The 71,796-nt window shown below is 36.8% G+C and overlaps 6 protein-coding genes and 1 long non-coding RNA gene across 7 annotated transcripts in view; 6 read left to right on the top strand and 1 right to left on the bottom strand.

Annotated features, from left to right (window-relative positions):
* LOC113273364 overlaps nucleotides 1-1,169 on the top strand; it is a 4,104-nt gene extending 2,935 nt beyond the window's left edge. The window contains exon 5 of the mRNA XM_026523101.1: nucleotides 1-1,169. This exon is cut by the window's left edge and continues 43 nt beyond it. Coding sequence (XP_026378886.1) covers nucleotides 1-1,169 — 1,169 coding nt within the window.
* A 4,341-nt stretch (nucleotides 1,170-5,510) lies between these two features.
* LOC113339010 (bifunctional riboflavin biosynthesis protein RIBA 1, chloroplastic-like) lies at nucleotides 5,511-9,216 on the top strand. Its single transcript, XM_026584414.1, has 7 exons — nucleotides 5,511-5,670; nucleotides 7,020-7,326; nucleotides 7,458-7,679; nucleotides 7,767-8,092; nucleotides 8,194-8,323; nucleotides 8,401-8,697; nucleotides 8,805-9,216. Exons 1-7 carry the CDS (start codon nucleotides 5,615-5,617, stop codon nucleotides 9,039-9,041), a joined length of 1,575 nt encoding a protein of 524 aa, XP_026440199.1. The 5' UTR covers nucleotides 5,511-5,614; the 3' UTR covers nucleotides 9,042-9,216.
* Nucleotides 9,217-21,375: 12,159 nt separating this feature from the next.
* LOC113273355 (sugar transport protein MST8-like) lies at nucleotides 21,376-22,366 on the top strand. The gene is made up of 3 exons (XM_026523092.1): nucleotides 21,376-21,384; nucleotides 21,503-22,144; nucleotides 22,250-22,366. The coding sequence occupies exons 1-3, from the start codon at nucleotides 21,376-21,378 to the stop codon at nucleotides 22,364-22,366; spliced, it is 768 nt and encodes a 255-aa protein (XP_026378877.1).
* A 20,262-nt stretch (nucleotides 22,367-42,628) lies between these two features.
* Nucleotides 42,629-43,586, top strand: LOC113273347 (transcription factor bHLH162-like). Its single transcript, XM_026523083.1, has 3 exons — nucleotides 42,629-42,688; nucleotides 42,936-43,289; nucleotides 43,503-43,586. The coding sequence occupies exons 1-3, from the start codon at nucleotides 42,629-42,631 to the stop codon at nucleotides 43,584-43,586; spliced, it is 498 nt and encodes a 165-aa protein (XP_026378868.1).
* Nucleotides 43,587-45,243: 1,657 nt separating this feature from the next.
* On the top strand, nucleotides 45,244-49,495 carry LOC113339003 (poly(ADP-ribose) glycohydrolase 1-like). The gene is made up of 10 exons (XM_026584404.1): nucleotides 45,244-45,650; nucleotides 45,788-45,994; nucleotides 46,979-47,082; nucleotides 47,233-47,443; nucleotides 47,609-47,713; nucleotides 48,033-48,151; nucleotides 48,274-48,417; nucleotides 48,523-48,676; nucleotides 48,819-48,881; nucleotides 49,018-49,495. The coding sequence occupies exons 1-10, from the start codon at nucleotides 45,387-45,389 to the stop codon at nucleotides 49,204-49,206; spliced, it is 1,560 nt and encodes a 519-aa protein (XP_026440189.1). The 5' UTR covers nucleotides 45,244-45,386; the 3' UTR covers nucleotides 49,207-49,495.
* Nucleotides 49,496-59,119: 9,624 nt separating this feature from the next.
* LOC113273341 (F-box protein CPR1-like) lies at nucleotides 59,120-60,080 on the top strand. The gene is made up of 2 exons (XM_026523079.1): nucleotides 59,120-59,390; nucleotides 59,599-60,080. The coding sequence occupies exons 1-2, from the start codon at nucleotides 59,120-59,122 to the stop codon at nucleotides 60,078-60,080; spliced, it is 753 nt and encodes a 250-aa protein (XP_026378864.1).
* A 257-nt stretch (nucleotides 60,081-60,337) lies between these two features.
* Nucleotides 60,338-62,262, bottom strand: LOC113338997. The gene is made up of 2 exons (XR_003354908.1): nucleotides 61,393-62,262; nucleotides 60,338-60,800 (listed from the first exon to the last, which is right to left on the bottom strand). It is a non-coding gene; the product is annotated as an uncharacterized LOC113338997 (long non-coding RNA).
* Between the last annotated feature and the right edge of the window lie 9,534 nt (nucleotides 62,263-71,796).

The following is a 71,796-nucleotide window of genomic DNA, read 5'->3' as shown; positions in this document are numbered from 1 at the left end:
ATTTTCTTTGGGAATATAAAGATGGGGCAAAATTATCACATTTAGTTAATTGGGATATAGTTCGTGCTAATAAAAATAGAGGTGGTCTAGGTGTGTGCAACCTAAAAATCATGAATTTAGCTTTGTTAGCTAAATGGTGTTGGAGATTTGGGGTTGAAAAGAGTAAGCTTTGGTATAGAATTATAGAAGATAAATATGGAAAAGATTTTTCCTTTTGGGTTCCCGGAAAAGTCAGTCAATCCTATGGGGTCTCTTGTTGGCGGGCAATAGTTGAGTCGGGAGGCTTCATTAGTGATCATTCGAATTTATTTCTACATTCTGGAACTGTCATTACCTTTTGGAATGACTACTGGTGCGGGCATCAACCTCTATCTTCTATTTGTCCTAAGTTGTTCAAGCTAACCAGAAATAAAAATGCTTGTATTGCTGACATGATTTCTAGTGAAGGAAATTGGCAGTTCGATTTCAGGCGGGTCCTTTCATATGCAGAGGCTCAAGAATATGGAATGCTCATTGCAACCATTGGTGATATCCCCCCTGTTCGTGACGGTTTAACAGACACAAGGAGGTGGAAACTGCATCCCTCTGGTGTGTTTACTGTCAAATCATTGGACTCTCAATTAGTGGCAGAAAATGGCGTGCCTCACTTTCCTACTCATTTCATCTGGCAGCAGGCAATCCCTCCAAAGATATGTCTTCTTATGTGGTGTTTGGTTCACGGCAAGTTGAACACTATAGATACGCTACAACGGAAACATATGTCTCTTCATAATGACTGTGCTTTGTGTGGTGGAGGAGAGGAGTCACAGAATCATCTTTTTCTTCACTGTAAGATTGCATACAAGATTTGGTGCAACTTAACACCAACAACAGGTTGGTCTTGGGTTTTGCCGGGATCAATGAGAGCCTTGGAAGATACCTGGATCACTCAGCACTTCTCTCAATCAGGAAACTACATCTGGAATTTAATCCCAGCAGCTATCGTTCACACAATCTGGAAAGAAAGAAATTGTAGAAGGTTTGAGCCTACACACCTCTTCAAAACTGATAATGATCTCATTTTGGAAGTCAAGACTTTAGTTCTAACTTGGGATGAGGCTGCAGGTTATAGGGTTCATCAGAACTGCTCCTATACGGTTCTGTCTAATTGGGAGGCATTATTTTTGTAACTTTCTCTTTGTTTGTAGCGCAACTTGGTTTTTTCTTTAATTCTTCTATCCCTGGTAGATTTGCATGTACATTCCTCTTCTTTTAATAAATCCTCTCTTTCAATTAGAAAAAAAACCATACCAAGCAAATTCTTGAGTACTTCTAATCCAATGTTGCAAAGATTAGCATTTACTTAATTTTCGCAGCATGGATATGCTACTACTGATGTACATCGTAATCTAAATTTCACATGTTAAATATATATGCCTGTGCAAGTTTATTACATAAATTTTACAGGTATCGTTGATCTTTTATTTTTCAGCCTATAAAATTTGAAATCCTTGACTGAATTTTCCTGCTACTTATCTAACATAAGTAAATGTTTGTAAAAACTAATCATGGTTTAATGCTCACGTACTCCGTTTTTCCAGTTAATATCACAAAGGCCAGTCTGAGGAAGAATTATTGCAGAATTTATTAATAACTCATTATTTGTTCAGTTGGGTTTCATTTGTAAGGACCATCTGATTGTGTTGTATCTTCATGGTGGGTGATTTATTAATCTCTTATGCGTTTTGGTTGAAGGGAGATTCTGGCAGGGAATAAAGCTAATCATTGTTCATGGTGCTATTGCGAGTGATGATGGAAATATATGGAGCTAGCTTTACATGGGTCTTTTATTCCGTGTTGGAAACCAGGACGGCTAACTGTTGGCATCTGTAATTGAGACTTTTTGGAAAATAAATCTGCATGCAGTTCCTACGGTAGACAAGTTCGCAACCGGTGAGATTTTGCTTAACGCTGGAGGCCATCTATTGCCCTAGAGGTTGATAACACTGCCGACAGACCTCTTTCGAGTTGTCTTTTTAACACATAGAGTTTATTTTTAAGTATTGGTGTCAACTGTAACCCTTATTTTCAATTTGTAGTCTGACATTGTCTCATTCTATTAATTTCCTTAGTTTACTATTTTAGCATGGGACTGAATGTACCAGCAGATACGGATTGAGGCGCAAATACACCCCATCGTAAGTTTGGTTGTTCAATTCATACCCTTACATAGTTACATACTAAAAAATAGAGAAAATAATTATATGCTTTACTGAGTTATTAAACACTACTCTATTCCAGCTTCCAGTAACAATGTACCAAGAGAAGAAGTTGATACGGTGGTCGTACTGTTGAGGGTGGAATAGTGCTCTTGCAACCAAAAAAATATGAAGAAAGGGAATAGGGGATAAGTAGTTAAAAGTAGTTTTATGTTTTTTTACAAAAAAAGTAGATACTTTTTACTTTAAAACTAACTTTTCAATACGTGTTTAGAAGGGAAAAGGGGCCACATACTTGTTTGATGTGGCCCGACCACATCGTAGCTGGGGTGGATTCACCTGTATCTCCTTTCTTTGTTATAAGGCTGTCATTAAAAACCTACGGCTTTGTGTGATCATTCATGAAAATTTGTAAACACTTCATTATGGGCATTTGTAAACACTTCATTATGGGTTTCAATATGTTGCTTGAAATATGCTCTAGCTATAGCCAATAGCTTTTTGTATTAATCATTCCGTTGATCATCGTGCTAAAACCTCTCCTTCCCCTCAGTTAACTCATTCTTGCTATAATTCTTAGAGATATTAAGAATGATCAATTTATTACTAACACCGTCTGCGTTACAGCTAGGCGTGAACTATTTGAGCAGGAACATGTTATTGAGACAAATCAAGGTGAAGAAATGTAAGTTTATGTTCCTTTCAAGTCTATCTTCTTATGTACATTGCAAATGACTATATAGGTATGAGATACAAACCACTCCTCAAATGGCACTAAGAAAAGGAATTGGATGGACAGAAAAACATGCATTGGTTACGATCTTCGTAACTTTTGTATCTCTATTCTTTTCCACGCTTATTTTTTAACTTGGAGTGTGAATCACTTCCATTTTACCTTTCCCCGTCGCCGCTAATGTGAACTTTTCATATAGGTATCAGGAAGCAGAGTGAAAACATTACTAACGGTGCCCGGTGCCTGGAAGAAATAAATTCTTAGATGGATGAATCCTTACTTATCGTGTTTGAAATTTTTATGGAAGGTCAAATTCAATTTGAAAATCGAGTACCTACTATATCGTGACTCTTTTTTCCAAATTAACATATAAAGGGGGGAAAATCCACATATTTCATACATATTTTTTGTGAAAATAAAAGGAAAAAATAAATAAAATCTAGACATATTTTTCCACATATTTAATGTATTTGCCTCGCAACATAAAATCAAAAATATATCGCATCGGCCGGGGCGGGGCGAAGCCCCGCACACACCACATAAAAAATGTACGATCACGGGGCGGGGCAAAACTCCACGTACACCAAATAAAAAATGCATCGCCACGGGGCAGGGCGAAGCCCCGCACACACCAAATAAAAAATGCACGGCCACGAGGAAGGGGATAACCACGCGTACACCAAATAAAAAATGTATCGCCACGGGAAGCCCCGCGCACACCAAATAGAAAATGCATCACCACGGGGCTGAGCGAAGTCTAGGGTACACCAAATAAAAAATGCACGACCACATGGCGGGGCAAAACTCTGTGTACATCAAATAAAAAAATGCATCACGACGGAATTTGACGAAGCCCCGCGCACATCAAATAAAAAATGCACGGTCACGGAGAGGGGCATAATCCCGCATACACCAAATATAAAATACATCGTCAGGGGCGGGACGAAGCCCCACGCACACCAAGTTAAAGGAGAAAATATTCCCGGTGCTTAGCACGGTCACAAATCTAGTCTTGGTAATACACCTATGGTGAATGGAATGAAAAGATCAAGACTGATCCAAATTGAGAAACATAATTAAGAATGAATGGAGTGGAAACACTGTGATTAACCAAAGAAAAATGTAACTAATCTATTAAGAATTGCCTAATTGGCGAAATAAGAACCCCAACCCAGAATCAACCAAAATCATAGTGAAAAATACCTTTCCTTCGAAAAATTGCATGAATCATCCAGGTCACTGTTACAATTTTACGCAACAATTATTCAATTGTATTTCTTCAGCAATATTATCATGTAATAGAAAAATCACACAACAATTGTATTAATTAAAGACAAACAGAATAATCAAAGATGGGTAGTTAAGTGTTGATCTACATGATTTACCTGAGATGGTTGCTTTCTCATTATACCCTCTTCGAAAAAAATCTTTTGCAATAATACATGAAAAAATTCACAAAAACCACTCCATCAGAGCAACTAAATAACCTTTTTTTTATTGGGTATATATGGTCAATCGATGGAGATCTCTATTTTTTTTGGTAATAGGAATACCCGGGATTAAATGCGAGAAAATCAAAGGGATACTTTAATGTGCATAACGTATGAAAATGGTAACGGCGATCTTTAATGTGCATAACGTATGGAAATTAAAAGGAGAAAAGTCCAAGTGAAACCGTAAAACGCGGAAGCAAATTTGGAACGTTGGATTAGGACGTTAAAGGAGGATGTATCCTGAGCCATGATTTATCTCATGCATTTTCCTGAATTTTGAGAATAATAAGAGTCGTTGATAGCTTATGAAGACAAATCTAACATCGTCGAATTTTGACAAAATCATTTGTTTTCGTAAGATAAATTATTAGGCTGTATGTCCAAAGCCCACATGTAGTCTGTTCTTGCATTGACTATTAGGTGCGCAATCAAGTGCCCTGATCCAAACCAATTAGCTTAAAATATTTTTAACTTGGATTATTAATTTTGAATTAAGTTGTTTATCAACGTTACCCTTCACGTTAATGTTATTCGAACAAATTATGCAAGTTGAATATATGAATGAACTGAGCGAGTACTCTTGCTCACGTTGATGAGTACTGACTAAAACACAATCTACTGGCTGGCTGTACCATTGCCTCTTCAAATATCCTTTTTTTGTAAGTAATATAAACACGAGCAGCGATCGTGATCTTAGATTCTTTTAAAGTACTGTGCACTTGCCATTCCAACACTTCTGACATTGCTCTCAATTTACTTTATTATTTGCTCAAATATCAGCAGATCAGTCCATACTCCCAGCAAGACAATTTGAAGATTTTAACGTTAAATAAATACTGTATGATCAGATTTTAGTGGGACCCAGTGATCTTGTCTTGGAATCACATCTGAAAATATAATTAAGGAGATTTCTTTCAGCAAAATCTATTTGTAATAAAAAAAAATATCTCTTTGTAATCATTCCTGGCGGGCGGTGGTGGACGATTAAAAAATTTCAAGCTCTTTGAATGCATATATAAAAAACCAAACCAGTACTCATAAGTCATAACCCTCATTCTCATCCTCCTCATTAACCTTCCCTTGCGACTTTTCTCTGCTCTTCTATTTCTTTTACTTGATAACAAGGAACCGACTGTTTCCATTTCTCTGCTGCCAATTTTTATAGTGATCAAGCTTTTTTGATTATATACATGGCGTCTTCTCTCAACCCATCTTGCCCTATGATCACCACTCTCTCCCATTCACTGTAAATCTCTCTCTCCCTGTCTCTGCATCTGAATTTATTTATTTTCTTTGATTTTTATGGGATTTATTTACTTATTGTTCTTCATTAATCTATCTCGGTCTCTCAGTGTCCTAGTCATGTATTTTTTTTCTTAATAAGAAAGATGTCTTTAATTCATAATCAAAAATATGGTACATGAAGTTTCTATGCAATTAGATAATCTAGCCACTCAGGGGCTTCACTAATCCAAAAAGAAGAAGATGCCATTTTAACTGCATCTTTTACAAGCAAGTCTGCTGCACAATTTATTTTTCTGGGTACATAAGTAATCACCCAATTATTAAAAACTTTAGTGTCCTTAGTCATGTATAAATTTGATTAATTTGGGCGTGAGTATGTAAAATTCTGTTTGGTTTCTTTTTGGAACCCATATATTATAGGACTACTATTTTTCTTTCTATGTAGTTACTATTTGTCTATTTCAAAAAGATAGACATTTTTGGTTTTTAACGAGGAGTATGAAGTGTGATTAACATAGTATTTTTTTCCCATATTTCCATCGGTAGACATTTTTTTCATCTTTATTATATTGTTGTTGGAAGTCACCTATATTAAGAATGAAAGTATTCCGATATATGAAATTTCACCATCCACAGATTTTAATTTCAACTGTTAATTTTCAACGACTGATATTCAAAACGATAGATGATGTTATTTTACATTTCTCGAAATCCATTTATTTTCTGTTGAAGTGTAGAGACTTATAAAAAGAACAATTCACCGAAAAATTTGCTTCAAATTCATCGATATTTGAGTTTTGTAGAAAAAATGCCGTCACCATGTCATGATAATGTCATTTTAACTATGTCATCCTGCCCTTGGTTGGAAACTATGTAGATGGGTAAACATTCTTAAAATAGAAACAAGCCTATTAATTATCTATTACTTATTTTTATCAAAGGTGCCATTGTGTATTATGAAATTGATGTAGTTTATTGTGATAATAAAGTTGCTGACTGATCATAATTTTGGGTTTGTTTCGAATTTGTTTATTTGGAAAGGAATGACATTTTGGAAAGGAATGACATTTTGATCACTATGAAACAAGTGAAAAAGCTTTTAAATTCTCTTATCGTAGACATCAAAGTGTTGCTTCTTAGTTGGTCCATTAATGTTGAATTTTTTAGAAATGTAAAGTTTGACGATTTCGTTTTTGATTGGGCGAGCTTGTTTAGGGGCTTTGCTAATCTCTTCTTGTATCTTTTGAAGGTGTTATCTTGGCACCTTTTTTTATTTATTTCTCTTTGCCTTTTTTAAAAAAAATTTGTTTATTTTGGGAACTAATCTGATTACCTTTTATTGTTATGAAGAGGGAAAAAATATGATAACCGGTTCAATGGGATAAGATGTGAGAACTCAATCGGAACAAATGCAACCACATCGAAGTTTTCCATGATTAGACTGAGTAATTCACGCAAAGGCGACAGTACAGTTAGAGCTGTAGTTGTTTCTGGGGATGAACATACTAAATTATCTGGTGCAATTGATACACTGGCAGCAGATATGATTCCTATAACCGATGATTTCTTTATGCACAAGGATGAGCCTGATTGGGATACGCCAACGTGCGGATTTGCTTCCGTAGATGAGGCCATTGAAGATATTCGTCAAGGAAAGGTTTGTTCTCTCTTTGGCACTCCATTTCTCTTATCCAAAATTAGTGAAAGTTGTATCCATAGCTCGAAGCTGGGTTTGATGATCAATCTGTCATTGTTTGATTCAATTCTTCCTCTGGGTCTATATTGTAGATGGTCATTGTGGTGGATGACGAAGACAGAGAAAATGAAGGAGATCTAATAATGGCAGCAGAACTAGCAACGCCTGAAGCTATGGCGTTCATTGTAAAGCATGGAACTGGAATTGTGTGTGTCAGCATGCAAGGAGAAGACTTGGATAGGTTACAGCTTCCTTTAATGGTTCAGACAAAAGAGAATGAGGAGAAGCTTTGTACAGCATTCACAGTAACAGTGGTTCGTAGTTATCTCCCTTCTTAATACTTGCAAGTTGCAACTAAATGTTGATTGATTCTTAACACTTCATATAACGTGGTGTTTTAGGATGCAAAACATGGTACAACCACGGGAGTGTCCGCTGAAGATAGAGCAAAGACGGTCTTGACACTTGCATCAAGAGATTCTAAACCCGAGGATTTCAACCGTCCAGGACATATCTTCCCTTTGAGGTATATGGAAGGAGGTGTTCTTCGAAGAGCTGGGCATACTGAAGCATCTGTTGATCTTGCAGTCTTGTCTGGGTTTGACCCTGTTGCAGTTATATGTGAGATCGTTGATGATGACGATGGTTCCATGGCAAGATTACCAAAGCTTCGTGAATTTGCACAGAGAGAGAACTTGAAAATCATATCGATTGCTGATTTAATCAGGTAAGTAGTCTTTAAATCAGCAAGTATCTCTTGTTATTTCCGAATTTGTTTGATAATATATTCTTTTAAAGTTGATTGTTCGCGTTGCTAATATCTTGTAGATATAGAAGGAAGTCAGATAAATTGGTCGAACGATCCTCTGTGGCACGAATACCAACCACATGGGGATCTTTCGATGCCTACTGTTACAAGTCACTGCTAGATGGAATTGAGCATATAGCCATGGTGAAAGTAAGCAAGCAAAATTCTTGAATTTGAGAAGGAACTATGCTGTTACGAAATTTTAACGTGATTTGTGTTGTAAACAGGGTGATATCGGGGATGGTGAAAACATTCTTGTAAGAGTGCACTCCGAATGCCTTACAGGAGACATATTTAGGTCGGCAAGATGTGATTGTGGGGATCAGCTTGCACTTGCCATGAAACAAATTGAAGAAGCTGGAAAGGGTGTGCTGGTGTATCTTCGTGGACATGAAGGAAGGGGAATTGGTCTTGGCCTCAAGCTTCGTGCGTACAACTTGCAGGATGATGGGAGGGACACAGTAGAAGCTAATGAAGAGCTTGGATTACCTGTTGATGCACGAGAATACGGCATTGGTGCTCAGGTACTTGCTTTCTTAATTAAAACTCTGATCAAGCTTGCTAAGATATTAATTAAGGAAACCATAGCTACCTCTAGTTTAGAATTCATAGCTTTACTGCTTATTTGCAGATATTACGAGATGTCGGGGTACAATCGATGAAGTTGATGACAAACAATCCAACAAAGTATGTTGGGCTAAAAGGTTATGGTTTGTCTGTTGTAGGCAGAGTTCCATTGTTGACTCCAGTCACCAAGGATAACCACAGATATTTGGAGACGAAACGGAAAAGAATGGGGCATGTATACAACTTTGAATTTAATGGTCGGCTTAATATTGATCTCCTTACTGGTAATGAGAAGCAGTAACATTTCGATTGTGATAAACCAGACAAGGATTACGTGCTTCAACTCCTGATCCAACAAAGCCCTGGATGCGTTTTTTTCCCAGGGAGACCATGCATGATATTGTAAATTTATTGTCATTAATGGAGGCCGCTTATTTCTTTGTTATTGCTCAGTTTCTTATCCACACATTTAGAAGCTCAACTACAGTGTGAAGGTACTAAATCCAAACACTTAATCAAACTACTTTTTCCATATATATTGCGCATACCGTGTGTAGTACCTCCATACATGCAGAGGTACAATAAAAAAATAAAGAAGAAGGGACGGCTCAATGTTTCAATTTTACCTTTAAAAAATAAATTGATGGTAGAGAAAGGAGAAGTAATTCTATATTCTCTGTTCATTTTGATTCGGTTAGCATGGTTGACTGATATGGGCACTACTATAACTGTATGGGTGTACACCATACACAAACCCATGAAATTTGTGCGGACACCATAAACCAAGTACCGTGTTTAATGGAATAGAATTTATTTTTGCAAGATTTTTGTTTAGGAAATTAATTCCAATTCTTTTTTTTAAGAGTTTTATTTATGAAAAAAATTCTTTTTACGTGTTTTAATTGTTTTATTAGATTTTATGCCCCTGCTACGCATGGGGCATCTTTTTTTCTTAACCATGTACTATGCACGGTGAGTGTGAGTATATGGTTTAAATGCTAAGTCATATTGTTTAAGCTCACCGGGCATGGACACAAAATCTTCGCCTCGTCTCGTCTTACATTTTTGATTTGTTGTCGCATTTTTGATTGGGTGTGGCTCGGCTTCGCCTCGCCCGTCGCTTAGGATTTTTGATTGGATGTGGCTCGGCTTCGCCTCACCTGTCGATCAGAACTTTTGATTTGGTGTAGCTCAGCTTGGCCTCTGCCTATCGTACATTTTTGATTTGGTATCGTGGGGCTTTACCTTGTTCCGTCGTGTTGTATTGTCGCTTGGGTATGTCTCGGCTACGCCTCGCCCCGTCGTTTAGGATTTTTAATTTGGTGTGGATTTCTAATTTGGTCTATCTGGATGAATTGTAAAGAATTCCCGCAATAACATGGGATTTAGAAAAATATTGTTACTGCTTAGAAACTGTGTTATTACCAAACCCGATGATCCACCCAAAAATTTAAATAAGCAGAAGCTCAAATACTAACCATTTTAGATCAACCCAATGATCTGAAAATGAATTTCAAAAGTTACATAAAATTGAAAGTGCAAGATTATCAAATTTGTTGGCTACCTTTCATAATTATTACTTATTATTGGGTCGATTGACCAAAAATAATGTTATTATTGGGTCAACGAATAGTTGCCGTCCCCCCACCCCATCGTCCTTGAGCATCGTCAAGGACTATAGTTTGCCTATGATCAGGGACGAACCTACAGCTGCCTTTAGTCCGAGTAGCTTCCCTAGTCCACAAGTTAATTTTTTTTTCTACTCGATCAAGACTTCTAGTCCGGACCTTAAAAGAAAATTTATCCTTCCTGGATACGTCCCTGCCTATGATTATTATAGGAATTCGCATGTGAGGTTAAAAAAGAAAGTCGAGGAAAAAGCAATCGGGGATAGCTTAGTTAACAGTAATTGAGAATAGGTCATCATTTTACAAAAAATATTCGAAAATACGGCAAGAAATAGCTTGTCAGCCTGCATCCCTACAGGAAGACAATTTTCCCAGTACTTCGGTGGTATCACATTATGCATCGGATTCGAGAATAACTTGGGACCATTTCCAGTAGTGTTGGCACATTAAGGCTATGTGAAATAAACATGGATGTTAGCAGCACGAACCAATTTTCCTGATGCAATGGAGGGATGCCATTTACTCCAAATCTTCGTATACCATCCTAAACTTGGTTGATCTTTGTGATATGCGGATAAAACAGAAAAGATACCGTTGAGATTCCTTGTCCAGATTTACCATCATGAAGTTAAATTAAAAGAGTATATCTTACATAAATTATTTCACTCTCTTTCCTTACTGCGGATCTGATAAAATGTCCTTTGCTCGTCACCTAATAATCATTATAGACTTTTTTCTTCGAGCTTGATGACATCGGAGACAATATCTAATAAGGGAGGATATAATTATTTCTATCTCCTCGTTAAATTTTGCACGAAGGCGTTACAGTATGATAATCTTTCAACACTACTTGGAAAAGATGTTGCAAATGAATTAATCAAAATACACAACAAAATTGGTCATCAAACTACGATAACTTAAAACACAAACAGATTAGGAAAGGAGGCTTACCATACAAAAACATATTATGAAAGGAGGCTTACCATACGGTTTTGGTACTGAAATGTTACTTTTTGTTGATACTGATTCCAAGGACCTTCCCGCCTTTGAAAACTAGTTGACAAACTCATGAACAACCCAGTACCTGCAAGATGAGTACACTGAACACATTACACATCAGATTAAGACCTCAAAGTATTTTGACTTTCCCAATAGAGTTTTATTGGGAAAACTATGTCGGTTCAGTGAAAAACAAAGGCCGCATGTAATCTGGTCATTCAGGCATATAAAACATTGTCCTCCCAAGAAAATCAGCAAAAGAGCACCATTATACAGAATTTATAATTGAACAACTTGTTTAAAGAACCTACGACAACACATATGTACACATGTATCACAGGCCTTGCCTGTAGAAACTATTTTCCCCTCAACTATCTCTTATTATTGTACTCATAATTGTATATTTTGTAGGTCCGAGACCAAACATTACCGAAAGAAGGAGAAGCAAAAATCACAAATCCAGGGCATAAGGGTACCTTGGTTTTCCAAGGCCACTTAGCCTGACCAGGATTTACATTAAACGATCATGATTGAAAAAATCTCAGCAGAACTCATGAACATGATCATATTTTCTATCCATAGCTTCTATTAGCTGCTAATACGGGTCATCTGATTTCATTAGCTTTTAGTAATGGAACTAAAAATCCTAATTATAAGTCCCAATAAAATTAACAGCTATGAGACCTGAGTGCAGCTAAAGAAATGAACAAAACCAATAAAAAATCCAACTTTATTCTTCAATCAATACAAATTGAACAAAACCCAGAATGAAATATTCTTGAAAATTCATAGTAAGTGTTGAAATCTATCTATACCTGAGAAACTTCTTCGGCAATGTTAAGATATGTGTGCTGCAATGGGGATTATAAGAACTCTCCACTCAAAAATTTGAGTAATCTCTCGGACCAGTTTATTACTACAAAAGTATTAGAGAATTAGGTTCTATAAGGCCAGACACTGAGTCATTTGCAGTAAACAGAATTGATAAAGCAATAAACAAATGAGAAGCAGCAAGGTTAAGGATGGATTACTCTACGGGAAGAAATTAAACAACGAAAAAATGAGAAGCAACACGATTAAAGATAGACTACCTATTAATGATGATGACATCTGATAGATGATTTTTTTCCAACGGTGTTTAATGCAAACGAAACCACTATCCATATTTTCCAAGAAACCAGGTATGAGGATTTAGTAATGGCAAAAGTTAATTGAACAACCAACTGAGAATAGCCCACCCACGGGGATAGCTCTCATTCTTTAAGGTCACTGATTTATGACTACACTTAAAATTTTAAAATATCCAGTATAACTCTCAAAAGCTGAAGCATATTGATTATACTTACAGAGTTGAAAATCCATGTATCCTAATGTATAAAACTTGAAATAAACATCTTAAACAGCTAATAAACAAATCCTCGTGGGATAAGCTTACCTGGATTCTTCAGTTGTCTGCACTGCATTATGAGCAACTGCAAAAATAAGAAAACGTTAGAATAGAAGAGATGAGGCGGTAGAAAAATAGGGTTAAGATTTATTGATTGAGAGAAACAAAGAGACGAAAAAGAAAAGGGCTAGGGTTCACTAAAATCATACCTGAAAAAAAAAAAAACGAAAAGAATATTGATTATCAGGAACCCAGTTGTATTATGTCTTGTAAAGATTTAAGTTTTTAGGAAAAAACAATAAGATAGTACCTGCAAAAAATAATAAAAAAATAATTAAAACAAATCATTATTCATAGCAAAAAAAACGAAATCTAAAAAAAACGGTGAATGAAAGAAAGAGAGAAAGAGAGATGTTAAAACATGAGAACAAAAGCATGAGCATGCCGCAGCCAAAATCTAGAGAATACGGAAGCAGAGATGAACTGTAATAAAAGAACCCTAACTGAAATTCTTTTTAGGATTTGCTAGGCACATTCAACCTAGAGAAGAAAACCTAGGTTTGTTCCTGGCGTTTTTTTTTTCTTTTGGTTTCCGGGATGGTAAATATAAAAATTATTTTTTTTAGTAAAAAAACGCCTTGTTTTTCTCTTCTTTGAGGAAAAGTAGGATGGAACAATTTTAAGGGTGGGTGAGGGTCACCTTTGAACGTGGGGGCTTATATGAGTTAGGATTTTAAAGGAGTTAGATAAGAAACAAATCTAACTTGATTTACAAGTATCTTCTCCTCTAAATACAACTCGAAAAATCTGTTCGTTTAACAAAAAATTGGTTAAAAAGACCAAATTCAACAATCCCTGGGTGAAAAAGACATGTAAAATTTGATACTGTTTAAATGGACAAGAATGTAAAATAGTAAGGATGTAAACAGTTTCATCCTACCCATTTTGAAATATTTTTTCTTATTTTTTATTTACATCATGATGCATCCAGTTTCATTCTCGCTCTTTTTTAAGTTTAAGCCAGGATGAATCCAGTTTCATTCTTGCTATTTTTTTGGTGTCCATTTCACATATACTAATTTTTACTCGTCCATTTGAACCATGTTTTACAATTAATATTTGGACAAATGACCCATTTTCCGTTCTTTTAAAATATCAGAAGCAATTTTTTTTTATCATTTTCGTTCTTCGTTTTAACATATAAGTTATGACCTTGCTTAGACTGAGTTCAGCAATTGAAATTGAAAATGAAGGAAGATGGGAACCATCATTTGTTAATGGTATCCCATCGACCTCTCAAATTGACCGAGCGGTACCACCACTTGATGCGGGTGGATTGATTGAGCAAATATAATGAGTTAGGTATGTGCCTAGCATGCAGGTAGTAAAATATGGGCACTCCATAGTCTATACTTTCTTTTCGTTCTTCTCTGAATAGTCAGTGTCTTGCATTTAATGTGGTCTTGAATAGTTCGTTCTTCTTTTCATGTACCCCATTATTCTTGGGGCAACCGATCTTGCATTAGCAAGAGGAATAGTCGTTTGTAGAAGATCTCTTTGTAGAAACAATAACATTTCTTTCTCCTGCTAGTACAACACAAATGCAAAAGATCAAATCTCATATCAAAACGAATGAAAGGAAGAGGATAAAGTACCACTAGAAGTACAACGTTGTTTACTTAGCAGTCAATCCTAGAATATTAGGTTGTCACAGTGCCACAAAATACAGAGAGTACTCATAGGCCATAATTCCCAAGATTTACAAGTTACATTAGCTCTTAATGAAACTTCGTCAATAGCATCGTCTAAATCAAGTGAGGATTATATGTTAAGATGGATGGATAGAGAATTGGCAAATGATTTCTAAGAATTGTAGATCAGACAAGAAAGAGGAGAGCATAAACGTGGAAGCAATAAACGATTACATTGATAATAATTTTAGTGTGCAAATTTTCCTGGCTCAACAGCCTATTTATAGTTTAACAAACTTGACGACTAAGGAAACACTTATCTAATAAAATCGAACTGTAAACATAGAATTCTTCTAGAACCAAAACAACCAATCAAGTAGTAATTTAAATTAAACTTGATTAGTTAGGTGGAAATGTCTAGACACCTAGAAAGGTGACTAGAAAATTCAGTGATGTAAATGAAAAGATCTCAATTACTAACTAAGTTCCCATAACTAAGTTAAAAAACAAAATTTAACTAGGGGCAGATGCCCTATTAAAAAACAAAGTTCCCCATAACTAAGTGAATTTTCACTGATAACTAAGTTCCCATAACCAAGTTAAAAAACAAAATTTCCGAGTTGTCGGCCCCACTCGCCAGACATCCATAGGGGCAGATGCCCTATTCACCCGAAAGGATTACCCACAAAAGATTGGGTTTTCTTCGTCCATCGCTAGTTAGCAATTCGCCATATGATTTGCGAATTATACGCGAACGTCTCAAATCCCGGACCAGTTTTCTAAATCTAAAGTTTCAGAGTAAAAACGTTAGGCGGGAGTTAAACCCGTGACATCCAACTCCCATACAAAACATCCAACTCCCATACAAACCAGACCATTTGACTTGCAAAACATCCAACTCCCATACAAACCGTTTGACAATTGTTCTGTATATATACATGTAACAAATTTTAACGTTAGAATTCCTATATTTTCTAGGTACCCTTCTTAAAATGTTATTTTTTCTTGGTATAACATATACATATACAAGAATTAGGCTTTTAAAATTGTCAATACTTATTAGTTTATTCATATATAAGGGCCGAATTTTCTTTTCCGATATCAAATATCTAAAACGAATTATACACGTACGTATGCCGTTTCGACTTATTCCCGAATTATAAATGGTTGACCGAATAGTGGACCGAATTTACCTTCAGTCGAAACGAATAATACACGTACGTATGCGGTCCCGAACGTTTCCCGTACACCGAGTTGCTAACTAGGGTCCATCCCACGCGTTTATCAACCCTTTGACTTCTTTTGTGGCCTTTGACTACTCGGTCAAATCTTATTTGCCTGTCGCTAATCAATAATTTTGTGACCCGGAAAGTTGAATCAATTCGGGAAGCATTTTGTGACCCGGAAAGTTGAATCAATTCGGGAAGCATTTTGTGACCGGGAAAGTTGAATCAATCCGTGAAGCATTTTTGGAAGCATTTTGAGACCGGCAAAATTGAATAATGGTAACAATGATCTGAGTAACCTGTTAGCACCGGGAAATTAAAAAGTATTTAATATCGACGAACTAATTCGGGAAGCATTGTGTGACCTTTGCATGCCGTTCGAACGGGTAAAGAACTATTGTTTGGATTAAAAATCATGGCTAAATGTATAACCAATTATATCAGAAGACTACAAATAAAAATATAATCATGACATCATTTCTCATAAACATGCAAAAACCTTTCATCAAATACGTAATGGACGAAAATTACTCTCTTCTCACAAATAGTTAACGACTTGACCTCCAAAATCATTGATTATGATTAACGGAAAATGGATCATTTGTCCAAATATTTTTAAATCACGGTTCAAATGGACGAGTAAAAAATAGTTCAGGTGAAATGGACAAAAAAAATAGCAAGGATGAAACTGGATTCATCCTAACTTAAATTTAAAACATAGCAAGGATGAAATTGAATACCTCCTATGTAAATTAAAAATAAGAAAAAATATTTGAAAATGGGAACGATGAAACTGATTACATACTGGCCATTTTTAAAATTTTGGCCATTTAAACAACATCTAAATCTAAATGTCCTTTTCACCCAGGAATTGTTGATTTTGGTCTTTTTAACCAATTTTGTGTATGATTAATTAGGATGGAATTGTTTGTTTTTTTTTTTTTTTTGCTTTTATCATCGTCCTTATATCATTTACCAAGTAACAAAAATCTTATTAGCTCGATCACCTTAACATTAACAGCATGAATCCTTGGTTTATACCGATATATATATAAATTATTGTAGACTTAAATAGAAACCGTAAGAATTCGGTTTCTTCTAATTCATCAATATGTCCATCATATATTTATCTAAGATGATTATTGTTTTCGAACTTAGTCGTTTCTTTTTTTTTACTTTTCTAGTAAATTAAAAGGGATACCTTGATAATTACTAGCACTTTTCAAACTTTAGAGAGTTAATTCTGTTCTTTAGGCTGGACACTCGTTCTGTATCGATCATATTAAAACAATAGAATTACGAGTTGCCACACTTGAAGACATGTTCAAGTAAAGTTTCTTTCGACTATTGTTTCAACATTCGAGTTTAAATTATCGGATCAACATTTGGATTTGATGGGAGGAAGAATCAAACTGTCCAAAAGGTTCCAAGGCTTGATCATTATCATTTGAGCTTTCTCTAGTAGTTTGCTAGAAAAAATTTCGTGTGAGAAAGTTTTAACCTATTGATATAAGTGATTTGGAATAAAAATGAATAAATAATGTAATGAAAAATCCACCTAAAAAAAGATCATAGCTGCGGTGCTATAAGGAGATGATTTAGATGAAGCCGGTAGTGGAAGAGATCAAGAGGAGATAGCGGATGTCAAAAATGACTATGGTTGTCTATTCACCCCCTATTGACTCTAAGTCAAATTTTCATAACTGAGAGTCAGCTTTCCCCCTATGCTTATCGGCTTTCCCAATAACAAAAATCTTTGAAATAAGCTAGAATAATTAGGATCTCATGTCATGAACAAGAACTTAATCAAAGGAAGAGAAAATTATTCTTCCATCAAGAAAACCAGAGATATATGAACTTATGTTAAGAGAATACGTTGAAAGAGAAGAATAGATATTACAGATATAATGGAATGAATGACAAGATATTAAGAAAAGATGTGATTTACAGGCTAAATATGATGCATAAGGATTAAGGACTGTAGTTGTAGTACCGTATTGATTAACTTATACTTGACCGAGTTCACATCCCACCTTAGCTATAGAGGTGTATCTCTCTGGCAAAAAATTTCCGTTCGAAAAATCTCCATCACCAAAATATATGTTGGGATACCAACATCAATTAGGAGTCTAGTTATTTTAGGAATTAATATATGTTTCCTTATTGGTTATTTGCTTAGAACTGAAGGTATGTTTTCTATACATCGTTCAGAGTTTGTTTTAGGGCTTGGTTTGGTGGATGATTCTCCATTCAAAGGATTAAGGTGGTTGATCGCCAATCAAAGGATCAATTTATTTATCTTAATATCAGGATTCTCTAGTTCAAGTGTTGGATCCTAATAATCTACTTGCGTCAATGAGACATAAAAAAGGTATTGGTACTACTACCACAGACTTACCCTCGGCTGAGTCAAAATTGAGAAGGAATGTTGAGAAATACGACAACGAGATGTCTTTGATCTTCCTCACGGCTTGTTTTATCGGTATTAATTCTGCTTTCTTGATCGGGTATATAACTGGCATCATAGGCATGTACTATGTACACTGTACACTCTGATAAATTTAATTTATGATGATTTTGTTGGGTTTAAGATTATGTTGTGTGAGGCGCCAAGCCCTTTGCCTCGCCTAGCCTAGCGCTTAGGCACGCCAAAGGCGACCAAGACAAATTTTGAAAAAAGTAAGTGCTCCCATTTTGTGCCTTGGGCGAGGCGCTTTATTTAGCTGGGCAACATAGGTTTAGGGTAAGTAATCAGAGTATTTATGTGAAAACTACAGGGAGACCCATTTTTCAGTTTTTCTCCACTGTGAAATCCACGGGCGGAGAAGTTCACGTGCTCACCCATTTTTGATGAAAAATTTCTCTCAAACCCATAATTCGTAAAATTAGGTTTCGGTGTTTTTTTGTTCTTCAAATCCTTTTCATCTTCTTCTCCATTCTGCTGTGAATTCCCGATGAGCAAAATTATCTACTGGAAAAATCCTAGAAATCAAATCTGTGAGAAGAATCAGAAACAAATCATCTTCACCAAAAAGAGAAGAGCTTATCACAGATAAGAAAAAATGGTTGGTAAACTACAGATAATGGTTATTGGGTATCTGTTGCAATTACCAGTTCTTGAGCTATTGAGAAGAAATTAAATCTTGGGTACGATTCCATTCATGGGATTTCGGGTTTGCTGAGCGTGGACTTGATTTGAAATCGAACAGCAGAGAAATTAGATGAGTTGAGATTCAAATGGGCATGAGAATACACGATAATAAACTTTTACATATTCAATTCCTTTTTTCTACCACCATTATCGCTTACTGAGTTTCCGCGACCAAGTTTTATTGTACTGGTTGGAACCCAGACGTTTTAAGTTCTTCAATCTGCATACAAAATGTCGAATCCAGAAGACGTCAGTTCTAGATCTCATAACCCAAGATGATAGAGACAGGCGTGATCTTGTGACTTGTGGATTAGCTGCTGGAATTGCTGCTGCTTTTCGTGCACCAGTTGGTGGTGTTCTCTTTGCTCTTGAAGAAATGGCATCATGGTATTGCATAAGTTTACTGGCTGTAAAAGTGCATCTCGTTCGTGAATGTTTGCAAAATCTCTTTCCCTTTTGCTGCTTTATGGAGTCTGGTTCCACCTGGAACTGTTAAATATTTATGGAAAAGAGTTCTCGTTGTTCGATCTTAACCTCGAGATTTTAATTTATTAGGTGGAAGAGTTCTCTACTTTGAAGAACATTCTTCACGACGACTGTGGTTGCTATTGTACTCCGTGCTCTCATTGATGTTTGTAACAATGGTCACTGTGGGTTATTTGGTAAGGGTGGGATGATAATGTTTGATGTGACCTCAGCAAGTATTGGTTATCACATTACAGACGTACCTCATGTGCTGGTTCTTGCAGTAATTGGAGGATTGTTGGGGGGTTTATATAATTATCTTTTACAGTAAGTATACTTCTTTTCTTTCAAGTGAACTATGATAGTAAGCTCGAGAAAGCTTTTTATTTGCAACACTAGGCATGGTATGTTTTTGTGGATCAGTGAAGTGAGTTAAGAATGATGGTGTTGATGTTGGTTTCAATGGGTTATGCATTTAAAAGAAAATTGAGCTAAAAGGATGCTGCAGTGGCAAGGCAAAGGAGATGGAAGTGAAAATGGGTTTGGTGTTCGTGTGACGTGCATTTAAAAGAAAATGGAGGTGTGAATAGTGATGCATAACATGTTATGCATCTACAAAATTTGTTGCATAACTTGTTATGCATTCTCGGAATTGGTTGCATAACACGTTCTGCAGTTGTTGTTTTTTTTTTTGCATAACTTGTTATGCAGTCCAGAAAACGGTTCCATAACATGTTATGCAGCTGCTTTTTTCTTAGTATTGAAACCAACAAAATAAGGGTGCATAACTTGTCATGCACCTACAATAATATCTACATAACATGTTATGCAGTCGTGAAAATGGATGCATAACCTGCTATGCATATGAAAATATGACTGCATAATGCATTATGCATTGAGAAATTGTTGCAAAATCTTTTATGCATCGAGAAAATAGATGCATAACCTGATATGCATCCGTAAATATGGATGCATACTGCATTGTGCATCAATTTTTTTATGTACGCACTAAAACCAACCAAAACAATGGTTACATAGCTTGTTATAGATGCATAACTTTGTTATCCAAATGCATAATTTGTTATGCAGTGGAGAAAATGGTTGCATAATTCGTTATGCGTCTGTAGAATGTGTTATGCATCTTTTTTGGTGGCCATAATGGTTATGTATCAAGTTTTCGAAAATTTTGCCTAAAATGATGATCACCTTCGATTTTTTCGTGAAAAACAAAAATTTGATATTCTTGTTTGTATTCGTTGCGTAGCTCTCTTAAAAAGATTTCCAACGATATAAAATTTGTAAAATTCCAAGGCGCGGATTTTTAAATATGTTATATCCAAGTTGCGTTGCCAATTATACCCCTGATGCATAACCGTCATGCGGATGCATAATCCGTTATGCAAACATTTTTAATAATTTCATATAATTATGGGTGTCAGGGAAATAATTACGGGTGTCACGGTACCTAAAATTAATTATGGGCTTGACAATGGGAATATTATTTTTTTTGGGCCTCCGCCTAGTTTTCCCAGTATTTATCTCACAACTTCAGTTAATACTTTGTAATAGGCTCTCTGGGCTCTTTGAGGTTGTGTTGTAAAGCTCCTTAGTCTGTCAATAAGTCCATTGAGAGTTGTCTTTGTTTTTCATTATTGGGTCCGGTTGTAATCTATTCATATTTCTCCAATATGATCCTCCTTTCACGATCAAAAAAATAAAAAATAAAAAATCAGAGTATTTATTTTTACATATATACAAGTGGATGATGTTCTTGAAATGAATGTGATGGATTTGCAGGAGGGGTTTTATTTGGGACAGGATATGGGAACCAAATGTTCCCGGAAATTTACAACGATGCATTTGAATGTATCTCCATCCATGATCTTCTGTTACGTTCCTGTATATATGTACGGGTCTTGTTCCATCGGGATACAAATTAGAAAACGAGATTATAGTAGACTGGATATGAGAATGCAAATGATCGTGTCCGGAGCACTCGTCTGCATGGGTTCAGTGGTTACTGCTCTCATCACCACCATTTTTTTATTCCAACTAGGTCCGATTCTGTAGGCTTTTGGTTTTGGGATAATGTATCAGGTATGTTGTCTAAGACGATAATTATATTTTTATTTTACTAAATTTTCTTTTATCTATAAACTTCACATGGCTTTCCAACTATCCCTCCTCTGCATTTTGTGTCATTATTTTCGTGAAGGGTGCTCAAGTCTATATGTCAGAGATGGGTTTCGCTCATAGAAAGTACTTAGCTTCCCTGAATATCGCCTTTAAAATGAAGATCGCAATTGGTATCTTTGTGGCTAATCTTGTGAACTGCTACACCGACAATATCAAAGGTGGGTGGGGATGGAAACTTAGCATAGGCATTGCTGCGCTTCCTGCTGCTATCATCTCTATCGGATCTTACTTACTCCCAGATACTCCCATGTCCATGATTAAGTTAGGTAAGTTTGACGAGGCAAAACAGTTGCTCCAACGCCTCCATGGCACCAATGACAGCATTCATATCCTGTTTAATGATTTATTAGCCGCCAATGAAGCTTCAAAGGTTGCAAAAGGATCTGAGAAACAAATTATGTCTCAAACACAGAACAGGCCTTACCGTTTGATGGCGATAGCTCTCCCCTTGTTCCAAAAGCTCACAGGAAAGAATGTAATAGTTCTCTATGCTCCCTACCTTTTTCGAGTTATAGGATTTCGAACCAGCGCAGCTTTAACGTACACTGCCATCATTGGAGGGGTCAATTTTGCTGCAACCATCATTGGCATAATCTCAGTAACTCGAGGTTGGAGAAGGTTTTTCCTCATAGCGGGAGGAGTTCTAATATCTGTTGGTCAGGTAATTAATGGCACCCTAATTAGCTATAAAATACTAATTTTTTGGAATAATAACCCTTCCTTTGTGTGTCTGAGTATCACTTATTCATGAAATTTCCAATTTCAGGTCATGTTGGGGATTCTGACATGGATCAAATTAGCAGGTGTGGTGAGCCGTTCTGATGTGTATCATGACTACTTAATTGTAGCCACCACATGTGTTTGTGTTTCAGGATTTGTGTAGTTGCATCTTTTCTGATTACTACACCCAAGTGAAATTAAAGACTACAAACTATTTAAATATACAAGATTCAATATGAACAAGATGTAAAGAGCATGAAATGTAAAGATTAACATAAGCATATAACGTGGTTCGGCTTTGAAGACCTACGTCCATGAAGAAGAAGATGTTTTCTTATTGATTATAAGGTCTTATCCTTGAAAGTGTTACAAATATCTTCTAGATTCCCCACTTTCTCTCTGTCTAGATCTCTCTCATGAATTCTCTGTAGAAAAACCATCTAATACTACATAAGTTGTCCATCTCCTTGTACATGGACTGGTATTTATAATCTAAATAAACTCGTGATGGCTTGATCGTCCGAGCTGGGTGAGATGTGTCTTCCATCGTGCTGGTTCCCTCGGGCTGGCTCTATATTATCCCTCGTGATGGCTTGCTTGGTTCTCCCTCCGAGTTATCTCGCTCTCCCTGGATCGTATTGGCCTTTTGTGGAGAACCTCGCGCTCTATTGCCTCGGGGTCGTAGTGTAGATCGTCCGAGTCTCCCGTCATGATGTGCAACTACCCATGTTCTGTTCTTATCATTCATTAAATGCGGTCTTTCTTTTTAGACTTGATCGACTGAGCGGATTAGACCTTTACCTACACGCGTCATTCATGTGGCGCCTGTGCAGTTGCCTTGACTCAGACAAATCCTCCTTTTTAGAGAATGATTCGGTTCTCCTACCTTATCATCTCATCATGTATTCATCCCTTGAGATGTTGACACGTGGTCATCGGGTATTTTACCCACACATTTGGCTCATTTTCTTTGCAACTTGTCGAGGGCATGATGGGAAGAAAACTATGTAACCGTCACGTGTGTACTTGTCAGCCCTTTCTAAGATTCCTGTCGGTTTATCTTATATTTTCTGGGACAGGGCGCCTTTTCCTCCAGGATTCTTATCGTCTAGTTTTCCGCGCCTTTGACCTTCTTGAGTTTGGAAGAGTTGGTTTTTTCGAGGATTTCCTCTTCTATTTAAGAAAGGTCCTGATGAGGGTATGAGTTCCATTTTCCCCCATTCTTTTTCTGATGTATATTGAATTTTTTCCTCCTCGTCCTCCATGGGAGCGGGGTGGTTGTTCATATGTTCATCATGATGGTATGTCCTCTCATTTATGCGTCACTTAGGTTTTTCTTGCTCCTGATTCTAGATCATCACCAATGTCTTTTCAGAGAGACTTACTTTTTCGCATAAAGTCTTTAGCCTCATCTGTTTGCCAAGTGACTGAACTTCCTGTTATCGGATTTCGTATTTACCACTATTTTTCCTTTTACCGGCAAGCTTGGAAACACTTCGTAAATTGTGTTTCTTCCTGCGATTGGTCTTGGGAACACTTTATGTTGTGTGCGTGTCTGCACGTTTTAGAAACGTTTGCTGCTGGAGGCGCTGGGGTATAAAATATTGTTTCTGTGTTTAAACGTATATATATATACCTTGTCCCTGTTTTATGCCGTATCGCCGGAGGCTGGTGGTATGCATGGAGAGGTGGTTGATTGGGTAAGGTGTCCCAAAGGTTTTTCTCCTGCTCATGGTTTGTGTTTCGGACGAGGAATTGGTAAGGTGAAGGCGTGTTTATCCAAGCGAGGTGTGAGTGCGATGCTCCTGTCCGAGGACGTTATGTAATTTGTGTATCTGTTCTGTTCAGAGTTTGTGTATATGATTGTTTTGTGTAATTAAACGCATGGCTCTGAGGATTTTTCCATATGTAATGTTAGTCCAATCATGGATGTCAAAGCCAAGGAGTGATCAATTCCTGTATTTGGATAAGACACTACCTCCTTGTGATCAGTTTCCATAGGATTTTTTCCTTCTCGCTCTCGTTTTTTGTTTTTGTCCCCTGCTTTTGGCTATGATTCCTCCTTGTGACTTGGAGGGTGATACCTCGATCGAGTGATACTTTCCCCAGCCAAGGGCAAGTATCTCGATGCTGGGTATTTCCTCATGTAGAGGACATCACCCGATTTTGCGATCGTGATGGCATTACCGTAGGTTTGTGTCCGTGTCGGGTAGCTCAGGTAAAGTACCTGCGTCATTCTAAGAGAATGGAAGGTGTACCGTTCAATAGTGGTATATGGGCTTTAGTTGGAATGCAAATATGAGATAAAGTAATAGACAAATTGGTAAGAGAAAAAATGTTTGAAAACAAAGACAATATAAAACAAAAAGAAAAGGAAAAAACATTAAGACAAAAGGAGCAATTTTATTATTTTGCAAAAGAGAGTTTAGTACATTCTAGAAAGATTCTGTGACCCGTGCTCAATTAGGGAGCATGCCCCATTTTAGGACCTTTTGGTGGTCCCTCTAAGCGTTGTAAGCTTTTAGGTATTTGATGTTCCATGGGCGTTCAAGTTCTTCACCGTCAGATTTGAGAAATATGTATGCTCCATCTCCCTCCTTAGCTAGGACTGTTAATGGACCTTCCCATATGGGTGCAAATTTGCCTGACTCGCGCTGGTAAGGTGGGATCTCGCGCCAAACTTTATCGCCTGGGCTAAATTGTCTCAGGTGAACACGTTTGTCGTATTCCCGAGCCAATCTTCTGTGGAAGTTTTCTATTGTTTGGAGAGCGATCTCTCTATTTTCTTCCAAGTCGTCTAACTTAGAGAGTATCATATCCGAGGTCAGGTTCTTCTCCCATGCCTCAGTCTTCGTTGTGGGGATCATTGCCTCTGTTGGTATAATTTCCTCCGTGTCATATGTGAGGGCGAAGGGGGACATTCCTGTTGCTTCCCTCTTGGTAGTCTGATAGGCTCATAAGACATTGTGCAACTGTTCACACCAGCTAGCTCCGTATCCGTCAAGTTTATTTTTGAGTATGTCGGCGATGGTCTTATTTTTGGCCTCTTCCTGGCCATTACTCTCAGGATAGATCGGTGTGGATTTGTTTTTTCTGATCTTGAAACAGTTAAAGAGAAGGTCGATGTTTTTCCCTCGGAGTTGGGCCCCATTATCGTATTCAATGGCGGCTGGGATACCGAAACGACATATAATATGCTCGAAGAGGAACTTAAAGACATCATGGTCTCTGATGTGTCTTAGAGCTGAGGCTTCCACCCATTTGGTGAAGTAGTCTGTGGCAACGAATAAATATTTCCTTTGTCCCGTACCAGCTCTGAGCGGTCCGACAATATCAACCCCTCATTTGGCGAATGGCCAAGGGCTTAGGACGAACTTTAAGTCCATTGAGGGTGCATGCCTCCTTTTGCCAAATTTTTGGCACTCGATGCAAGTTTTTGCGATTTGTTTTGATTCCTCGTTCATGCGAGGCCAAAAATATCCCTAAAGTTTTTGCGATTTGTTTTGAGTCCTCGTTCATGAGAGGGATCGTCCTCCACTATGGTTTCCTGCATAACCATAATGTACGTATTTCCTTTAATATTTTTTCCCTTCTGCAAACGAGAGGCATCTAAGAAGAGTTCCAAGGTAGGACTGTTTGTATAACACACCATCCCGGAGTTGGTAGTTTTCAGACCTTGATATTATCTTGTGTGCAATTAATTGGTCGCTTGGGAGGTATCCGTTAGCTAGATACTTGATTATTGGTGTCCTCCAGTCATCCTCTGGTAAACTTTCTTCCTAGGCCACTGAGTCTACAACGAGGATGTCCATGTTTCCTTCCAAGGGAATGAAAGGGAGTAAGATCCTTTCAACTCTGACATTGGTAGCCTCGGGGTTTACTGTCATAGAAACTATGAATGTTAAATCGTCAGCATATCTGCTGTTGATTTGATTTAAGTGGCGGAACGTGATGTTTGGTATTTGTTCAATGTAATGTTTGGCGAGTTGGCGGTATCGCTGCAAATATGGGTCCGAGTATTGGTACGTTCCATCTATATGTCTGATAATGAGTTGGGAATCACTTGTCAGACGTACGTTATCGATGCCCAACGCGATGATTACTCAAAGGGCATGTATTACTGCCTCGTACTCAACGATATTGTTGGTGGCGTGGAATTCGAGCCTTAAGCTATAGACGATTCTTCGGCGAGTTAGGGTTGTAAAAACCATTCTGATGCCTGATCCTTCCGAGTTACACGACCCATCGACGAATACTTCCCATCGGCTGGGGTCCTCGGAGCAAAGTAATTCGAGAGGGTCATCTAGTTCATCTTCCATTCCTGGGATTTCCTCGATTTCGTCAGCACCGTCGATCGGGAAATCGGCCAGGAAGTCTGTGACCACCTGGGTCTTGATTGTCGTTTGGGCTTGGTATTTGACACCAAATTGTTTGATTTGGGATCCCCATAAAGAAATTCTTCCTTCTCTGTCAGCATGATCGAGCACAGACTCTATTGGGGCCTTTGTGATGACTATCACAGTGTGCGCATCGAAATAAGTACGCAGCTTTTGTGTTGCGTAGACCAAAGATAGTACGATATTCTCGATCTTTGAATAGTTTTTCTCAGCTGACGTCAGAGTTTTGCTGATGAAATAAATTGGATGTTCTACTTTTGTATCTATGCGAGTGAGTACTGCACTGATCGAAGTATTGGTCGCCGATAGATAGATGTAGAGATTTTCACCCGGGTTGGGTTTTTGGAGAATTGGCAAGGTTGCCAAATGTTCCTTTATTTTTTGGAAAGCTTCCTCACAGGCACTTGTCTATGAAAATTTTTCACCCTTTTTTAAGGTATTGAAGAAGTCTCTGCATTTGTTGGAGGATCGGCCGATAAATCTACCCAAGGCCGCCAGTCTGCCATTTAGTCTTTGCACGTCCTTGATCGTGGCTGGGGAGGGCATTTCTACTATAGCACGTACCTTCTTGGGGTCGACCTCAATTCCTCGTTTTGTGACTAGGTAGCCCAAGAATTTACCTGAGGTCACTCCGAAGGCACACTTTGCTGGATTGATCTTCATGTTAAATTTTCTCATTTGTGCGAAGATTTCTTTAAGATCGTGTGAATGATCTTGTGGGAGCTTGCTCTTAACAAGCATATCGTTTACATATACCTCTAGGGTTTTACGCATACAATCGTCAAACATCTTTTCCACCATTCTTTGATATGTGGCCCCTGCATTTTTTAGCCCGAATGGCATTTTGGTGTAGTAGTATAGGCCACGGGGAGTGAAGAAAGCGGTATGCTCTTGATCTTCCTCGGCGAGGGGGATCTGGTTATATCCAGAGTATCCATCCATGATAGATAGGAATCCATATCCTGAGGTTGCCTCCACGAGTTGGTCGATGTTAGGGAGTGGGAAGCTGTCTGTGGGACAAGCTTTGTTAAGATCGCTAAAGTCAATACAGATCCTTACTTCTCCGTTCTTCTGTGGTACGATTACCATGTTGGATATCCATGTTGGATATTGTACTTCTCGTATCACCCCTGCTGCTTCCATTTTATTTAATTCCTTTTGGATGTCTTCATGATATTCCGGTGCCACCTTCCTCATTTTTTGCCGCGTGGGCTTATGCTTAGGATCGATTTTTAGGTGATGATTGCATACTTCGGGGTCTATTCCTGGCATATCTTCCATGCACCATGCAAAGACATCAGAATATTCCCTTAAAACTTGTATTAGTTTCTCCTCTTCTTCCTCGTCGAGGAGTGTTCCTATTTTTACCATACCTGGATTTTCGGGTGTTCTGATGTTGACCTCTTTGGTTGGCTCTGCGGCCGAGAAATTTGATTTGAGCTCCCCTACATCGGAGAGGTTCTGGACGGGTCCCATGGGTGAGTCCGATGGGAGGTCTTTGTCTGTCACGATTTCGTTGCCTAACCGTCTTACCTCGTTGGTTCTAGCTATGTAGGCATCGATTTCGGCTTGGTGTTTGGCATTCTTAGATCGCCTCTTTTTTGCTATGGAAAAGTTTACTTTGTTCTCTCCGTATTGAACTTCTATCCCATAGAAGTATTTTGCTTCTCCGGGATCTCCAATGATTTCTTCCACCCCATCAGGCGTAGGGAATCTTATCCTATGATGGTAGGTCGAGGCTACTCCTTTGATCCCATGGACCCAGGATCACCCCACGATGGCTGTGTAAGGTGATAAGACATCTACCACGCAGAAGGTGGTTAGGGTGAGAATCTTTCTCACTCGAATTTCTAACGTTATCTCACCTTTCGGGAGAGTTGATGACCCGTTGAAACCAAATATATTATAAGCAGTGGGTACGAGATATTCGTCTTTGAGACCCATCTGTTTGAATGTTTCATAGAACAAGATCTCTACTGAGTTGCCGCCATCAATCAAGATTTTGGGCATTGCCCATGGTAGTGCTCTATTTCTTGCTTCCTCTCCCTCGTGTTCGGGGAGTGCAATGGCCATCGTGACCACTATAGGATCGTTGTGTATGTGTCCTCCTTATGGTGCCTCCGAAGCTGAAAAGATTATGGGGGGTTTCATTCACTCCGCCATCGGGGTTCTCTGGTTATACTGAAAACTTCATCACCTTTGAAGTTGCGCTTGTGGATACGTCCTGTAATGTTTCCTTCTCATACGGGGGTGGTAATCACCGAGTGTGATATGGTATTGCAACCTAGGTATTGTGTCCCGCGGAGGAGTTCCACATGATGTATGGGTGCCCCGGCGAGCGTGCCCTCGCTTGTCATACCTCGTGGAACTTTCTTTAAGACGTTACACGAGTCTGTCTTGTGGCTATGAAACTGATGGTATTCATAGAAGTCAGTTCCGTTTTCGGTTCGTTCTGACATAATTCTGGGACAAGTTGTCCTCAAGCTCTCCAACTGTTTGGGGATTGTGACTGCGAGATTCTCGGTCTCGTCGTGAATTTGGACTTCGTCGATTAATGTCTGAGGACCTTTCGGATGGACTATCCTTGCGGTCAAGATCACCTTGGCTCCCCTTAGGAAACCTATCCGTTGTTTCCTCATTTGAGGTGTCAGGGACGTTAACGCGTTTGTCATCTTTTAGTTGTCCAAAGGGACTCTCCTCCTCTGGGATTTCGTTGATAGTAGTGAGTGTCACCTTCTTCTTGGATTTCCGTTTTAGCCTCCTGCTACACCTTTCGAGTTTCACCATTTTCTCACCCTGAGCTATTTCGGATTTCAGCATTAGCATCGGCGAGATCTGAAGGGTTGTCCTTCTTTTCCTCAGTGTTTACTACTTGCCTTGGCAAGCGATTCAACCCTCCTGGTTGAGTAAGATGGATGTCATCATGCTTCTCGAAGGGGTTTCCCTCGCCTTCGGAGGTAGAATTGCCAGTTAGTCCTTTCCGATACTAGTCGTCGGGTTGTCCCTCGTCTGGGACCAGAGCTTCTCCTGGCTCCATATCATCGAGTCCTTCTGTTTGGGCTCGACCATTTTAACCTTGGCTCACGCGAAAAGATCGTCGTGTAACCATTACCTTTCCTGCAACATATGCAATAATACTTAATTTGTCTTTTCTTATGAAAAAGTGGGACCCTAAGTTTGCAGGTCACGTGCAATTACTAAGCCATACTTCAGACTGGACAGTTTAGTACAGGAATACTTTGCAGTAAGTTTTGGAGACATGTGAAAATGTCAAAACATTTCCTCTTTGCATGAGGTGTTGATGATGGAGAAAAAGGTGTTTTTCCAGTCCTTTTTTTTCGAGGTAATATCTCCTTCAACACACCATACCCTTAAAGGGAAAGAATCTAATTATGAAGATTGAGTACGTTTTCCCATTCTAAGAAATATACCTCATCATCTTTTAGCTTTTGATTTCAAACAAAGTTAGAGTTTGATGAATGTTTATATACTCATTAATTCCTTCCGTTGACTTAAACTTAGACTTTTAAGAAGGAGATCGGAGATTATGTTGAGTTTGATGATGAACATCATGAAAAATTCGTCTTTTCAACTCTCATAAGGTGATTTCTTCCTTATGTAGCTTACTGACTAGCATCTCTTCCCATCTCTTTCATGGAGGAGATCGTTTGAGCACCGAAGCATTTGAAGCTCCATATTTTCTCCGATCTGCAACTCTCCTGAGCTACTTGTGGAAGGCTTAAAAAACTTGAAAATAACAAGAAATCTTAAAGAAAAACGTCATAAACTTGTAGATCTGTTGATTTTGAGGTTCTACTAGACTTCTTAGATCAAGAAGATCATTTTTGAGTCCGAGCTCAACTCATTTATCTCGCCCCGTCGCTTATGATTTTCGATTTGGTGTGGCTCAGCTTGCCTCGTCTTGTCCCGATGCATTTTTGATTTGGTGTCGCACGGATTCGCCATGCCCCGCTATACATTTGGTTCCTTGAGAACCTTTGATTAGGTATGACAGGGTTTTTCCCTGCCCCATCACAATCATTAAACCATTTTTTTTTCTCTTAACAAAACTGGTACATATCCCTAAAATTCAGTTTCTTTTGCTTCGGATTTCACTACACTTTTGCTTTGGCTTTCACTTATTTCCGATATTTGAGCAAGATTCCAAACAAAATATTCATGGTTTTCGATAAATGCATCGGCCATATCAAACAAAATGTACTTCAAACATTACGCTATATAAGCCTTTGAATCATCTCTGCAAATCTACACTCTTTTTCACACACTGATTTTTGACTACTTGTTGAGTCTAAAATCATCTACGATCTAACAAATGTCATGGTGAACTCATAGACAACAATCAAACAACAATAGACAATCACAGGAGCTGTCCAGGAATGCTGCTCGGGGCAACCATGATTTACAGAAAGAGCAAAGGAAACAGCGAGCTATGCAATCCTAGTCTCATACACATTTACACATACAGATGATCATAATCTCAACTGAAGTATGTAAAGCTCGAACCACAACTGTCAACAATGAGAATCCTATATACATTTCTAACCACAAAAAAATGATGAAAAAATTAATAAAAATTGAAATCTTAGTTACGTACATTTATCGAACATCTAGTATATGAGTTCAGTTTCGTCGATCTATACATACTTGGTTAAATAAACACTGAATAGCTCATTTGCCGTTAGGCCTATCTAGCAGTTCTGGTTTATTGCTGACAAAAACCCACTTTCTTACTGCGTATTTCGATTGTTTTCCTCCCTATTTTCACCCGTACATTATTACTCACATACTTCTCATACCATTTATCATGTATCTTCTAATTATAATAATCAAACATGTTTATGCTTCTCTCTGTCAGTTCTTCCTTTGCACGCCAATTCATGGTCACTATTTTTTCACCAAGGAAAACCAAGGAAAGTTGGTGATTAGGTTCCAAAAAACACTATATATCAAAACACCAATACTTTGCTTATCGAATTAAAAAGAAAATACGGGAAAAAAACTGAGTGCTGGCTTATTATACAACTTGGGAAGGTATAAGATTCAATGTTGATAGCCATCTAACATAACATAGTAAACAATGGTACACTTATGAGTATAGTCTTCCACTTCTATAGGAAACACATAGTAAGGAGAATAAACTTAGAAACTTGCAATTAGAATTCAAATAACTGAGACCCTTGGTGTATGTAACTGTATGTTTCACTTATATCTGCATATACACACATTTTTATCTTCCATCTACGAATATATTTCATTTTTAAGATCTCGCTGTTTTCTTTATGCATAAACTTGTATTTGTTTACCTATATATATATGTATGTTAGAAGTGCGTTATACCCCTGGCTTCTCTGTAGTGATAATCCACCAAAGAAGGATGGCACCCCAAGAATGCATCACATGGTATCTGTGCCGGCACAAAACTATGGCATACCAAGATATCTACACCAGAAAATTAAATGTAAGGTATACCTGAATGCATCTACACCAGATAACTGAACATACAGAAATACCTGAATGCTAAATGTGAGGACTAAGATATAGGCCAATCCAAACACTGAAATGATCCCTATACTCAAAAGAAATAGGACCAAACATAAGAATTAAATAAATGTGATGTCCACTTACAGAATGCAGTCCTTTTTCATGAATCATGATTCTCCAAGTGCATAACTTTCAAATAACAACTCAATCAAGTCATTTTCATTTGTTATAGACTTGTAGCAAATGCACTCCGTATAGTTATCTTCTCCTGTCCAGATTTCTCAACCTTGAAATTAAAATTATCCGTTCCATAATCCAAGGTTCTATAAACTGTCGCTTCCAGTGCTCCCACTGCTCAAGTCATACACTAATTAAGCTTAGGGTTCACCAAAACTTAATGGATTTTAGTATTTTCTAGGATCCATGATGTTATTATATATACCTTAACCAAATTTTGTTCCCACCATAGAATAAAGAATATTACAAAAAATTCCATAATTTTACTTTGTAAGCTTATGTAAGACCAAGAAATTTCCTTACCACTACCTCACAATTTTCATACTTCATTCCATCTGCACATCCATGTACTATCACCTCCAATATCAATAACAAAGAGAGAAAGAAATCAATGACCCTCACTGCAGAATCAATAGGAAACTTAAACATGAGAATTAGGGTTTAACATTATTCAGCAATAATGGTGTAAAACCATACCCCAAATTTGACTTAAGACTAAGATTTACAGAAATTCACGAAGAATAATCTTAGGGTTAACCCTAACTTCTGAAAATCAAATAAAACAAAAAATTCAATAAAAGTATACTGATTTTACCTGGTATGTTCTCCATATGACAAAGGCTACAAACAAAGACCTGCTTGCATGCACTGTAACAAAAAACAAACAAAAATACAAACGTCAGAAATTACAACAGTTTTTTGCGAACATCATGCAGAAATTTGATCTCTTAACTAATGAAGCTTGTAGCTTGGATTAATTATCAGAACCAATTTTTCAATGATCGAAACCTAACTTAAAAGTTCAGCAAGAAAAACTTAGATTCATCAATAATTTAAGTATTATCTTTACCCTTGACTGAGATGAATGCTACACAATGTAATCATGAACTATTTCATAACTCGAACTATCTCATACCCTGCGAACCGAAAAAGTAAGTGTCAATCTATTAAGTGAAGTAAATGACATATACCTCAATTAGGTACCTCAATTAGCCTTTTAGATATACCTCATAATGTGCTAATTGTAGTGCCACTTTAAGATATCTATCTTGAACCTTATGGTCTCACAATGTTACTAATACAAAGCTAAAATCATTAGAGCATCCAGATCAAAGCTCGTCTATTACAGGATTCATAACAAAGTCTCGTTATATCCTCCCTACATGCACAACCCAATGACTCCAGTTCAATGAGTCTCGTTATTTATCAAGACAAATATTTGTTAGGCATCATGATTTAAGTCAGTGCTGAAAACCAAACTGAGAAGTTGTTTTTTTTTAATATTCAGGCGTTCAAATTAATCTACAGATAAAGATAATAACCAAAACCGAACCATTCTTCAAAATAACAAAGATATGTGATGTCTTCAGATCCCTGCAATGTAAAAATAAGTTTTTACAAACACTATTGGATTGATAAGAACAAAAAAAGAAGGAAACGCGGCGGCATTTATTACTACCTAGATTCTTCTCAGTTTTGTGAACCTGACTTATGAGCAAAGATCCCTTCATTAAAAATGATGTTTATACAAATACGAAATCAAAATTATTATGAATAACAAATTAAAAACCCATATCTAAGGATTCAAAGAAGAATTAATCCTAACCTCTGGAGCTGAGAATGGGGAACATTCAGGAAGAAAAGAAAAGGGTTAGACTTAGGCTTTACCTGTCATGTATTGTATTCAATACGAACAGAGCACATGAGAGATGTGGGATAAAGATAGAAGAAAGGAAGCGACTGGAAAAAAGAAGTTAGGGTTTTGAATTTCTTGAAGAGGTGAAGACCCAAAGAAAATAACGAAAGGGTTAACCCCTAGACCAATCGCGTATCGCCAAGTGTCCTCGCCAGGTTTAACGTGAGAACTCTTCTCTCAGCCCTCGTGAAAACTCAACTCTCTCCTCTCATTGCTCGCGGCCCTCTTCCCTCATTGATCGTGGCCCTCTTCCCTCGTTGAGTGTGACGCTCACCATTCAACATGGGGACTCCAATGAGTTAGGATTTTAAAGGAGTTAGATTACTCTTGTATTTTCCAGAAGATATTATTGTTTTTAAATAAAACTCATTCCTATAAAAGGTAATTCTTCGAGGAATTATCCTCAATCCAAGAGAAGATATACGGAGAAGCTGCTTTTTCCTTTTCTTTTCCATCCCGAACGACGGATGAAGTAATTTCTGAAGTTCCCTGTGGATTTGCTTACTCGCATTTCTTATCAATTCCTTATTATATAAAGGAGAATAACTTTGCTGACGTCCTTCTTACATGAAATTCGGTGATTTTAGTCTGACGTGTCATCAGTATATTAGATTTCGGGATAGCCGGACAAATTTGAAAGGAAACAACCCTTGGAGTCGTTTGAAGAAAAGACGCATCCTCTTTCTTTGGCTTTATGAAAACTAAGGAGAACATCTTCTTTATGTTGGATATTTTTTCTGGTTTTACTTTGTAAAACCTAGAAGTTTCCATTCAAAATTGATCAGACGCGTCTCTTCCCATAAGCCACCATTAATGGCTTTTGGAAGCGTCTGTTGCTGATGAAACGACACTACTAACCGGCATGAATATCACTATAAGTAGAGAAGATGTTCTCGCATTCCAACACATCAATAACAATCTGTTTTCTTCTTCTCTAAAAAGCATCATCAGAACCTTATACAGTGTGATTCTTGGTCGGGTCAAGGAAGTACAATCCTTGAATTCGATTACGGTGTTAGAGCTTCATTGAATCCTGAAGGCATATTCGAGAGACCGTTTGTACTCGCCAAATTTATTGGGAAAGGTCGAATTATTGTCTAAAAGAATCGAAAGATCCTTAAAGTCAGGGGTACACCATTTTCTGTTTCTGTTTTCATCCTCTTGTTTAACCCAAAATTTCCAACACTTTAGCCGGACAGATGACTCCTTGGAAAATTAAGCCTCTCTTCCCAAGCGACATCTTCTTTCATATGTATAAAACAGGTTGAGGTTCGATCTTAGTTCTCTTGGAACATTTTCGTTTTCTTTTCAAATGAGTACTGAAACTGTCTTCATTGATTTTCATAATTGAGAGTATATGGAGCGATAGATGATTCAGAATTTATAAAACTTCACTGATATATTCCTTTCATCAGGCACATTAGTTTGAAGTGATGCTTATAATTTTATGCTAACGGGATTAGATTTGTACAGTATAGTTGACAGGAAATCTCAAGAATTCTTTAGGGAATCAGACTTTTTTTAAATCATCCATGTGGCGGAATAATAAGTTCATTAAGAAGAAGTTAAGGAGTTCAGGTTAATCGATAATGTTCTGTAACAAGAGATATCATCGGAATAAAGAATGTATTTGAGATAATATTTCAATGATGATTCTTTCTTTGTAGTTTTCGTGATAGTACTTATGGAGGGGGCAATACGATGAATACATAGAAAATATATTTGGGACAGATGACTCTTTCAAAAGACATAACTAAATTAACTACCCTTGGAGTCGTTTGAACATAATCTCAATATGTTCCACAAATTTGGCTTTATGAAAGGCTGCTTCCCTTCCCTCCCGTATTTAGGAAAGATAAGGCTAGCGCCACCCTTTCTTTCTCTTTGTTCTGAAGAGTTTTGTTGGAAAGGTTGCAACTTATGGGGCAGTGAGGAATTTAAGGCACTTCAAATTAGGAACGAACCAAAGAATTCACCATAAAAACTCTTTGCAGGGTGCTCCTTTCTTCATGAAGATTCAAAATATAAAAACTGATCTCTTTTTGCAAGGGATGAAAACCTCGTCATGGTTCATGCAACAAACTTCATAAGGTAATTTTATGAAAAAATTTAGGAACCTGCCCATTTTTTGATTTAACTCTAACCACTCAGTTTAGTCATTAACCAAAATTTAGGAAAAGAGAGGAAAACATTGAATGAAGAAGTTGATATGGTCGTTCCCGTACGTAACCAAATAATGCTTCTTTGAACGTTGAATTCTGTTAAGCTACAGACGCAAATAAAACCAGAAAAATAGGTTTTCGGAAAGAAAGTTAAGCATAAAGAAATGGTTGAACCGGAAGCAAGTTATATATTTGTATGAGAATTGCGGATAATGATGTGATGCAACCACTTAAGGTATCGTTTTGTTGGTTTCTAAAGTATCGGTTTGTACTGGAGGAAGATATTCTGATAATATTTTTATGAATTGCAGGTTGAACAGGGTGTGCAGATTCTTAATGCGGTTGGATAAGTGCATCGATGGATAAGTGCTGTTATGTCAACTGTTCAGAAACGGCGTGTGTTCACGAGGGATTTTCATGTCACTAGGTTAAGGTATGTTATATCGTCTAATTCATCTTCGCACATGGGATTTAGTTGATTGAAGCAAAAGAAAAGGAACGCATTACCGTTGGGTAAACATTACCGTTGGTGTTGTAGATGGGATATTGGCTGATGCAACAAGCACTTATGAAGACATGCCAAGGAACGCATTTTATCTGTGTGGAGAAAAGTATCAATATGAAGCTATATAACATTCAACTGAAATGTTATCCTTACTCACCGAAGGTTGCAAAACTATTATGGTTATGTTGATTAGTGGGAATTGTTTTGAATGAGAACATCGTTTTGGAAACTTATAATGCCTCCAAGGGAAGAAGTTGCAATGAGTAAACACTTGGTTGAGAACTTAAAATTGGATTCTACAGATACACTTGCAGACTTGATAAAGGATCTAAATATGCATCACACGTACATCAACGATTCGGGATGAGTACTGGCTAGGAAGGATTTCATAATCAAGAAGAAGACTTGAATATTTTGTATCTCTGGAAAAAGATTTCTCTCGCCACTTTTTTTTTTTTTTTTTTTTCTGATCGAGAAAGGAGAATTTTATTGAAAGGAGAAGAAAAAATTACAGCAAGCAGATATAACGGTAAAAACGAAAGAAAAACTAAAGAAAAAAGTAAACAATGAAAGTTTTATCCCAGTAGAACATGTTATCCCACGAGAAAATGCAGAAGTCTAGCCTAAATTTAAAATCTCTTTTAAAGGCACAACTCCAAGTCAAAAGGGATGTTTTGACCTCTACACTTACTTGGAAGTGAGAGAGAGATTTTTGCTCAAAAATTCTTCTATTCCGCTCATTCCAAATTGCCCACAAAACTGCAGCTGGAACCAAATCCCACATTTTCTTTGCCGGACCATTTATGCCATTGGCAGACCAACTTTGTGCCAAATGTAGAACTGACGAGGGTGGGTTCCAAGGGAGGTGGTTAGGAAAGATTAATGACCATACTTGTCTAGAGAACTTGCAACTCAGAAGCAAGTGTTGCGACGATTCGCATTCGGACAAGCAAAGTGGGCAACGACTTGCGAGATGGAGACTTCTTCGTTGCAGAGCATCTTGAGTGGAAATCTTATCAAGTGCAGCAGTCCAGAAGAACAAACAGACCTTTGGGGGAACATGAGGGTTCCATATGGTCTTGTGGGGAAAAGGAGAGGTCTGTGCTGTTGATGGGTCGTGAGTGATATCTGTGAGGAACTTGTAGGTAGATTTGGCTGAGAATGTACCTGAGCTTGAGAGAGACCAAGTGCGGGAGTCAGGATGGTTTGTCAAAGTTGGGGGAGTATCACCAATGAGCACCAATAAGGACATAAGTTGGGCAACTTCAGGTTCTTTGAGAGCTCTTTTAAAGTGGAAGGACCAACAACGGTTGTCGCTTGAAATGTGCTCGCGGATTGTACCTTGTTTGAGGCCTGCTAATTTGAAGAGAGCAGGAAACATTTCCTTTAAATTGCCTTCTATGTTCCATTTGTCGAGCCAAAAAGCTATTGTTGCACCGTCGCCGATTGAAAGATGTGAGAGGGATACCACCAATTGAGCCTGAGTTGCGATATGCTTCCATACAGAACAACCATAAGGAGTTGACGGAATTTGAGGAGCCCAGATGGACTGAGGTCCATCATATTTGTTCCAAATGATGTTGTGCCATAGAGTGTTACGTTCATTACCAAATCTCCAACCCCATTTTGAGAGAAGAACTTGATTCATTAATCTTAGATTCTTGATACCTAGCCCACCAAGTTTAATTGGTTTCATCATCACCTCCCATTTGACCAAATGCGTTTTTTTGGATCCACCGCTATCCCAAATGAAATTCCGCCACTTTCTGAAAGAAAAAAAATAATCATGGATAATTAAGGGTGAAATGATCCATATATAGGAGAACGATTTGGGACTACCTATTTCGGATGGGTGCTGTTTCGTCGAATGTTCAGAAAGGGAGTGTGTTCACGATGGATTTCTATTCGTCTTCTTTCATATATTGGTAGAACTCCTGTTACTCGATGAGTATTTGATTTCATGTTTCTGAGTTTTCGATTTCATGTTTCTGACATATATCTTACAATTGCAGTTGGTGCTGTTAGGGGATTCAGGCATCCGCAAAAAATTTATCCATCTTCGCTTCGTTCACGTGGAATAGTGTAAAATTGTATAATTGCCTGCTATGATGGCCAACAAGAATCTCTTTTGGGAAGAAATGCACAGGCAACAGTAGGTATGTCGACTGTTTGAAGCTGTCAATATATATATATTCTCAAAGTCTCGACAGCATTGTGATTTGGTTTTAAATGTTCATCTAAGATATGTTTGTACCGCTGCATCCATAGGTTGTTGATTGATCCAAATAGAACGTCCATCTCTCTTACACTTAATTCAATGGTGGAGGCAAACACTGAACTGAATACTATCAACCACCAGAAACGGCAACCACTCAAGGTATCTTCCCGAAATCAAATGGGTACTTGAGATTAAAATTTCGTTATCGAATGTCCATATACGCTTATATACCGTTTTACTAAATTGTTGTTCTTGAATGTTTTTTCTGTCATGACTAGGGAAGTGTCATGATTAGGGAAGTACCGAAGCAGACATGGAAGACACAGCCGCAATGAGAATTTCTTAAAAAATTAAGACGCGGATCTTTATTAAAGGGGGGAAATGGGCAATAGTTGCAAAATCATTTTAATGAAAAAGGAGCTAACTTTCTCTTTAGAGATGACAACACAATTGCAAACGGTTGAACACTATAACAACCATTGATGAGAAGGGTCTTGGAAGAGGTGTTACCACCAGAAAAGAAAAAAAGTTCATCGAATTTCTTTGGACACACTTCCCATATTAATGTTGAGCTCTGCAACAGAACAAGACAGGTGAAGTACCTGTTTTAATATGTCAACAACGCAACATTTCTTCCGTGACCAGAAATGTGGATTACAATTACATCAATGAAGGATCTGTAAGAAGAAAGAAAAAGAGAAAGAGAAAGGACAAAAACTTACTTCTTGGACACCAAATAATCATGCCAATGGTAAGGACACCACAGGACACTAGGTAACCAATTAATTTTTTTTTTTTAGCATAATGAATCATATATAGTTATAATTATGTCATAAATCTGACTTATCAGCTACATAATCCCGTTATATTCTTATCGATCCAATTTTTTTCAGTTATTAGTAAACAGATTACGGGGAGCAATATTAATAAGGAAACTAGACCGTGCAAATGCACTGGCATGCAGAGCCCTTGTGGGGTAACAAAAGAAAATACAGGTTCACAGCCGAGTATTATATACAAGTTGAGAAACGTTTTGGTAGAATTTCGGTAATTGTTTTGGACAACCATAGGAACTGCTTTCTTGGTAAATAGGTAGTTACAATAAATCTGTATACATGCAGCATTTCAAGTACATAAGGGACAAGACATCAGGCATTATAGAGCCACAACTTGCAGGAAATAATGTCTGACATGTAGCCATTGATATTATCAGTGAAAATTCTCATACATGTGTGTGTCGTGCATAAGTGCACGTATATTTGACCGAAAAATGCTTACAGAAACAAAGAGCCATGAAACCTGTTAATTTCTTTATCAATTAAGGTAGTAGTTCAAACATTCATTTCCAGGTTTTGCATAATGTTGTTCTTTTGTTTTGATTATCCAATGATGACTTGCTATTAAGGTTATAAGGTAAGTATTTCTTTTCTTTATTTCTATTTGCAGAGACAGTATGATGTACATATATATATAAAGAAATTTGAGCATATCACGCAAGAATGGGTGGTTTAAATTACCGACACAACAATAATTTTGTTAAACTTCCCTTTCTTCCTTGAAATGGTATCAAAAGAAAATTGGGGTTTCAGTTCCGGAAAATGGGTCATTTGTCCAAATATTTTTAAAACATGGTTCAAATGGACGAGTAAAAATTTACATGGGTGAAATGGACACCAAAAAAATAGCAAGGATGAAACTGGATTCATCCTGACTTAAACTTAAAAAATAGTAAGGTTGAAACTGGATGCATCCTGATGTAAATTAAAAATAAGAAAAAGTATTTGAAAATGGGTAGGATGAAACTGTTTACATCCTGGCTATTTTTAAATTTTTGTCCATTTAAACAGTATCAAAATCTAAATGTCCTTTTCACCAAGGAATTGTTGATTTTGGTCTTTTTAACCAATTTTGTGTTTCAGTTTTATAATCGACGCTGAAAGAGCAAACGAAAATTTATGAATTATTACTTAAAATTTGGGTTTCTCTCCATTATCATACTGCGGGAGTCATAAAAAGTAATAACAAGGAAAAAAAAATATTTTCTCGGACCGAAAGGAGATGATTTACATAATGCACAGATGTGTTGCAAACCGATACAATTCATAGTAACACATGATTATTGTGTATGATTTAGCTAACATGAACGATGTCTTTATGGAACACATGAAAATATTACCATGTTATTATCCATTCACATCTATTATGGCAAAAACCAGTTAGAGTTTTCAGGTTCCTACATAGGGGACCAATGTTATGCAACAATTTAGTGAAGTGGTTTCTGTCATTTTTCTTGCTTTTGTGACATTTTTTAACTTAAAAATTTGTTAACTTTCTTTTTGTTTGATTTTAGTAGGTACTGAAATTTCCGCACATTAATTTAACACCTTCGTTTTTGCTTCCTGCTGTTACCCTGTGTTGGATAATAATTTTTTGTCTATCAATATGAATGACAAAATGCTACTTCAAGTTGTAAGCTAGAGAGGTCAATCGAAGGCAATGATTGGGTAAACCATAATAATAAACTAGCCCGCGCAATTGCGCGGGTTTACTGAACTTTTGATGGGATATTTTAATCATGACCTGTATAGGATATTAGGATACAGCTTAGTGGGAGAATTTCAGCCTTGCACCTATCATGGACCCATATCTGTACAGCCTTATTTCTCTTTCATTCCACTGAAGGACACAAACAATCTTCACTCCCAAATTCTCTGCCATTTAACTTTTATCATTAAAAGTGAAAGGGAAATGTACTGCATATAGTGTTACTCTTTTACCTGCCATATGGGATACTTTAGCAGTCTAACCTGATAATGGTAGAGGATAAGAGCCCAATTGATGGTTGAGGGTCTCTCGACTCTCTCCAGGCTGTCTTTTTTTTTTTAATCGATAAATAATTTGATGCAAACGAGTTGGCCAAAAAAAAAAGAATCAAAGATGCTAAATTATATTTAGTTATTAGATCACTTGACTGTAGTCCGCTTGGTAAATGTGCTTCATCACCAGAATTTGAGGCACATGAATAACAACGCCGATGCTCTAAATTTGTACCGAAAAGTTATGCAGCAAACTCGTCGGCACCAAAATCATTATCTGTAAAAAAAAAAAAAAAAGTTAGTTGTACAGCAGATGAATTAAAATTGATCGAGCAAACAGAGCGAGCATTCTGACATATATAAAGTCACGACAGCTGGGATACATATATAGTTGGAAAGGAGAAAGAAAACCCAGCATTAATTTTGGTCCTATATTTCTGTTTTAAGTCATGTCCATGGTCGTCTAAAACTTGAAAGACAAGTCGTTTTCAAAGTTATCCATATCCTCCACATCTCTACACATCACATCAGCAATCAACATTAGTTGGCCCTAACAATCAAAACCAAAGCTACTTTAGACAACAAATGAGTTCTTCTTTTTCGTTACAGGTGTATTCGATGTTGTATTGGTTCTTTCACACCTGAGAGAATCTTTTTTATCTTCTTTCTATATCTATGATTCTATGTCCAAAATGTTCAAGCAAGTCTATAATTTAACCAGTAAATCCAACTTTTTTTTTATTAGTATGCAATATTTTAATAAATAATTTGGTTTGATATGAGTCAGAAAGATACGGAGATGAGTACTAGTCCTACTCATAATCAGAAAGAAAGTTCATCATCGAATACGAAAACCGAAAGAAAAATCGTTGAGAGAGACAGAAGAAATCACATGAAATCACTTTACTCGCAACTTAATTCTCTTCTCATCCCACCGGAGAATTCCTCAAAGGTACTACTCTCTAACTCATTCACTCTGTCTCCTTTAAACTTCACAAAAATATAATAGGATCCACCGGTCGCATCAGATTGTGTTAGGACATCATTCTGCTTTGGGTTGATAAGCATTTTGTTCATCCTTTTTTTAGAATTGCATGCATCTCGACAGCCAGATAGTGAGCTAGCTACTGGATGTAATAGTGTATGTCAAAATCAGTTTTTTTTCTCTTTTTGAAATGAAGTATAAATCTGTTTGCCAGAAGCTAGTGTCAGTACCGGATCAACTTCACGAAGCTACAGAATATATCGAAAATCTGCAGACAATAGTTGAGAGGATGAAACAAAAAAAACAAAGTTTATTGGTAAGGCCATCAACCATAAACATCAACAATAATGTCAAACGACCACCTGAAGCTGATTTGATACCACCTATAATCGAGATTAACATTTTTGGGTATGCTTTAAAAGTCTTAGTAATAGCAAGTCGGATTTATAATCAGCAATCCTTGTTTTATGAGATTATTCGAGTTCTTCAAGAAGAAGAAAGAGCTGAAATTGTTAATGCTAATTTTTCTATCATCGACAATGTAGGAATGCATACTATACATTCACAAGTAAGTTTTTTTCGTTAGTTTCCAATGGTTTTCAAGGATGATTATTTATATCTATCATCCATATTATCAATGGTTTTTTGAGTTTTAATGTATATGTTAGCATTTTCTTATAAACTTTCTCTTTTTGAAAAAAGAAATGTTTATATTCGTTAGCATTATCAAAAAGTTTATGATATACATTTACATGTGCATATTAATTACTGTGTGTTCTAGGTTGGTGATTCTGAACTCGGCTTTGGAGTGGAAAGAGTGAGAAGAAGATTAACAAAGCTTGTGCATGAATTTGTTATAGTTTAAGTTAGAATACGTTCCCTTGTTATTGCATTACAATGATATGTTTTTGAACGATGATGCCAATGATCTTCTTTCGAAACTTCTCGGCATCAAATTCTTTGCCGATCAAAGAGAAGTTAGAATGTGATTCATGAGTATAAAATTTTAAGGCAACCCAAAGAAGAAAAACCAAAAACTGTGTTGTCAATGATTTTTTCTTTGATCCCTTTCTTGTTGGATCTTATATACTTAATTCGTAATTCAAAGAATCATATTTTCTGGTCAAATTTCTTGCACCCTCTCTGAGGAGCTGTTCATGTGAAATTTTAATTTCATCATATAATCAAATTCTAGTAGTCATGTAACGAGATGAGATTTTTAGAAAAAAGTGCCGGTTCCAATAATTTTTCCAATGAAATTAGTAATGGACATTAAACTGGTCCAGTGTCCCGTAGAGTTGAGGACAAGTAAGAAACTTGGAAAAATGCCCCAATATGGGGTGCAAGGTTGGAAATCTGGCCCGACGTTAAAAATAGTTGGAAAAATGTCCCATTCCGTTAACAGTGTCATTCAACCCAGTTAAGTAACATGTGTAAGGCCACCATCACCACCAGAACCACCATTAAAAACGCAGCCGTCTCCTGAACCTTAAACTCTGAACTCTGAACCCTAAACCCCGAATACTGAATTCTAAACCCTGAATTCTGAAGAGTGTATTTATCTTCTTTTTCCGCGTGTGTGGGATCACACATGTGACTTAACTGGTTTTTTAACAGAATAGGGCATTTTTCCAAACTTTTGAATGTAGGGGCAGATTTCCAACATTGCATCTTGTATTGCGGCATTTTCCCAATATTCCAAAGAAAAAAGTAAAACTAAAATATTTCTTTATAGAAGGTTGTAAGATCAAAATATCGCACAACATATCAAGTGTGCGTCATTATCAACATCAAGACCGTGAGAGAACGTAACACAAGTGCGAGAGAACTTAACACAGGTATAAGGCAGAAGTTAGCACGAGAATGAGACAGTATGAGTTGTACTCCACTACATGTGAGCTGTCATCCACTATGTAAACACCTATATAAAGAGAAAGGCAGGAGAGAGAAATTATCATCAAAAAGAGAGAGACACATTTTGTAGAGAGAGACTTTATTTTCTTTATCATCTTCTTCCGTAAAAGCTAGATCTAGAGCTCTACCAAGAATCCATTAGTGGAGATTCTAAACGTAATATTCATGTAATTACAACAATCATAGTGAAAAACCATGGATGTAGATCACAATGATCGAACCATGTAAAAATCCTTGTGTTCATCTTTATAATTTTAGCACTCTTATCATCATTTTCATATTCAATATGCTTAGATCTATAGAATTATTAAGGGGTGTTATTTGTGGGATTTCCTACAACTACAAAGGTATCTCAAAATTTAAACATATACAATTTATAATTGAGCTTGTATTTTTCCATCATGTGAGACATTTTCTGAGTGAATGCAGCAATTTCATCTGGACGAACATTATCATAGCCTACTGAATCTTCGGTATATAACTGCTGTGCCAGCAAGATTGCCATTAGACTATTCTTCTACATTTATTTTAGTGTTGCATCATCATTCTTGGGTGGCAAGTAGTTGACTCCTCATGCTTGGATCGCAAGTAGAGGATTGAGTCCAAGTAGAGAAATATTAAAAAATGCAAAGAGGAGTCCACGTTCTAATCTTCAAATTTTCTTTATAGTGCTTGAATTTTCTTGTAGTTCTTCTATCTTCATATTACCCTGAAAATAACAGACAGTTTTAGAGACAGTGAGATAGAGAGAATGGAAAACCTCGATAGTTTGAATTCGATTCTACCATTTTTACCAGTAGTATCATCATCATCATCATCATCATCTTATGATATTTCATGGCCGAATCAAATCATTGAAGCATTAGAATCTCTGAGTGAAGGTCCTGATCATAGTGGAGTTGACTCTGGCGAATTTTTGTTTCATACAATTTCAAATCTCAGAAAGTATCTTGATTACCCTTCTTCTGAGCTCTCTCATGGTACTGAAGAAGGTTACACTGTTTTCTTCAACGAGGTATTGAAAACTTATTACCCTTTTCCCTATCTCTCTATATTGTTGATTTAAGATACATTGCTTAGAAAATAACTAAATTGGTGATTTCTATTATTTTTTAAAACTTCAATTATATGTTGACTTAATTGTTTTCGTAGTTGATGTCTCCTGTTGAATCGAGGAAATGGTTTGGAGAGACTGTACCAGCGTTAGCAACTTTGTTATTAAAGCTACCATCTCTATTGGAAGATCATTATAGAGATGCAGATGAAATTCATCGTGGAGAGAAAGTAGGTTATCCTAAAATCAGAACTGGACTTCGTATGTTGAGTCCGCAGGAATCGGGAAAGGTGTTTCTCAGCCAGGTACACTCTCTTTTTAGCTTTTGGTTTTGATTATGATAATTAATAGGGGAAAGCTACTCTTACTAAAGGGAAAGCTGATTTTTGGGTGGATTAAAAATAAATAACCAACAGCGGGAATTCTCCCGTGATGGAACAAGAGACTGATCTGTTCCAAACTTCCAATACAATTTGAACATCAGTGCCAGACATGAAGAAGAATTTTTCTTTCCTTGATCAATTTTTTGCCTTCCCAAAGGTGCACACGTGAATAGTTTTAAGTTCCAGTTTTCAAAACAAAGCAAAAACGAGATAGATGATTAATGATTTTTCAAATTCAGCTATGTTGCTTTCTTCATATTTTTGTGGAAAATCTAATGAATGGCTTTAATTTTGCGCATGTAACCACGAAAAGATGCTTATGTCATGAACAACTTCAGAAAAATTAGATTGAAACCAACTCGACGAGATAGAAGAAGAGGCGCACCTCCTTCCGTGCGTTAAAGAGTTTTAAAAAATTACAATCTGGAATCATTGATCATTAAGCACAATTACACACATATATCTAATCAGGAAGACATTAACAATATCTACATGCCTACTGTCCCATTGTTTTCATTTTACTATTGCACATTGGATCCAGCATTGTTTCGCGCAAACTTGACCAAGTTTTTCACCAAATATGACTTCTCCATATTGTAGTGTGGATTGCTGTGGTCCTGCAAGTCTGATAGCTCATTACCATGTTTCGTGTGAACGTCTCTTCAACCAGCATAAAAATTCCAATCGCACCAGACCTATAAGTGGTTATTATTATGAGAATTTTTTTTCTAAATCCACCCAAAAACTAGCTTTCCCTCTAGTAAAAGTGGCTTTCCCCCTAACAATTATCTTGATTATAACCTGTAGTTACTGGTGAAAAAGCTAGAGAAAGAAGGCTGTTGACCACTCGAAGAACAGATCTTGACTTTGTCAATGATACATTTGTTATTTTTTGGTGTTCTTCAGGAATTGATTGGTGCTCTTCTTGCTTGCTCTTTCTTTTGCTTGTTTCCGACCGTTGATAGGCGTGCCAAACTTCTTCGAAGGATCAATTTTGATTTTTTGTTTGCGTATGTCATCACTTTAAACTGTAATTGGGATTCTTTGTTTCCTTCTAGTTAAAGACTTATCCTTGTATTGATCTGTTCTTCTTCTTTTTTTTTCTCTATGAGGTATATTTGTAGCAAGCAAGTGAGCTTTTAATATATTTTTTTCTGCAGAAACCTTCATCCCAGCTACAAGCAGCACATAGAACATAAAATAAGGTGTCTGGTACACTACTTTGAAAGAATATCAGAATGCATGCCAATAAACTGCGTCTCATTTGATCGAAAGGTTATTCCTATGGCTGTAGAAGGTAGTTCGCTTGGTGTATCATATCCTGAAGCTGAGTTTTGGAGCAAATCTACCACTTCACTCTGTCAATTTGAGGTCACTACTGTTTCGACCATCCATAACTCTCAACTGCTAGTAATCGCCATCTGAGTTCTGGATACTGGGATCTTTGTCCCTGACTCTATTTAGGAGATGTATATTTTCTTGATTTTATACAATTAGTGATTTCATTATACATATTCTTGGCTGGCGTGTTTCTAGGTTTTTCTGTCTGGCTTAATAGAGGAGCAGACACGTGAAGCTCTTGAAGTGGACTTCGCCAACAAGTTTATTGGTGGTGGTGTGATGGGTAGAGGCTGCGTACAGGTTTGTCAAGTTCTTTCTTAATTCTAAGTAAGCCATTCGATACGATTTTTTTTTAATAGTAGATATACTTTAATACGTTACTAGTTATATGAGAAGTCATTTAAACTAATAAGGCTTAGTTGAATCAGTCAGGTTATAGTCTAGGAGCTTCCAACAGCCTCACAAGTACGTAGGAAAATATTTGTTCTTCTCTGTGAAGTATTAAAGAAAATCCATTTACAGTAGGAAAATGTTCGGTATTTATATTTGTTGCTAGACTTTATCTTGATTTCGTGGTAATTCTAATTCAGTACATTCTCGAAAATTTCAACCAATATAGGAAGAGATCCGTTTCATAATTGATCCAGAGTTAATTATTGGCATACTCTTCTTGCCTTGTATGGATGCCAACGAAGCTATTGAAATTGTGGGCGCGGAGAGATTTTCAAATTACACAGGGTTAGTTGATTCATCTAATTGTTGTTTCTTTTTGTTGTTTCTTTGATTTTGTAATCACATTGAGAATGCAGATTTTTCCTTTTTTTCTTACTCACTCTCATTTCGTCATCTTTGCTATGCAGATACGGCAACGCATTCCTTTTTTCGGGTGAATATTCAGATAATAAGTTAACAGATTTCATGGGAAGACGCAAAACCAGGATAATTGCAATTGACGCAGCTCCAAGACTAGGAATAAAACAATTTAGGCTCGAAAACCTTGTTCGGTAAGATAAATTTTCTTCTTTACTTACTCTCTTATCCTTTATTTTTTATTTTCCCCGATCCGGTCCTCCCTTACACTTAGGATTTGAATTGCTTGGTTACCACAGGGAGGTAAATAAGGCGTGGTGCGGATTTTTTGATCATGATGAACATGGTCATGTCAAAGATGATATTGGAATAGCAACAGGGAATTGGGGATGTGGTGCTTTTGCAGGAGATCCTGAACTTAAGGCTATGCTTCAGTGGCTTGCTGCTTCTCAGGTTACCTTCCTTCCCTTTCCCTCTCATTTTTGCACCATGTTTAGTTTTATTGTTTTTGTACAATGTATTTGCTGGTATGATAATTATTGATCTACATGCTGTTGTATCATGGGGGTAACTCAATTTGTATTTGTATATGCAGGCCTTAAGACCTTTTATTTCGTACTACACATTTGGGCATGAAGCTCTGCAGAATTTAGAGCTGGTATTTTTCTCTTTGGCTGTCTAAACTTAATTACTTTACAAATGGTTTCAATAGATAATGGCTCCAAGTTCCATTTATGGTTTTATCAAGCTTTTCATTGTGCATATGTGAACATATTTTTTTTCGATTTGGACAGGTGTCTTGTTTGATTCAGTCGTACGGATGGACAGTCGGAGATCTTTGGGATATCTTGGCGGAGTACTCATCTCAGAGAGTAAACGGTAAAACCCGTCTCGGGTTTTTTAGTTGGCTCCTTCCATCTTTGGCGCCACCTCATATGACAAAAAAGGAGAAATGGAAAAAGAAGAAGAAAGAAAAACGTTAGATGTTTCTGCACTTGTGTATATATTTGGCATTACTTGAGGTGCGCCGAAGAGTGATTAATTGTTATACAAGCATTTCTCACATGCTTAGAACTTTGATCTAGAACTGGAACATGATAACAAAATCATTTTAAGATGTGAGATAAGTTGGAGGGAAATCTTCAAATTTCCAACTGTTTTACGAGTCATTGTCTTATATTGTATTTGTGTGTCACATACTGAAACATGGTTTGTGCACCCTACAAGTGTCAGTTCCCTCTGAATAAATTACTCTTTCCTGTTTGATTTCAATATCTCGCAATTTGCTACTAAGAAGAAAAAGAAAGGTGTCGGGAAACCAACACTATTTAAAATTCTAGTTCAGTAATAATTGCAAATTCTATTTATCTTTGGAGTTTCTATATATTGTAGTAATTGGTTTATGTTTCAGTAGTTGCTTAGAATTAGGACTTTTAGTTTAAGTACTTCCTGTAGGAGTAAAATATCGCACACGTTAGTAATCAAGTGAAGTAAAGAATACAATCTACGTGAAGAATATCACACACAGCAAAGTTGAGATGGCGTATCAGATGATGTCAGCAAAGTCACGAGTAAAGTGTGAAGAACTGTGCGAAGAGGTACGCCATGCGCAGATGAGCGATTGTATATGAGCGAATGTATCGCATAGTGATCCCGAAAATAGTGGGTTTCTTAGCTGTCATCCGCTATGTAAAGTCTTATATAAAGGAGAGAGGTCATTACTTGTGGGGGGGTTCTAGAGTGAGTCTTGGTCAAGAAATAGAGAGAGAAAGTAAATCTAGGGAAAATAGATCATTGTAATAGCTTGATCAATCCTTGTAATTCTATCCAGATTTCATATAATAAGAAGATGATTACCTAAATTCTCATTTACTGATAGTGGATTGTAATTGTCAGATTTATGACAACTACATTTTTGGCGCTAGAAACAGCTCTGGATGATAATTCCTGTTAATAGATCTGAAATCTTAGGGAAATTAAGGAAGAATCATATGGGATCCATGAAGACAACACGAATCATACCAATTCAAGGCAGAGGCAGAGATATACAGTGTAATAAGATAACTAGAGTATCAATTTCTGAGGCAGATTTTCAAGCAACAAAACAGGGAGAATTCATAAAAGAAATTATGAAGGCAAGAACATAGAGACGGTAGACAAAGAATTTCCATTACAAGATTGAGAAAAGGTGAAGATTTACTTTGTGGCGGATGAAATTCCAGAAGAAAACTTACAGTGAACAGATCCATTGGTAATTATGGTCACAGCTGAGCGAGAAAAAATTATTGCAAAACAGAGGGGATTTGAAGGATGGGCGATTGATAGATACAGGAAGTGCAGTTGATGTATTATTTTATCGCACATTCAAAGCAATGGGATATGAAGATGCAGAAATGACACATATATCCTATAATGTTCATGGATTCAATAGAGCAATTACAAAGCCGAAAGGAAAAATCGTGATGCGAATATTACTCGGAGAGGTTCAAACAAAGATAACACTGTGTGTGATTGACATTCAGTCACCATACAACATGTTGTTGGGACGACCATGGGTACATGGACTAAAGGCCGTAGCGTCAACATTACATCAATGTATTAGATTCCCAATTCCAAGCGGTATAGGTGAAACCAGAGGAGATGTTAAGGTTGTGAATACTTGTAATCAAATAGATGTGTGAAATTATGAAGGGCGAGCAAAGAAGCGAAAGGATCGATGGAGAAAAGCAAAAGAACAAAGGAAAGAAGAGGAATTTCGAATATACATGATAAGACCGAAAGAGGGAAAAGGAATACCAGGCGAAGAATCAGCGGATGAAGGTGGACAAATTAAAGAAATTAAGAAACCAACACCTATGGGGGAACCAAAAGCGAATTTTACTGTAGCGGAACAAAAAAAAATAAACATAGGAACTGAAGAAGAACAAAAAATATTAAGAATTGGAACTAAAATGGATAAAGAAGAAGAGGAAAAAACGAAAAGCATTCTGCGAAAATATAATGATATTTTCGCATGGACTATGGAAGAAATGCCAGGAATAGATCCGTCTGTCGCGTGTCATAAATTAGACATTAAAAAGAATGTAAAGTCGTTCAAGCAAAGGATAAGAAAGATTGCAACTGATTATCATCCTAAAATAGAAGCAGAATTGCAGAAGATTTTAGATGCAGGAATTATAAGGGAGGCAAAATATCCAGAGTGGATAGAAAATATGTTGGTGGTACCTAAAAAGAACAACGGAATTAGGATTTGCATAGATTTTACATATCTAAACAAAGCGTGCCCTAAAGACAGCTTCCCTTTACCAGACATACCTCAAATGGAGGAATCAGCTACAGGGGATGATAGAGTCACAATGTTAGATGGGTATAAAGGTTAAAATCAAATTCCTTTGGCAGAAGAAGATCAATAACACACTACTTTCTTCGCACCAGGAGGTTTATATTGTTACACGAAAATGCCATTTGGAATGAAGAATGCAGGTGCGACTTATCAAAGAATGGTGCAGAAAGTTTTCGAAAAATGGATACATAAAACATTAGAAGTCTATGTAGATGATATGCTAATTAAAAGCAAAGAGGCGAAAGATCATGTTGATGATTTGCGAGCAATATTTGAACAAATGCGAAAATTTAATATTAAAGTAAACCCAGAAAAATGTGTAATTGGCGTATCATCAGGAAAAATTCTTAGGCTATATTATATCCAAGGAGGGAATACAAGTTGATCCGGAGAAGGCACAAGCGGTTAGAGATATGGCACCACCTGCGACAGTCAAAGATGTTCAAAAGTTAAATGGATTGATAGCATCATTGGGAAGATTTATTGCAAGATCTTCGGACAAATGTAAACACTTTTTCAATATACTAAAGAAGGGGACCAAATTTGAATGGAAAATGGAGTGCGACAAAGCATTGCAGAGCATAAAAGATTATTTAGTAAGCTTATCCATTATGCCAAAGGCGAAGCAGGGAGAAGAATTGTTATTATACCTAGCATCAACATCTCATGCATTAAGTGCAATACTGTTACATTCAGATGAAGGTGTAGAAAAACCAATATATTACATAAGAAAAACGTATAACTCCGCAGAGAAAAATTATTCAAAAATTAAAAAGTTGATTCTCGCACTGGTATATGCATCATTCAAGCTTCGCATTTATTTTCAAGCTCACAAAATTAAAGTATTAACAAGAGTACCAATTGAAAATGCAATGAAGAATTCGAAGAGGTCTGGAAGAATGGAGAGGTGGAATGCACAATTAGGAAACTATGAGATTGGTTATGAAATTTTATCTTCACCAAAGTCTCAAGTAATCGCATAGTTTCTTGCAGAATTTCCAATAGAATAAGATGAATATGTAGAAGAAATGATGGAGGTGTATGAAGAACATGGAAATCTTAATGATTTACTAACTGAGCGAAATACAAATAGATGGGAGATATTGGTGGATGGATCTTCCAATGGAGAAGGAAATGGAATTGGTATTGTATTCATTTCACCAACAGGAGCGAGAATGGCTTACTCATTTAAATTGGACTTCGCATCCACAAATAATGAAACTGAATATGAAGCAGTCGTCCACGCATTAAGATTAGCTATTGAAATGAAGATTGATGATGCATGAATATCTAGTGATTCCCAGTTGGTAATTCGTCAGATAGAAGGCATATATAGTACCAATGAACCATCTTTGCAAAAATATAGGAAATTGGTTATGGATTTAGCAATGCACATTCCAAAAATAAGCTGGAGACATATAGGGAGAAAAGATAATAGACTTGCAGATGCATTGGCGGTCATACCATCAATGTTAGTAGATCTGGTTGCAAGGGATATAAAAATACAAACACTATTATTACCATCTGTAGAAAAGGGTGAAGAAGTGCAAACAGATGTGATGATCATAGACGATACACAAGAAGAAAATGTGAGCGAAGACAAAGAATTGGAGAACTGGGATACACTCTTATCTAGAGAAGGGATAATTGCCGAGGAAAAGATTAGAGAAACACAAATTAAAGAGTCGTGCGACAAATTATGAATTAAGGGATGGTGTTCTTTATAGAAGATCATTTTTTGGACCTTCGCTCAGATGTCTTACGCAAAAGGAGGGAATCGAAATTATAAAGGCATTACACTATGGCGATGCTGGCAACCATAGTGGAGGAAGATCACTCCAATATAGGGTAAAAATACAGCGCTATTACTGGCCATACATGCATGAAGATGCAAAACAAGTTTCGAGGAGATGCGAACAATATCAACGTCATGGCAAGAAGATACATGCACCTGGGTCTATGCTTAATACATCAACAAATGTATGGCCCTTTGGAAAATAGGTAATAGATATTGTTGGACCATTTATATCAGGAACGGGGCAAAAAAGATTCCTAATTGTCGCAACAGACTATTTCACTAAATGGGCAGAAGTAAAAGCAGTTCAACATATTCGCGATAAAGACATCTTCACATTCATTTTTGAAAATATTATATGCAGATTTGGCATTCCTGCACAATTGGTGTCTGATAATGGGAAGCAGTTTGAAGGCGAGAGTATAACAATGCTGCTCAATGCATTCAAAATTCAAAGTGGCAAATGTACTCCTTTGTATCCTCAAAGTAATGGACAAGTAGAAGCTACAAATAAAACAATCGCAGACAACCTGAAGAAAAAGTTAGAAGGGCACAACAAAGGATGGTGAGAACAAGTACATAATGTAGTATGGGCTTACAGAACTACAAGAAGATAAGCAACAAGAATGTCGCCCTTTTGTTTGACATATGGAGTAGAGGCAGTGCTACCAACAGAAGTTATCATCCCTACCACAAAGAGAGAAGCTTGGGAAAAGAATTTAAGTGCGGACTTGATCTTAACAAAATTGGATGATTTGGAGGAAGTAAGAGAAGTCGCTTTGCACCACATGGAAAATTATTAAAAAAGATTAGCTCAAGAATATAACAAGCGGGTTAAAATAAAAGAATTCCAACCGGGCGAATTAGTGCTACGCGAAATTCCAGTGTATCAAAAAGGAAAAGATGGAAAATTGGAGAAAATCTATGATGGACCTTATATAATAAAAAGAATAGTTGGAGAGGGAGCCTATGAATTAATGGATCCTGAAGGACGAAATACAGGTCGTAAATTAGATCAACCTTGGAATAGGCAGTTCTTGAAAAAATATTATCCATAGCCACTTGTGAATTAACTCGCATGGATAAACAGTTAAAAGTCTGTAAGTTCATATTTTTGAACAAGTCTGTAACGCGAATATTTCGCTTGAAAATTACGAAATTCTATAAAAGCAAAGTAAGACCTTGATACAAGGCTACATAAAATGATATTTATTATCATATTGGCTAGGAATCCGAATGTGGCGTGCACCCTAGTTCGCTCATATGCAAGAGGCAATATAGTAAGACCTATCGCACGTCATAATTGGAAAGACCTAGAAGGCATGACTCAAGGGAAGGCTACACCGACCCTGGAACTTGAGTTGTGGAGATTTGGGGTGAGAATTAAACGATAATTCCCATCCGGGAGAGATACCTTAAATTTTCAGCCTAAGATAGTAATCTTTTATTGAGAGCTTAAGGTGAGAAATGCTCTCCCAAGGAGTGCAGAAACTCGATCAGGACGCCGAGGTACACGGTTGAATCAAGAGTGCCCGGGGCGTCTGGAGCGTACCTTGCCACTCTTGACAAGTCCTGACTATGCTGCACTCGGTCCGAAGATACCCTACTTAGGGTGCGGTCTTGCTGCCATAAACCTTATCGGTAGTGTGTGCAAGACTGCGAAATCAACTGGTTGTTAAATAACTGGATGGGAAGAGCCATAATCTTAACCCGATAGAGGTAAGCTTCCTTGAAGGGGCAACCAAAGGGGAAGATAAGGACGGCACCCTCCATTAGGGAGCTGAATTGTGTCAAAAGACGTAAATATCATAAGACTTTTACTCATGGGAGTATTAAGACTTGTGATATTTATGCGACAAACCTGAAGAGGAAATAATACAAGCGAAAAGGATAAGACGAGATCAATGGGTCGATGTACTAAAATGCAAAGACCGCCTGCGATCTCGTCGCACAAGAATGAGGCAAGATAAGACCTTTACATATGAAGGAAAAATAAGACCTCCCAAGTAAATTAAACAAACTAATGATAGATTCGCACAATTGTTTCTTACAATAAATAAAATAAGAGGCAAGTATGGGAATTAAAACAATGATATACCATCTTCCTTGCAATAAACAAATCTAAAAATACGAAGGTTCAAAATACGTCAAAATAAAGTAAGGAAATCAAGAATGCTCAACAGCAGCATCTTATTCAAAATACTTTTCAAATCTTAGCACTGGGTCCAGGATTTTCAATCTCAGTAACGACCTCATCAACAGACTTCTCTTCTTCTTGCTGATTTTCAATCTCAGCATTGGCCTCATTAGCAGACTTCTCTTCTTCTTGATGATTTTCTTCTTCATCTTCATCCTTTTCATCATCACTTAAAAAGTCATAATCACTATCTGGTTCGGTATATTCTTCATCCGCACTCACGTTACATATGGGGAGTTTTACTGCTGGGAGAGAATTGCTTAAAAGAATTCCGTCAATAACAGATTGGGCACTAGAATGACCTTTGCGAATAGCAACTCTTTCAATATTTCTAGCATTCATCTCTAAAAAATTCTTCTGGTATGCGAACCTTCTTCGCGCTCTGCTTCGAGAAGCAGAAAGAGAGAGCTTAAGATTCCCACGAGATATTTCCAGATTCGCACATTCTTTGCGAGCCTTGGATAATTCAAACTTCAATTGAGTAACAACAGACTGGTGCGATCTTTCAGAATCTATAAAGAATAATAAATAGCCATAAATAAAAAAAATTAAATCAACATTGTGCAGAGAAATACCAAGAAATCATAATAAGGCAGTCAACTCTAGATGACTGCCTTGGAAGAATTTAGAAAGAGCAAGAGTATTTTCCTTCATACTTTCCATAGCCTTATCAAATACATCACCAACTGAACCACTGAGGCGAGATCGAATCTTCTTTTCTTCAGAAAAAAGAGATTTGTTCTTTTTCTTAAGAACATCATGGGAATTCTTCAATTGACTGTATTGTTCTTGAAACTGGTTCTTCTTCACAGAAAGACTTTTATTATTTTGAATAAGTTTCTCATTTTGGGATCTTAAATCTTTAGGCGAAGTCTCGTACCGTTCCTTCAGTGCGCGAAGAGTTCACACTTGATTTTCATTTATTTCATGAAGAATTGAATACTTATGTGAAAACATTGCTTCTTTCTTCGAGAAAGATAGCTTCTCCCTAGAAAGAGTATGGTTTTCTTCTGATAAAGTTTGATGTAATAAAATAGCATCGCGTGACAATTTATAAAAATAGGATATTTGATCATTAAAAAACTCAATTTTTTGAGTAAAATGGTTATTTTCATGGGAAAGATTGTTAATCTGATCAAGCGAATATGAATATTGATTATTTAATTGGCTTAGTTGAGACTGCAACTTCTCGTTATTCGCATGAGTATCTTCAGCAAGGAATTGAAAGTCATACTTCTCATTCGTTCGCTTCCGGTTTAAATCTTAATAAATGCACGAAGAAATTTACGAAAATGAATGTATGCGAAGGAATATAGAATACGATGAGTAACTCAAATATAATAATAAATACCTCTAAGTTTTTGATTTTCGTTGCGAAGAGTTTCAGCATCAAAACTCTTAACTTGGAGTTCTCCTCTCAGCTTTTGTATTTCCTTCTCCAAAGAAACATTTTTCTGCGAAAGTTCTAACTGAGAACAGCTAGATTCAAAAATGCTTTTCAGCTAGCATCATGCGACGATGAGAGTCCTAAAAGAAAAAAGATGAAGTTAGTATAACTTGGAAGTAGCATAAAAGAAGATAAAGCTAAGGTGCGGAAGATAGTTACCAGAACATCTAGAGAAACATGGAAGCTCGGGTCAATTTGGGAAAGGACCTCATCCCTTGAAGCTTTATCAGCGAGAAATTCACATAGAAGCTTGCTTAAGGCAGAACAAGAGCGAAACTTGCAAGGATCATCAGTTAAAGATGGGGCAGAGTTGATGATGTCGGATAGAGTTCGAGTATCAAGTTTTATACTATCCAAAGCTTTCTTGTTCAAAGGAAAAGAATTTAATAAGGAAAGAGAAGAAGGAGTGGTAAAATCTGTTGAGACGGGGGATTTCTTTTGTGGAAGGTTTGGTTGAGAGATAGAATTAATGGGTGAAGGAAAAACTTGATTTGCATGCGATGGAGTCGCAGAGGCAATAGAAGGAGTACTTTTTATTCCTCGATTAGGAGAAAACTCTTTATTCACAGGAGACTCCTTTTCAAGAAAAAGCTCATCATAAGTAACATAGACATTCTCATCTAAGACGGATTGTTGGTGAAGGGGTAGCAGGAACATTCTTCTCAGAAGCTTGCGATGGTGTAGGAGTAACAAGAACATTTTTCTCAGGAGTTTGAATTATTGTAGGAATGATAGGAGGATTAGTATGCAAAGGTTGAACTGTGGTTATAGGAACAACATCTGCAGCACTAAAATCTAGAATAGAAAGATTTGAAGGGATTGATATGGGCTTGCGAAGCTTCTTAACTTTTTGCTTCTTATCATCAACCATCTCAGAAACGGAAGCCTGCGTAAATAAAATAGATAAGAAATAGAGGCAACAATATTGTTTCAAATAAATTGGATATTTCTTACTTCTTTATTGTGCGAAATTTTCCTCTTATGAGTTTATTTATTATCAATGTTTGTTTTCTTCTTCTGCGGTTCTTCATTTTCATTCGAAGAAGATTTGGGTTTTTGCATGATTTGAAGAGCACTAATAGAAGAACTTTTCCTGCAAAAGTATGGGAATTAGGTTAATAAAAAAATTAGATGAGAATGGTTAAAATCAATAATTATAATCATCATGAGGAAAGGAAACAAACTTCGATTCAAAGTTCATGGTGGAAGAACAATAGTAGAAGAAATCGGTGACAACAGTAGCAGAAATGGATACTAACAGATGAAGATGAATAGCAACAAGAGAGAGAAGATAAATGTAGAAGTATAGTTGCAGAGAATAAAAAGAAGGAAAAGAAGGGTTATACTCTGTTGAAAAACCCTTAAATAGGTGAAAAGAAGCAACCGGTTGAAGACAGTTCAAGCCGGTAAAGAGGAAGAAAATCGACACGTGTGGAGAGAAACTTGAAACCCGGGAAATTGTCCGCAAAGTAAAATGAAAAAAGATAAGCATGTGCGATTTGCAAGACGGGAATTTCTCATATCGCTCATTCTGAAGAATTAGTGAAATGAGAAGAGGCAAGATGTAAGAGTAAAATATCGCACACATTAGTAATCAAGCAAAGTAAAGAATACAATCTACGCGAAGAATATCGCACACAACAAAGTTGAGATGGCGTACCAGATGATGTCAGCAAAGTCACGAGTAAAGTGTGAAGAATTGTGCGAAGAGTTACGCTATGCGAAGATGAGCGATTGTATATGAGCGAATGGGTCGCATAGTGATCCCGAAAATAATGAGTTTCTTAGCTGTCATCCACTATGTAAAGTCCTATATAAAGGAGAGAGGTCATTACTTGTAAGGGGGGTTCTAGAATGAGTCTTGGTCAAGAAATAGAGAGAGAAAGTAAATGTAGTAAAAATAGATCATTGTAATAGCTTGATCAATCCTAGTAATTCTATCCACATTTCATATAATAAGAAGATGATTACCTAAATTCCCATTTAGTGATAATGGAATGTAATTGTCATATTTATGACAACTACACTTCCAGTATTTCCTTTTTATGTTTAGGACTTCACATCATGCTCTATAAATACTCTGCTGCCTCATGTTTATTTATTCATTCAATACAATGGCGAGCCTTCCTGAAGATATGATGATGGTTATACTTTCGAAGCTACCCGTTAAATCGCTCTCTCGTTTCATGTGTGTATGTAAACCTTGGTATGAATTGTTGAAAGACCCTAAGTTCACTAAGATGCATCTTCACGATGCCATTGAGAATAACAAGTTTAGTGTCCTACTAAGATCATTCAAGGATGAGGGTGATGCTTATTATCATACCATAGATTTTGACGTAACATCCTCATCGTACCATATGGTTGTTCAACTTAATCTCCAAAGTAATACATATACACAACTTTTTCGATGTATCAATTCGTCTGATCGGCTTATGTTATAATTGGGATGACATCTGTTTATGGAATCCATTAACTCGAGAATACCAGAATTCAATACCAATCAGTATTGACAGATATAACGAGCACGCCATTTCAAGTTGTGGATTTTGTTACGATTGGAAAATTGATGATTACAAGTTGTTTGAAATAGTGGACAATGATGCATATGACGGCGATCATTCTTGCAACGTTTGGGTTTCTAGATTAGGTTCAAATAAATGGAAAAATATTGGAAACATACGTCATGATATATGTGATATTGTTCATATGCCTTTAAATGGAATTATTCGTTGGATAGAACAAAGTAAAGTTATATTTTCGTTCGATATAGTTGAAGAAGCGCAAACCAAAGAGATCCAAATACCAAGTTGCTATCTAGATGGTGAATCGTACTCGTATGAAGATATGGAAGTGGGTGTTTTAGGAGAGGATCTTTACCTATCAGTTGATGCTACATCCAGCAAGGGCAATTTTGATCTATGGGTGATGACAGATTATGGAGTTATAGATTCTTGGACCAAAATTTTCAGTCTTTCAAAAGATGAAACAAGTTTTGATGCATTCAGGCCCCTGCATTATCTCGATAAGAATGGCAAGATTTTATTGTTTGGAATCCGATATGAAACCTTATAAGACGAAGATTTGGGCAAGAATGCTTTAGTCTCATATCACCCCAAAAGCAGACGACTTGTGACTCTTGATATCCCCTGCATGCCAAGATTTTCTAATGCGACTACTTTTGTTGGAAGTCTAGTTTCACTCAATTCAGGTAAATTTGTAAAGGTGGAGCGAGCGATTTGGAGTTACGAAGGTATTTACCGTATTTTGTTTTCTTGCTTATGCTTCTTGGCACTAGAATAACACGCGCGCGCGATGTGCTTGCCGCTCCATCCCGAAATAAAAAATATTCATTTACAAAAATAAAATAAAGAAGCAACATAAGTGTTTTTGCCTGCGTCTTTTACAGATATTGCGACAGACATGAGAAAAAATACAAAGACCAAATATCACTTTGCTTATAAGGTACCGCCATGAATGAAATTCAATATCAACATATTGTCAAGAAGAAACCCCAGTCTAGTATTGGATTGGGTTGTGTATATCGTGAAAACACCCACGTTGTTATGCCAGCTGCATCTACCTCATCTGGGTTTGCATCAACTATATATGTTGGCAGAAGCTTGAATACACGTAGTTTAATAAGCAACAATATTTTCATTATACCAACAGTGTTGATGTTGCCTTCCTTCCCCATCTAACCTAGGTTCCATGAACGTTAGCAGTTTCCTTGTGGGAACATGACATCTTTGATGAGAAACTTGCATCTTTTCAATGTTTCAGTTCATCCAATTCCTGCATTCATTAAAGAACATGTTTAGAATGAATTAAGCAAAACAAAGTCCACAAAAGATTTTAGCAAACCTCACCCTCCTCTTATGGTATTCTGTTTCTATAACTTCCAATATTATAAATACCAAAATATAGAGAGACAGTAAAGGAATTAAATTGAACATACATCACACAGTAAGGAACCAAATTCAAACATCCACAATTTACTGCATTGTACAATTTGTCAGAAATTCATTAGGGCGAGAATTCAATGAGGTGCTGATCATTAACAAAATTCCACCGAAACATTGAAACTTAACACTAAGAGTATTTCCGAAGAAAACTATAATGGAAGGCCTAAATGTTAATCTACTACGAACTTTGGCAAGTAGAAAATGTGCCATTCCAAGAGAAATCAGGTTACACAATTGGCGCCATGCTTTAACAATTTGGAACTGCCAAAAAATAGAATTGCAAAAATGATATGTATGAAAACTAATCCCATAATTAAAAGGAAAACAATATGTATGACAACTAATCAATCTAGGTAGGGATCCTAATTGAACCTCAAACGTGCATTCCCGACAATAGAATTAAGAGATAATGGACAGTTAACCTGAACTTTAAAATGGGCGTAATGGTCAACCTGAGTCTCCATCTACATTGTTGCGTTTCTAAAATTTGCAAGCTGACATTACCAAGTTCAGTAAGAATGCCTTATAAGTTGTAACTCCCACCTGATCTCCGTGAGCCTGTGTACACTCCATTACCATAAAGCACAACTGAAAATTTAACATTAGTTTTATATAAACAGATGACTTCTTAACCAAAGCAGATCTAAATGTTATTTTCTATTAGGCATTTCAACAAACATTTAGAAGTATGGAAAATATTGAACATTTAACCCCCAAGCTGAAAAATAACGATTTGATTTTCTAAATTTCACCTGAAATTGACGGTCATACCCAGAATGAACTCTTTAACTCATATCTAAAACTTAACTAAAATTACTAAAACCATTAAAAAAATAAAACTCATACCCAAATTTTACAGTGACAGAAATAATAATCTAAGAGATCAAAGGAATCAATAATTTTGTAAGTACGAAAACTCAAAATTACATGTAGCCTTTAACCCAATTCCTACCGCAACCCAATTCGATTTGATGTGAGTTCTCCTTAAAATCAAACATCAAAACTGAAAATAGGTTAATTAATTAGATTATTGTTGTCCCATTTGATGTTGAGATGTTGTTTCTATCGATTCACCCAGTTGAAATTGAATAACGTAGATTAAGGAAAAGTTTCCGTAGAAAATTGTTACATGATTTGGGGACGAAGAAAGATGAGAAAGAGATACAAAAAACTACCGAGAAAATGAAGAGAAAGAAAAAAAACAAAGAAGAGGGCGGTGGTGGTGATGGTGGTAGTGGTGAAAGAGGATGAAACTGAAGGAGAAGGATGGTGGTGGTGGTTTTCTCCGTCTCCTCGCTGGTTTTCACCTTAGAGCTTCAGAATTGAGTTGAGATGAAACAAAAATACGGGGAAGAAGATTGAAGTCGAATATGTCCCTCACGTTTTAAGATATTTACGATGATTTTACACTGAAACAAAAACCCGGAAGGGTAATCGTGTAATATCATTGTCAATTGAAAAGTCTATATGATTGAAATTTTTCTCATGAAATTTTTGGTGCAGTTATAGCTCACCAACTATCTTTTTAAGAATTCTCTTTACCATATGCAATTAAAAGTCTCTCCTCTGTTTACATCGCTCCCAAGTTTCAAGAGAATGAATTCCTTCGCATCTTTAGTTATCATTGAGTGTAAATATCTAAAGTCATCACCAGATGGTATATGATACCTCCTAGGGCTTGATGAGTTGAATATTGTTATAGGTGGTCTAATCTGCCTGAGCAATTTTAATACCTCACATCATTATAAGATATCTAAACACAAAATTGATTAAAAAGATCAAAATCAACAATTCGTGGGTGAAAAAGACATGTAAAATTTGATATTGTTTAAATGGACGAGAATATAAAAATAGTCAGGACGTAACAGTTTCATCCTACCCATTTTCAAATACTTTTTCTTATTTTTAATTTACATCAGGATGCATCCAGTTTCATCCTCGCTCTTTTTTAATTTTAAGCCAGGATGAATCCAGTTTCATTCTTGCTATTTTTTTGGTGTCCATTTCACCCATATTAATTTTTACTCATCCATTAGAATCATGTTTTAATAATATTTGCACAAACGACCCATTTTCCGATATCTAAATAAACACATGTTTACTTCGTTGATCTCTTCCAGAGTGGTTTGGCAACTTATCTTCCTTTGAAGGAGTTGTCTTTACATGATTGCGAAAAACTCAAGTCTCTACCTTTTGAAGAACAGATCGATACTACGCGTAACTGGCACACTGAAAGAAGTCTAGTATTATTAATTTTTTCACAAAATTGGTCAAAAAGACCAAAACACAAAATTCCTGGGTCATATAGATTCTTAGCTTTTGATACTGTTTATATAGCCAAAAATCAGAAATATTCTGTTTATATAGCCAATTTGGATATTGGGCCCAGGAAAATTAAAAAAAAAATGTCTCTTACCTAAAATACCCCCTAACCTTTTAAACCCTTCTTTTCAAAGAGAATTTATTTCTCTTCCCTTCCCGCAGAGCTCTGCAGAACCTCCTCTTCCCTTCCCGCAGAGCTCTGCAGAAATCGACAATTCAGAGATCGTTTTTTTCTTCATATCTCGTTTATCAATCATGATGATTAGCGATTGTTTAATACGTTTGTAGAATCGAAGTTTCATCAATTAGAGTTTCATCTAATCGAAGTTTCTGAGTTGGTTTTGAAGCAATTGAAGTTTCTATAATAGCGTCGAATCGGTAAGTTTCAATTTGTCCAATTGAAGTTTCTCTGTCGATATTGAAGCAATTTTTAGTTGTTGATGATTAATTTTTGTTAATTTTTGATTTTAGTTGTTGATTTTAAATATCCAGGGTTTAGTTGATTATGTGACTGGTAAATTTTTCAATTTTTCCATTATTTGGGTTTGTCTCGAATCATGTTTTCTAGGGTTTAGTAATCTGATTTTCAATGCAATAAACACAGATGTGAAGTTTCTGTGTTCAATTGTGATGTGAACTGAATTAGTATGTACTGCTGCTAATTTTTTTACATATTATCAATTGAATACATCCAGATTCAGAAGATTTGTTTTTATATATTCCTTTTGAAGATGGATCGTCATTTTCTTTGCGTGGTTATCCGGGGTACCGATGCATGTCCATACCAAGTTACTACGAAGTCAACAGTTGATGAGTTGAAGGCGCATGTCTATTCTTATTGGAATAGCATTTCACCAGACTCAATTCAGTTTGTATTTGACTATGAGGGGAGAAGCAATGTTGTTGACAGTGATGTGAAGCTCTGTTCTTTCTTGTCATTGTGTATTGTTAACTAGTTGTCTTTCTTGGAGCTTCGTTTATTTGAACGTGTTCCTCTTCGTGCTCCTGATTTTGTTCGTGAACCTACTACGAGCGAGTTTCGTTTAGCACCATACCCTAATAGAGATCAGTTGGTTAATCTTTGTCATCTTCCGAGCAGCAGTAGAATGACGAGTTTCGTTTAGCACCAGACCCTAGCAGAGCTCAGTTGGTTAATCCTTGTCATCTTCCGAGCAGCAGTAGAATGAGCGAGTTTCGTTTAGCACCAGACCCTAGCAGAGCTCAGTTGGTTAATCGTTTTCATCTTCCGAGCAGCAGTAAAGTTACTCCTACACCTACAATGACGGAGTTGCTTTTAGCTCAGTCACATATTTCTTCCTCTCAAGAGCTTGTTTCGTCTCAAGATATCCCCATGTCTCAAGAACGTATATACAATGAAAAGTTGGCAATTAAAAGATCTTGCAAGGCGGCTGAATGGGAGTTTATTATAAAAGGTGTTGGTCAAGATTTTTATGGAGGACGAGATGAAGCTCGTCTTGTTGTTGATAAATATAACCATTTTTTTGGTCGCAGGGTGAGAGTCGTCAAGAGCAATCCAGAACGGTATACGGTGGAATGTTATTACAAGGAGAAATTGGAATGCGACTGGATGTTCCATGCAGCTCCCAAGACTTCCAATGTGAAGGGTCACTTATTCCTCAAGGCCTATAACGGGGAACATAAATGTTGTGCTGGTTATAGTGATGGAACAAAGGCTGATCCGGTTACGCGCGAACTTATCAAGAGTTTGATATTTGAGCAGATTGAACAGAATCCCAACAAGAAATCCAGGGATATTGTTAGAGAACTCAAAAGTGATTATGGGTTGGAAGTGAGCTACGATCAGGCGCATGCCGGGAAAGAATTATGTTTCAAGGAATTGTATGGCCAGGACACTAAATCATACACTGACTTGAGATGGTGGTGTGAAGCCGTGAAGAAACACGATCCAGGTAGTAGGGCTGATTTAGTTGTCGAAGGTGGTGAGTTTAAGAGTTTGTTCTGATCCTTCGTTGCTTGCATCTCTGGTTTCGAATATTGTCGCCCGGTACTGTTCTTGGATGCAACTTTCCTAACCGAATGGGTTGTCTTATGGCGGATACCGGGAAGAATGCGAATAATGGTACGTCTTCTTTTATTTTTGATGTCATAAATTTTTTTTTTATGTCAGATTATCACTGGATGAAACTGGTGAAGTCATACTAGAGAATGAAATTGGTTTCATTCTGTACAATAGCAGTTTCAGTCAGTTTAATATGATTTTTTCTTTTTGTGTTTGTTTTGTTTCTGTAGGAATATTTCCTCTGGAATATGGTATCGTATTAGCTGAAACTGTTGAGAATTGGCATTGGTTCTTGAAGAAACTAGAATCTATCTTGGGTCCTCGTGTACTAACTTTTATTTCGGATCGCCATGAGAGTTTGATCCAAGGGATTCGTGATGTTTTCCCAACTTTCTATCATGCTTGGTGTTACCAGCATTTGAAGAATAATGTCCACAGTAAGACCAACAAGAAAAAGGGAGAGCATGGTGCTGCGATGGGTTTGTTCAAAGAATGTTTCTATTCATCGACTCATGAAGGCTTTGATCAGGGTATGCAAAAGTTGAAGGATATGGGATGTGATGGTCTTCAAAAATTCTTGAGTGAGCTTCCAGTGGAATGTTGGTCCAATGCACATTGTCTGGGATGTCGTTACGGAGACATGTGTTCAAACATTGCAGAGTCCTTCAACTCTTGGATCAAGGAAGCAAAATGTATGCCTATTGCAACACTTGTTAACTGGATCATACTTAAAATTATGGAACAGATGAGTACAAGGAAGAGGAAGGGGGCGAGTATAAAGGATTCATTTGTCCCAGGCTAGAGAAAAAAGTGTTGGCTTCCATTCGTGTCGGTGTCCAGTAGAGAATAACCAAGTCTGGTGACATGGAGTGAGAAGTTTTTGATGGAAAGCACACGCATGCTGTTAATATTGCGAGGTTTCGGTGCAGCTGTAGGGTTTGGTTTACTGAGCAGTTACCTTGTGATCACGCTATTGCGTGTATGCATTCAAATAACATCAATATTTACGAGTACATTAATCTGTATTTCAGCATTGCTAGATTCCGTGCTTCGTATGATCGTCCTATCAAGCCCATTCCTGATTACGACAAGCCTATTGATGTTGCTACTGGAGATCTCGTGAACCCACCAACTGTCGTAGGAAAAAAACATGGTAGGCCAAAGAAGAAGCGGATTCCTAACACAGGTAGTGCAAGTTTCAAGTGAAAAATTACGTGCGGTAACTGTCATACTCAGGCACATCATAACAAGACGACGTGTCCTCATCCTCCTGCGAAAAAGCAACGTTAAGTACCTGCTTAAGAACATCTCCAGCCTTCATTTCTTCTGTGCAGCTTTTTACCATGATATCGTTTATTAGCTTTTTACCATGATATCTTTATTAGTTTATTCTTCTCTGCAGCCTCTTGTTGCACATTTAAGATTCATTTACCTTGAATTATATTTTTGCAACTAGTATTAACCTTGGATTGTTTCTTTTGTTCATAAAAATATATCTTATGGAATTATTTTTTCAAGTATTTCTCTTCATTTTTATAGTATATATTTTTTAGTCTTATGTTGATTGTTTAATTGTACATTCCCTTCAGTTTTTCACTGTAAAATTTGAATGTTTGCGAAGATTCAAATTTAATTGTACAGGATGTAACCAGTTTCATCCTGCCTATTCTGGAAAAAATGAGATTTTTGGCCAGGATGAAACTGGATTTCATCCATCACATATGGACAGAAAAAATTATTTTTTGTCAACCTGCACACTCTGAAAACAGTTTTTATACAGGCTTTGATGTAACTAGTTTCATCCAAGCCTGGTTACAATCTGACAAAAAAAATTGAAGTTTTATACAGGCTAGGATGTAACCAGTTTCATCCAAGCCTGGTTACATTTTCAACCTGCAAATTTAATCATTTCTGGCTAACATATCCAAACACAACAATCATGAAATTGAAGTATAGGCATTTTTCAGTAAAAAAGTTCATATTTTAATTAAGACGAATTCACGGATCACAACTGTATGCGAAGACATAGTTCAACAAAAAAGAAAAAGTACTACCAAATGAACTAGATTAATAAAAAATTTCTAAATAACCTAAACATATCAAACTTTCCATCAGCTATTCTCATCGGTTAGGATTTCATATGCCAGATTGATTCGTCTTGTGCCCATCTCCTCTCCAATAGTATCTTTGCCTTCAAAGGAGTAACCGTCTGTCATTGCCCATTCCATGTAGTAGATAACATACATCATCGAATCATCACTGCAAGACAAATGAATATGTAATGTCAGTTTAACGATCTGGAAAAAAAAATGTAATGTCGGTTCAAACTTCGTTTCAGTTTGTATGTTATAATCTCAGTTCAAAGAGTTAACGACCTACCTTTCGCACTGTTGTGGACAATCTGATTGAACGACGACATCAACGTCATCCATATTAGTACTTTGAATTTGAACTTGAAAGAGATGATTTATTCTTTCCGCCATAATTTGAGCTTCTTTTAAATAGTTTGAAGAACCTAGGCGAGAATTGTAGTGTGTCCAAGTTCTTCCATGGATGTCAAGGTGAAGCAATGTGAAATGTTCTTTCACATTCAGCATTGGGATGAACAAGTGTTGCGTTTCGACATCAATCTTTTGCAGTTCAGCATTTATTATTTTTGCAGCGTCTAGCTCATCTCCCGCAATGACATCAGCCTGAATACAAATTTGAATCAAAACCAGTTAAAACATAATTTTTATATGGATGAAACTCAATCACATCCTGTCTTTAATGCTAGATGAAAACCAGTTTCTGCTGGTATCATATGAAACCCAGTTACATCCTATATATAATAGCTAGATGAAACTCAGTTTTATCCTACACTATTGAGAGAATTATATTTCAAGCAACAGATGCAAGCCAGGTACATCCTACACTAACTTAAAAGTTATATGAAAACAAATTGCAGACCTAAGTTCATTCATTTTAAAATGTAGTATTAAAAATGTTTACCCATGCAAGCGCGCTGAGAAACATTGACTTGGAGTATCCTTTGGTATCACCGCCAGATTGAAACAATTGTCTCCATTTTTCGATTTTGAACTCCAAAATAGTGTTCACCAATGGCTGATTGAAAACAAGTTGCTGGATGTGTTCTCCACTGATACATACACCTCTATTGGACTTCCAAACGCAGTCGCTGAATTTAAACAAGTTCATATAATTTAGTATAAACTTAGCAATACTTTTACATAAATAAGAAAAGTATAATGGAAAAAAAACAGCAAAAAAAATGCGGATACGTACCTTACTTTTCCAGTTACAAAGTACTCCTTTATTAACTTCTCTTCAGCTTGTCTTATTCCGCTCATCAAGTAATTTTTCCACAGCTTGTTGTTCCTTGTTAACTTCCTCAACTTATCATCCTTCTGCTTCTTCTCTGCACGCTCGTCATCATCTGATTCAAACTTGTTATTTCTAGCCCTTTTTATATACGTTCTTCACTCTATTCTCAAGCGATCCAATAAATGCCAGAGGTTCTACTGCGACAATTTCTTCTTGGTTGATTTCTGATGCAGGAACTGGTGCTAGAGGTTCTGCTCGAGGAACTGGTATTACAGGTTCTGCTTCGGGAATATTGTCAGCTTCCTCCACAGGTTTGTTCATCTCTTGAGTGATGTCGTCTTTAGGAAAAGCCTCCTCCACAGGTTTATTCATCTCTTGAGTGATGTTAAGGTCGAAATAGTCTTCAGGTGGGGTGTAAAGAACAATCTCTTGAGAGGAAGCTTGCGGAGTTCCCGGTTGAGGCTTGAGTTGCGCTTTCAAGGCTTCCACCTCACTTTGCAAGTCTGAGATTGTCTTATCCTTTGCTTCAGACTCAGCCTCCTTTGCTTCCAACTCTGTATTCCTTGCTTCCAACTCTTCATTCAAGTGACGGATAATCTTGTCCTTCTCAGCTAGTTCATTCTTCAACTTGGAAACATCATTTTCATCTGTGTTTTCTTCTTCATCACCAAACAAGCATAATTGTTTCTCCTCTTGACTCCAGCTACCAACAAAGTCAACAACCTGCAAACACATAAAATTTATCATAACACATGATGTAACTGGTTTCATCTTATCATAACACATGATGTAACTGGGTTTCATCCACTAATAACACTGGATGAAACTTGGTAGATAATGGGTTTCATCATTTTATAACATAAAATGTAACTGGTTTCATCCAGTTATAATAGGGGATAGAATTTTAAAAATGAATCTAAACAACATCAACACAAGATGTAACTGGATTCATCCAGTTATAATAACAGAAAGATTTTTACCTCACTGCTTGAAAGAGTTTCAAGCTTCCCCTCAATTTTGCAAGATACTTTATACAAGTCGCATCTTGCAAACCTTGGCCATGAATCACTGTTGTCTTTCTTGTTAATGCCTTTCATTTGCTCAAAAATCCATAACTGCAAAAACAAAAATATATTCAAAAGATAATATATAAGATGTTACTCACTGCATGATACATTTAACGTAAGAAAAAATATATTCAAAAGATAGAAGACGATACTCACCAGCAAATAGAAGCTGCAACCATTGATAGAGTATGGTGTCTCGTATACAGCTTTAACGCTTTGCATTAAATGCTCGTAAATGAGATCGGGCCAAGATACTTTGTTAATGGTGTCGATTGACTGTAGGCAGTTCAAATACTTGTAGTGGACATACATACCTCCAGTGTTTATGAAGAATACTGTACAGAACATGAACAACAACAAAAGTTTCGCCAAGTCTTCTTCTGTTCCTTCTTCATTCATAGCAGTATGTGTTCATTCGACGATATATTTCTTATCCAACTTGTCCCCAATATTCTTCTCTTTCCTTTTCTTCTCTTTGGCTCCAGCCTTCTTCTTTGCATCTTTCTTTTTCTCCTCTTCATCCCTTCTCTTTGACTCCAAAAAGTACTTTTTGTAAAATTCAGAAGTTTTCAAACTTGGGTCTTCTTTTGGTCCATAAAGTTTCTTATCTTGTTCACTCATACGTATTCTCTGCATTTTGAAAATAACAGCAAGATGATTTGCATCGGTCTTGAAAACTTGATCACCAATCTTGAATGTCAACTCTTTCGGGTCAAAATTTCTTATGATGAACTCTAACGCCCTTGGAGCTTTGCTACATTCAGCCTTGCCCACCTTACCTTATTTGATCGCCTCAATAAAGTTCCAGAATTTAGTCTTCCTTAACACAGCCTCTTGTGCTTCAGTAAATACCAGTTTTTCCAGCACTTCAACTGTCGGTTTCAGGTTTGATCGGAACGTTTTATTCCCTTCCTTTTTCTCTAACTTGTCTTCATCCATTTCGGCATCCACAAGTTCAATATCCCCTGTGCTAGACTCTCGGCCCACTTTCACATCATGCTTATTCTTGGATGTAATTTCAGAAGCAACACTCTTCTTACTTTTCTTGCTACTGCTTCCTGCAACAATTTGGATAAAACCAGTTACATCCCATCTTTCATGCTAGATGAAAACAAGTTTCTGCAGGTTTCAGAATAACTGATTTATGGCATGAAGCTAAAATATGACCTAACTTTAATACAGATCTTCAAAAGTTAACTTTAAAAAGTAGCAAAATCCTGGATGTATCTGATTTCATCCAGTCTTAGTCTGCTGAAACAACATACACTGCAAACTAAACCTGGATGAAATCAGTTTCATAATAGTGTAAACCTGCTGAAATAGTTGATATAACCAGATTCAAGCCAAGATGAAAACCAAATTACATCCAATCTCATTTCAAGCAATTTAACAATTAAAAACAATTAAATAACAAGATGCAAACCCATTTAATCATTAATTTAATACCACCAACAGGTCATTTACATTCTAACTTAAAATTTGATGAAAACCAGTTTCAAAGACCTGCTGAGCATCACTTCGTAGCCAAATGCAAACCCATTTTAGTTCAATCCATAACATATATTTTCATACATCCCATTCACAACATACTAATAGTCTTATATTAACCGCAGATGTATCTTTAAACCTGAACGAAACTGGTTTCATCCAGTGTTAATCTGCTTGAAACAATATACACTGCAGATTGAACCAGTTACATCCTGGTTTAAACCCTGCTGAAACAAATCAGATACCCAGATCCAATTTGACTTCAACCAATTGCACAGTGAAACAAATCAATTACATCCTGTTTTAAACTGGTTTAATACTTAATGAAACCAGATGCAAACCAGTTTCATCTAATTGAAATTTAAAATAAAACAAGCAATTCAACACATAAATCAACTAAAATGAAAATTAAAACAACCAATTCAAAAATTTAATCATGCAATTATGAAATTAAGAACAAAAAAGAGTTAGGGTTTGAAAACTTACGAGTTCTAGGAGACATTCTGTGGAAACTTATTGAAACACTAACTCTCCAAATACACTAAAACAGATCGATTGAAACCCTAAAATCTCCCAATACACTG

The sequence above is a fragment of the Papaver somniferum genome, chromosome 1 (assembly GCF_003573695.1).
Source record: "Papaver somniferum cultivar HN1 chromosome 1, ASM357369v1, whole genome shotgun sequence".
Taxonomy (NCBI): Eukaryota; Viridiplantae; Streptophyta; class Magnoliopsida; order Ranunculales; family Papaveraceae; genus Papaver; species Papaver somniferum.
This window is presented reverse-complemented; position numbering and strand designations above follow the sequence as displayed.

Excerpts from the sequence above, each read along its gene's own strand:
- LOC113339003 (XM_026584404.1), top strand. The coding sequence starts at position 45,387 with ATGGAAAACCTCGATAGTTTGAATTCGATTCTACCATTTTTACCAGTA. Across the intron at positions 45,995-46,978 it reads GAAAGGTGTTTCTCAGCCAG|GAATTGATTGGTGCTCTTCT; the intron begins GTACACTCTCTT and ends GGTGTTCTTCAG. Across the intron at positions 47,714-48,032 it reads TGGGTAGAGGCTGCGTACAG|GAAGAGATCCGTTTCATAAT; the intron begins GTTTGTCAAGTT and ends CAACCAATATAG.
- LOC113273347 (XM_026523083.1), top strand. The coding sequence starts at position 42,629 with ATGAAATCACTTTACTCGCAACTTAATTCTCTTCTCATCCCACCGGAG. Across the intron at positions 42,689-42,935 it reads CACCGGAGAATTCCTCAAAG|AAGCTAGTGTCAGTACCGGA; the intron begins GTACTACTCTCT and ends TCTGTTTGCCAG. Across the intron at positions 43,290-43,502 it reads TGCATACTATACATTCACAA|GTTGGTGATTCTGAACTCGG; the intron begins GTAAGTTTTTTT and ends TGTGTGTTCTAG.
- LOC113273355 (XM_026523092.1), top strand. Across the intron at positions 22,145-22,249 it reads TTCTAATATCTGTTGGTCAG|GTCATGTTGGGGATTCTGAC; the intron begins GTAATTAATGGC and ends TTCCAATTTCAG.
- LOC113339010 (XM_026584414.1), top strand. The coding sequence starts at position 5,615 with ATGGCGTCTTCTCTCAACCCATCTTGCCCTATGATCACCACTCTCTCC. Across the intron at positions 5,671-7,019 it reads ACCACTCTCTCCCATTCACT|AGGGAAAAAATATGATAACC; the intron begins GTAAATCTCTCT and ends ATTGTTATGAAG. Across the intron at positions 7,680-7,766 it reads CAGCATTCACAGTAACAGTG|GATGCAAAACATGGTACAAC; the intron begins GTTCGTAGTTAT and ends GTGGTGTTTTAG.
- LOC113273341 (XM_026523079.1), top strand. The coding sequence starts at position 59,120 with ATGGCGAGCCTTCCTGAAGATATGATGATGGTTATACTTTCGAAGCTA. Across the intron at positions 59,391-59,598 it reads TGTTCAACTTAATCTCCAAA|TGGACAATGATGCATATGAC; the intron begins GTAATACATATA and ends TGTTTGAAATAG.